Source organism: Gymnoscopelus microlampas (assembly GCF_963454915.1).
Source record: "Gymnoscopelus microlampas genome assembly, chromosome: 13".
Taxonomy (NCBI): Eukaryota; Metazoa; Chordata; class Actinopteri; order Myctophiformes; family Myctophidae; genus Gymnoscopelus; species Gymnoscopelus microlampas.
Genome location: NC_139950.1, coordinates 18,809,964 through 18,861,831, shown reverse-complemented (window position 1 = coordinate 18,861,831; position 51,868 = coordinate 18,809,964). Strand labels below are relative to the sequence as shown.

Genomic DNA, 51,868 nt, shown 5'->3' with positions numbered 1-51,868 from the left:
TACAGTAAACATAGGACATTTGTGAGATCTGCCGTCAGACGGTGCCCACTCAGGAGACCATTCGTATGCCATTTGTGTACCATTTCCCCTCTAGCGGCTACAATTTGGATTGTGGATCTTCCTAAATATCCACCATCTTTGCTGATACAGCTGGCCCAGGGTTTCTTCTTCTGTTGTGGTCATTATAATGTGTACTTCCTGCGGTGTGCTAGGTGGCTATCCAGCTGAACGACACACACCCAGCGCTGGCCATCCCTGAGCTGATGAGAATACTACTGGACATAGAGCAGCTGGACTGGGACAAGGTCTCTCTTACTCACACGCACACGCGCACACGCACACACACACACACACACACACACACACACACACACACACACACACACACACACACACACACACACACACACACACACACACACACACACACACACACACACACACACACACACACACACACACACACGTTATGGATGCTCCCATTGTGTACTTTCTATTAGGAAATACATAAAATGTATCATATACAGTCGAAACGTTGTACTTCCTAATACACTTACACAGTTCTTGTCTTGTTCGTTTGTTCTCCTGTGTGTGTATGTGCAGGCATGGGACATCACGGTGCGAACGTGTGCCTACACCAACCACACGGTCCTGCCCGAGGCCCTGGAGAAATGGCCTGTCTGCATGTTTGAGAAGCTGCTCCCCCGACACCTCCACATCATCTATGAGATCAACCACAGACACCTGGATGTAAGACCAACACACACACATTGCTATATGCCAGTGGTTTTAAAACCTTTTCATTTCAAGTACCCCCATCATTCTGAGAGTATAACAATGGAACCAAATGGACCCTAATGGGGTACTGGCAATAAACTGTTGGCAGTGAGAGACAATACATGTTTTCATAGACCTGACCGCTTGTTTCTCTTGCAAAATAGTCATTGGTGGAATCTGGATTCTTTGGTTGCAACCTTAGTTTGAATTCATTATACTAATGTGTGAACCTTTGTTGTTATCATGTTTGCCTTTTCTGGTTTCATGTTGTTTTGTGATGCCATGCGTTTTAATGGCTACTATTGAGATGTTTAACATCTTAGTGTGCTTTTAGTTTTTAAGCGGTGTAGTTTTTATTTTAATTATTTTGTGTTTTCTTGTTCTTGGGATTTCTACCTGTTTTCAATGTTTTTAGCATGTTTATAATGTTTGTTTGTGTCTTGATGACGTCCACACAGCTGTAAATTAGCTCGTAGCTATTGCTGGTACAATACATACGTATATTGTGCATTCACCCTCGACAAATAAACACAATATAGACAACAGACATAGGCTTAACACAAAAAGCCAAGCAACTCTACATTACTCTCTCCACAGTCAAGGTGTGGTGTTTTTACTGACGGTTGGTAAATCATCTGAACTCAGTGTGCTCTGTGATGTCACCGCCAGAGTGCTCTGAAAACAGATTATCAGAGCGTATTTCGGAACGCACCTGTACTGTAACACTCACTGAAACAAGATCCATGTACAGTAGCCTATATGCAAACGTACAGCTGTGGTTCTCAAAAGTGGGGTCCTTGATGGGATTCCAGGATAGTCCACAGCTAAATATAGTTAGGAACCAATTTGTTCCTAACCCGTTACGGATCTGTAAATCTGAGAGTGTACCAAACCAAACCTAAAGCATAACTAACAAGTGTGTGTGTGTGTGTGCGTGCGTGCGTGCGTGCGTGTGCGTATTCGTGTGTGTGTTTCCTCAGAGAATTGGCTCCATGTTCCCAGGAGACGTAGAGCGTGTGAGGAGGATGTCCCTGATAGAGGAGGGCAATCCTAAACGCATCAACATGGCTCACCTGTGTGTGGTGGGGTCGCACGCTGTCAACGGAGTGGCCGAGATCCACTCTGACATCGTCAAGAACACTATGTGAGAACAGTCTTCCATGTATTATAGTTCTCAGTCGCCACGACTGATTTCAGTCATTTGGATTCCATAGAAGTCAGCATGTCTTCTATGGATTTGGACATTGCCGATCTATAAGCTTAAAACATGTCACATAGATTTTTGCTACTTTAGTGTGACGCTGTTAGTATGACGAAGTAGGGCATTCATTTATGAAAAAACATAAAAAGTTAAAATATGGAGGTTTCCGCACGGCAGCAATGATATACAGTATATATTGTACTGTATGTGATATTTATACACATTTTATATACGGTATATATTGTACTGTATGTGATATTTATACATGTTTGATATACAGTATATATTGTACTGTATGTGATATTTATACATGTTTGTGTTTGTTTTGTAGTTTTAAGGACTTCTATGAGGTCGAGCCAGAGAAGTTTCAGAATAAAACCAACGGTATCACACCTCGACGATGGTTACTGCTCTGTAACCCTGGACTGGCTGATGTTATAGTTGAGGTCGGTAATACTTAGTACAACTACTAGAAGTACTAGCAGTACTCTACACCTTAATGTACATGCACTGATAATCTTCTTGCACTAATGTCTAGGAACTGATACCAGCTGCTATGCTCATGCACCTTATTTCGATCTTGCGTACATAAATGTTTTGGATGAAAATTCTAATATGTAGATACGTTGTTGTCTCTTTTGTATTCCTTCTTTTTGTTACTTCCCTTGCCCCCCCCCCCCCCCCTCTTCGATGGAGCTTGCACAAAAATGAATTTCAACCACTGTTTTACACCTGTAAACCTGTGATGTGACAAAAAAAGATGATTCTGATACTACCAGTACTCTTCCTACTACTAGCAGGACTACCAGTAATACTACTAAAGTGGTATTGTTGTGTTTGTGATGTAGAGAATCGGAGAGGACTTCCTGACAGACATGTACCAGCTGAAGAAGCTTCTGGACTTCATCGATGACGAAGGTTTCATCAGAGACGTGGCCAAAGTTAAACAGGTACACACCGTGTATGTCTGTCTGCCAATATATCTGTTAATATATCTATGTCTGGCTGGCTGTCTATTATATCTGTCTGTCTGTCAGCCTGCCTACATGTCTGTCTATTATGCCTGCCTGCCTGTCTGTCCATGTATGCAACAATAGTCAAGTCTACTTGACTATTACTTAAGTTACTTTAACAACACCACACCTGATCTGGACCGTTGGCGTAGCGGTCCAGGCACCTAGGCTCAATGTAGCCTGATAGCGCGTCGCGGGTTTGAGGCCTTTGCTGCGTGTCACTCCCCATCTCTCTCCCCATTTCCTGTCAGCCTACTGTCTTATCCATAAAGGCATGAAAGCCCCCCAAAAAAACACAAAAAAACAACAACTCTACACCTGCTTACCTGCCTGGATCCTTGGGATCACACTGCACTCCTCCAGTGAATGGACAGATGCTGTGCGTTGCGTAGAGAAAATGGTAAACACATGTCACGCCTGGTGGTGGGCATGTGCACGAGATGAGCACGAACGGAGCAGTTTCACAGGAGTGTGCCTATGGGGAATGCTCCCCTCAGAATATGGACACTGGGGTTCCAGTGGTTAAAGGACGACTTCACCCATTTTCAACCCATCTTCATATAATTGGTCCTCACTTATGCTCATTATAATACGGTACCATTTTTGTCTACTCGGTCTGTGTCTCAGAGGAGGGCTGTGGACAGTTCAGATCCCGCCTACCAGTGACATCATCGCTGGGGAATCCAAGCTAATAGAAACTGCAGGCTTTCAAAAATGTTGCTTTCAAAATCAAAAATGTTAAATCTTAGCCACGATGCAAAAAGTGTATTAAAAAGAAACCAACGTTTCGACAGTAAAGTCTTCCTCAGGGTTGTTTGAAAACAAAAACCTGCCTATTGATGATGTCACTGGTAGACAGGTTTCTTAAGTGTCCACAGCCCTCCTATGAGACACAGACCGATTAGAAAAAAGGTACCATTTTATCATGAGCATTAGTGTGGACCAATTATACGAAGATAGGTTGAACATGTATGAAGTTGTCCTTTAAGAGTAGAACAACAGGAACGTAGGTTTAGGACGATAATACCAATACATCATAAATGTTTAGAACACTGGTTCTCAAAGTGGGGTCTGGGGATCCCAGGGGTGCCACCCCCTAGCAAAATGAGGAGCACTTGAGCCCTATTTATTTATTTATATATATATATATATATATATATATATATATATATATATAGATCGGCTTTTGTTTTATTTTTATTTTTTTACAAATCTTGCCAAACATCAATGTGGGGGTCCTGAACATGTAGCAGTTGTCAAACATGAACATGTTTGACAACCGCTAGTGTGGCGGGCTCCCTTTTCCACCCATGTTTCACAAATGGCTTTAATGTGTTCTTGTGTGTCAACCAGGAGAACAAGCAGAAGTTTGCGGCGTACCTGGAGAAAGAGTACCAGGTGAAGATCAACCCAGAGTCCATCTTTGACGTTCAGGTGAAGAGAATCCACGAGTACAAGAGACAGCTGCTCAACTGCCTGCATGTCATCACCCTGTACAACCGTAAGTAGGGAAGTCTCGAAATGCATGACATTTCAGTCATTTTGATTCCACAGAAGTCAAGGATGTCGTCTATGGAAGCATGTCACGCGCCAAAAAGTTTACAAGTTTACATCGCATCTAAGCTTGTAGATTTTCAGTTATTATTTATTTTAAGATGAAAGAGTATTTGAAGAGGTTTAAACTAGCAATAGTATCTTAGCACTCACTTGGTCCTTTTAGGATTTCTCCAGCAGAGCAGATCATACACGACGGACGTTTCGCCCGCAGGCCTTCCTCAGTGTGAATGAAATATATCAGACATAGGTGTCATTTATAAAGGGGACCTAGGTGCCTCGCACAAAGTGGTCCGAGCGAGTGATTTTTTACTCAAATGGGTCAAAACAAGATATGGAAAAAATATATTTAACAACATAACATTGCATAGTGAATAGATAGTATTCCAATTATTTTGTTTCACAATTTTGGTAAAACCAGTCTGTGCGAGTTCCCAGAAAACCCCTATATAGAGACAGACTCTCATTTGTATTATTATTTATGATTATGAAGGCCAAATTTCATTTATAAAAAACAGCCAAGCAACAGTTCCTCAATGAGCCCTTTAGGGGATGACAGCCATTTTCTTGCCTATATGTGGGTGTAATACTTGATTACCTCTGATCATTGCATTGCAATGAACGCAATTAAAACAAGGGAAGTTGCCCGTAGGCAAATCGGGACATAAAGTGTTGTGTCCCACTGCAACATTTTACAGTATGTGATCAGATCAAAGCAAAACATAAACGCAACGTTTGTTTTCTTGTTGTTGTTGTTTAGGCATCAAGAAAGATCCCAGCAAGCACTTTGTTCCCAGGACAGTGATGATTGGAGGAAAGGTACAGTTAAACGTACATCTGTATTATGTAACTTTTTTATGTGTGAATACAATGTTATTTTAAACAATCTTTATGGTAGAGTATGTTAATACAATTTAACTTATACAATCTGTATGGTAGAGTATGTTAATACAATATAACTTATACAATCTGTATGGTAGAGTTAGAGTATTTTAATACAATATAACTTATAGAAATGAAATGGGGTGGTTGTATTTGGTCTCCCTGCTCTTTTATTGAGATCATGCGTCTGGTTTGACACAATCTTGACCTGACAGCCCTAACCTGGAGCTCAAATATCCCCCCTGAGCAAGCAGGCAGGCTCTATTAGCCATCAGTGGTAAACATTTCATGAATTTTGCTTTTGCATTATTATAATTTTCATATTAATGCTATAATGTCCATACATTCGTGGTACTTTGCCAATTATTTGTGGGCCCACTTAGGATATCCTCAAGCCCACTGGTGGGTATGAGAACCACTGATGAATCAAATGTAATGAGACGTATGTTCCACTAGGCGGCGCCAGGTTACCACATGGCCAAGATGATCATCAAGTTGATCACATCAGTGGGTCAGGTGGTCAACAATGACCCCACAGTGGGAGACAGGCTGAAGGTCATCTACCTGGAGAACTACAGGGTGTCTCTGGCCGAGAAAGGTATGCCGTGCGTGCGTTCTCATTACTTGTATATAGTATACAGGTTCATCTAAAACAGGGGTGGGCAACTTTGATGATGGGGAGGGCCACTATATTTCCACACTCACTCCAGAGGGCCAAAAGTTGATTACGCTATTTCACAAATCCCAGATTAGGACTAGGCCCTAACAAAAGGTTTCAGTCGTGAGATTTTACTTAGCTTTAACCCATGTTGTTTGGTTCACAGTGATCCCAGCAGCAGACCTGTCTGAGCAGATCTCCACGGCCGGTACGGAGGCCTCAGGCACGGGCAACATGAAGTTCATGCTGAACGGAGCGCTGACCATCGGCACAATGGACGGGGCCAACGTGGAGATGGCCCAGGAGGCCGGGGAGGACAACCTGTTCATCTTCGGCATGAGGGTGGAGGACGTGGACCACATGGACCAGCAGCAGCAGGGGTGAGTGAAAAGATTCATCATCCACTGTCAGGGCATTTACAGCAGTGGTTCTCAAACCTTTTCGTGCCAAGGACCCCCAAATTGATGTGTATTTGGCCGCAGACCCCCCTCATCTGAAAATGTTTGTCCCAGGGACCCCCCCAGAAGAGAAGATTTGTGTTAAAAATAAAGTATTAGGAAATTTATTATGAAATTATTCAAAATCTTCCAAACATTTTCGATATTTTTCAATTATTTTTCAAAAATAGCAGATATACAAGCATAGCAGCGCGTTACTTTGTGTCACGCTGTGAGCTTGTAGATCTGCTGTTTTTGAATAGCCAACGTATAATTGGATCAAGTGGTTAAAATGATTGTAATGGGTCAACTACTTTTGCTGGGGACCCCCTGGAACCCCCCCTACAAGGAACCATGGGGCTCCACAGACCCCACTTTGGGAACCACTGATTTACACAACATTGCTGTCGGGCAGAAACCTCATATCTCCATATTTAAACGTTTTATGTTGATGTCCTAACAAGTATCTATCCACTTCGTGCCTTGTGGCACATAAGGCCTTCACAGTGGAAGCGCTCTGTGGAGGCCTTATGTGTGCCTTATGTAACTCACAAGTATACTATACAAAACTGTGTGTGTGTGTGTGTGTGTGTGTGTGTGTGTGTGTGTGTGTGTGTGTGTGTGTGTGTGTGTGTGTGTGTGTGTGTGTGTGTGTGTGTGTGTGTGTGTGTGTGTGTGTGTGTGTGTGTGTGTGTGTGTGTGTGTGTGTGTGTGTGTGTGTGTGTGTGTGTGTGTGTGTGTCCGTCCAGGTACAATGCCAGAGAGTACTACGACAGTCTGCCGGAGCTGAGGCAGGTGATGGATCAGATTGAGAGCGGGTGCTTCAGTCCTTCACAGCCAGACCTGTTTAAAGATGTGGTCCACATGCTCATGAACAACGACAGGTAGGAACAGGAGGGACGGGGCCACTCCAAGGCATCCTGGGAGCTCAGGATGTGAAACCCTGGGTGTGAAAATTAAATTGTCTTCAATGATCCCCATTGGGGGACATTTTGTTAGTTGATTGCTAGATAGATAGATAGAAAAATATTTTGAGAATGTGTACATTTTCAGTAAATTGCACATTGACAGCTACATTTAACACTACGCGATGATATGCGAGAGGGCGGTCTAGCCAACACCAACTCGGGACTCCTGAATCGCTGCCCTCCACACTCCTATCTAGCATCAGGGTCTTGAGCTCTACAGTGTTGTTAGCCAAGCTGTCGCGCCTCAGTGCATCTACGTAGGTATTGCGCTTCTTGTCTTTCCTGGCTTTGTCCTGGGTTGGCTCCCATAGTGTCAGTGTGCTTGCCACTAGTCCTGGGTGCCTGACGTAGTGCCCTGCCAGCCTCATCCTTCTCTCTCTGACTTTGTCTGTGACCCGTGGTAGGTCCCCGTAGAGGACCACGTTTCTGATGTAGTCCGTCCGTGTGACACCTAGTGCCATTCGTAGCATTCTTGTGTAGACTCCATCCAGGGCCCTTTCCTGTTGTGCTGTGAGGGTCTCAGCCCCATACAGCAGTACTGACTCCACTGTGAGGGTCCATGTCTCAGCCCCATACAGCAGTACTGACTCCACTGTGAGGGTCCATGTCCCGGCCCCATACAGCAGTACTGACTCCACTGTGAGGGTCCATGTCTCAGCCCCATACAGCAGTACTGACTCCACTGTGAGGGTCCATGTCCCGGCCCCATACAGCAGTACTGACTCCACTGTAGCTACTGTACGAACAGCTGCCTCTTGAGGTCTTCTCCTATGTCTGATTTCCACTATAAAGTGTGTTTGTTGTCTGTCTCCAGGTTCAAAGTGTTTGCTGACTATGAGGCCTATATCCACAGCCAGGAGGCTGTCAGTGAGCTCTACAAGGTAACGCTCAACAATCATTGCTAGTTTGATCTCCATGTCACCTTGTTCCAGTCATGGAAGACGTACTCAGATTATTTACTTAAGTAAAAGTAGTAATACCGTATAGAAAAATACTCTGTAACAACTAAAAAGTCATGTATTCACACTTTTACTTGAAAAAGTAAAAGTTCAAACGTATTGGCATCAAAATAATATTTAAAGACGACATCAACCATTTTCCATCTTATCTTCATAGAATTGGTCCTCACTAATGCTCATTATAATATGGCACAATTTCCGTTGACTTGCTCTGTGTCTCATTGGTGGGCTGTGGACAGTTCAGAAACCTGCCTACTGATGACATCATCAATTGGGATTCCAAGCTAATAGAAACAGCCTTTCTCTTCCTGGAAAGTTAACATGTTAAACCTGCCAGGTTTCTGAACTGTCCACAGCCCTCCTCTGAGACACAGAGTGAGTAGACAGAAATGGTGCATCTTTTAATGAACATTAGTAAGGACCAATCATATGAAGATATGTTAAAAATGGGTCAAGTGGTCCGCATCAATCAAAAGTACTCAAATTATTTTGTAGATCTGCTATTTTTGTTGTGAGCTTGTAGTTAGCGACGCTAGGGTTCATGTGGCTTAATGAGTGTCTGTCCTCACCAGAACCCCAGGGAATGGACCCGCGTGGTGATCAGGAACATAGCGGGCTCGGGCAAGTTCTCCAGTGATCGGACCATCTCAGAGTACGCCACAGAGATCTGGGGGGTGGAGCCTTCCGACATCAAAATCCCGCCCCCTAACGAGCCGCTGTTTGAGTCCCGTGAGGCATGAGGCGTTCGTTTACACAGTGACACGACCTAACGTCGTCTTCACTTATCGTTTTGTATGCAAGTTATCTGAAGACGGAGCTGGGGTGATATCATGATGTTTATGGACCAGAAGTCAATATACAACATGTCATCCCCACTAAAGCCCCATTTATACTTTGTCGCGCGACGGTGCAGAATAGCAGACTTACACGCTCATCGTGACGGAACATAAATTAGGCTTAACGGTCATCTTTTCTCTAAACTTCCTCAAGTATGCAATTACTGGGATCACTCACAGAGAACGGATGATTCTGGTGAATGTATGGGATGTGTCGGCGTTGAATGTTTAATATTGTTCATTCAAATATATCATATTCTAGAATGCTGTATATAAAACGCTGTGTGACCCTGCCTGATACCGTTGCTGTCGGGCAGAAACCTCTTATCTCCATATTTTAACTTTGTGTTTTTTTTGCAAATTAAAGCCCTACTTGATCATACTACAGCGTCACACAAAAGCATCAATAGTAGCACATCCTGTGACGCCGCGTTTTGGGCTCATAGATCTGCTACTTTTGCTATTTTTGAATAGCAGACGATATAGACATGTAAACACGCGTTTATTTGAAATCTGCCATTGCTTACCTCCACTCCCTCCAAGGGATGATAAAGGTCAATTATCACTTACTGGGTGACGAGCATTAAGTCACTGATAGTGGTACGTTACTCCTGCAAGTGAGGGAGAGAGAAAGTTGCAGCTTAAAATGGCACAAAAAAAACATTGTTGAACATGGGGGTGGTGGGGGGGGGGGGGGCACTCCTCTAGTAGCCTGGCATGGTTAGACTAATATCACTGCGAGGGCTTGTTTTCGTTTTTTTTTGCACTGGCAGATTCGTCTGGTTTCCAGGCTACTCCTCTAGGGCTGGGCGATACGGACAAAATATGACGATGAGCAAAAACTATCTATCGATATCGTGACGATAATACTGTGAATATTGTGGTCATAAAGAAATTTGAACATTTAAAAAAAGCCGATCTACATGCCTGATGTCCCATGTTGTGCCTGCCTGTAGATCAGTTATTTTAGCTATTTTTTAAGTTATATCTTGTAACTTTGTCCATTTAAAAACGTTATCTTTGACAGGTATGTTTCACAATACCTATTTCACATAAATGTGTGAAAAATTGTGTGACCACTACTCTTACTATTTTAGTTGTGAGTGTCTGCTGTTGTATTCCACCTACACCAGTGGGGGTTCTTGAGGGGGTTCCAAGAGGTGTTCTCAACATAATGATTGATAGTTAGGAACCAAATGGACCATTATTATGGGTCTATAACTCTGAGAGTGTATACAAACTTTGTACACTCTCAGAGTTCTGGAGGTCCGTGGCTTAATGGCATACCAAACTGAGCCACTGCCCTACACTCCTGCCAAAAAGACCCAGGCAAGTGCTTTGTAACAGGAATTGTATGTTTTCTTTCATTTCTATGTTTTTTTTCTGCAAATGTATTACTAGCAAAGCCTGCTGCAAAAAACAAGCTATGAACAGATCTGTGATGACTATGTTTGTATAATATACAAATAACATGCATAAAGATCAAACTGCATCACGTACAACACAAAAAGGCCTGCCAACCTTGGCATGTCTGATGTGGAGTATGTACTCATTGTACTTAGGAATGCTAGAGCCATTTTTCTCAATTTTTTCATGTCAAGGACCCCCAAATTATTTATTTGGCCTCCGACCCCCCATCTGAAATTATGTTGTGCCAGGGACCTCCATACAAGATTACAATACCAGATTTGTGTTGCTAAAATGTTTAAAATATATTCAAAAGTTTTCATGTTTTTTATTTTATTTTATTGTTGATGTATCTGATGTACTGTATATAGGGGTACTGTATATAGTAGTTAAGGAGCACTTAACCAATTTTCAACCTTATATGCATATTATTGGTCCTCACTAATGCTCATTATAAGATGGCACCATTTCTGTCTACTCATAGATAGATAATGCATTATGCAAGGGATAATTGACGGCGAGCCGGTCATTGTTGAGAAATAAACCCCGACAGGATGATTAGATCCTGATGCGAAGCGGAGGTCTTATCTTTAAAGTATAACGAGTTAAAAGCAGAAAAAGACAGCACTTGCCATATCACAATATTACACTATCAAAAAACACAGATGATCGCTTGTCTCGATATTGATAGAATATCTATAGTATATATTGCCCAGCCCTACACTCCTCCTTTGCGCCGAAAACTAGTTTGGAATAGCAACGTGTCAAGCTAGCATGCCATGCCAATATATGAATGTTTGGGGCCAGGCCTACTATTTATCATAAAAGCATACAAGCATTAAATGCTAAATTGCTGCTGTTTATTTCGGTACTGATAAAACATGGTTCAGACATGGTGTTGAACAAGTGTAGACCAGTGCATCTACACAGGGAAATCCTCAGTCTTAATTTAACTCGAGTGTGAAAATGTAAAAATGTGTCCTATGTGAATTGCAATGCATGCTTTTTCTGATGCTTTTTACGGAAATGGAGGTGATCTAAATACAAATTGACGTCATTCAGAACTTCTGATGGGAGGTCTCAGAACATTTTCTCAGAAGTCCTGCAGCCCCAGATGTTTTGATTCCTTCCGAAACGTTGGAAAGAAAGATAGATAGATGCTTTATTTGTCCTTGCGGAAATGTATTTTGTGCCAAGCAGCCATCAGGACACATAAATCACAAAACGCAATACACAAACAGATCACACAATACATTGATAACACCACACAACAGTCATAGTTCGAGAGGCATCTCATACAGTATCATTATGTGCAGAACTGAGATCGGGCCTGTTTGTTCAGAAGTCCTATACTTGTGGGGACCAATGATCTCTAGTCTGAACCCGAGCTTGCAACTGCAGTACTGTGTACCGTCGTCCTGATGGTAAAAGGCAGTATTGACTGTATAGTATCAAAGGTACAACATGTCTATAAAGCATGTCTTGACCTTGACTGTCTGTCTGTTTGACTGTTAGAGTTAAATGAACACTGAGGATTTTACAGATTTTTTTTCTTCCAGGCAGCTGGTTGTGCTGCATGTTGAACCATTTAGGGTCACATTTTACTCTGTTTTACAACAGTGTTGTGTCGGCTCTATTAAAGTGCCTTGTTGTTTGTTTTTGGACCATTAATGTCCTTAAATTAATTTAAAAAATATGTCACTGTTGCCTTTAATTCACACACTGTCCTGTTTGAACTATGTGACATGTTGGTATTTTTATGTGATGGAATAGTGTACAGTTATATTATTATAGTGCACATAAATGTGCACTATTATTATAGAGCACATTTGTGTGCACTCTTATTCCCGGATGTCAGGTCCAGGGATCAACAGGGCTCCAAATGGACTCTCTGAAACTGTGTGGGTCCATTTGGTTCCATCTGTACACTCTCAAAGTTAAATTAACACTGAGTTTTTCTTCAGTGTAGTTAGGGGACCCAGAGATTAATAAATAAAAATGGTTTCCAAAGGGGTCTGTGTCCCATATCGTTGTTGTCGGGCAGAAACCTCCAAAGATATCTCCATATTTTAACTATTTATTTTTTTCGTAAATCAATACCCTACTTGATCATGTGTTTCGAGCTTGTAGATCTGCTACTTTTACAGTTTTTGAATTTGAATTCTGAAAAGTAACAGTTTTGGACATATGAGGTTGAGAATCATTGGAATAGTGCATGCGATGGTGGCAAGTGTTGAGAATCCTGCATGTTCCATTGACTTCCAGCAACATTAATCTATATTAACTGAGACTTACAGTCATATTAAGAATACTCCTTTGACTTAGAGTTAAGTGTCACAGTAAGACTCGATCCCATTGACTTCCATTGAAACTTGAACTGTGGCTATGTTCAACTGTCCCAAATCAGATTTGCCTGCAGTGTGAACAAGGCCTTAAGAATGCCAGGCTTCCAGTTGAACAAAAACATCAGGATCTCAATGGCAATGTTTGACACTGGCAACCCATCAGAATTTTTGACCAATTCCAGATTGGAATTAGATTGGTCTGAACAGCAGACAGGAACCACATGGAAACTGATTTTTGGGAATCATATTGGATCCACATTCCTCTGGTTTGAAATGTGATTTCTAAAGATGTCTCAGTCTGGACTCTGACACTGAAGCTTGATTTATATACTGTCACTGAAGGACCCGGCACAACTGAATTATGGGTAATTTAGTCAGTTCTGAATTATGAGATTCATGCACGTCTAACTCAAAGCTGTTGTCTGTAAGTACTGTATCAACTGAGATCGCAGCAATCATGTATGTATCATTGAGATTAAAGTTGTTTTTTTAATGTAAACATACTCGTCTTTGTATTTGACCTGCTTTCAACTTTTCTCTTTTATGCTTGTTGCGTTCGTTAATATGCTCTGAGAATCAGTTCCAATTTCAGTGCGCTCTGGTGTTCATATATCATAGAGCCCTCTGCTCTGTCTGAATATCCATTAATTAACCAACATCAGAGGTGATAATCCTTAACTAACATAATTTTCATCTTTTATTAAAATGAATTGAAAATGTAAATTCAGTAGCGTTTATAGACCATGGACTGTTTTCTATATACATGCATGTTTTTGGAGATTTTACGTTGTGTATTTGTTTTGTTGTCTGTTGTTGTTTTCTTTTGAGAGTGTTGTCTGTTTTTTTGTTTTGTTTTGATGTTGTTTATATCTTACTCAACTTATCCTTTTTCTTACTAATATTAGTCTATCCTGTTAATTACTTTCTTCACTGTTTGGAGATACTCTGTTTATTTGCTTATTTGCTTCAGTAAATGTCTGTACTACTTATGAGTATGTAAAAGAACAAAAACGAATAAACAAAACGTTTTTTAGTAAAAGTATATAAATTCATCCCATATATATTATAAAAAGCAGCCTTTTCTTTTAAGCTTTTTCCCACACGTCCCATCCAGGTCTGCTGGCAGTAGGCTACACCTACACGCTGTCTACTGGAGACAGACTGTGGCCAACCGACAGTGATGGAAGAAGTACTCGCATGTTTTACTTTAGTAAAAGTATTAATACCCTATTGTTGAAATAGTCTGTTACAAGTTTGGTATTAAAAATGTGCTTGAGTAAAAGTACAAAAGTATTGGCATCAAAATATACTTAAAGTACCAAAAGTAAAAGTAGGTCTACTCATTATACAGAGTCCCCATTTCACAAGTTTTCAAATGTATAAAAGTCCTTTGAAAATAAGCAGATCTACAAAACATGTTGTGAGCTTGTAGATCGGCTATTTTCAAATTACGAAAGTATATGTAGGCCTATTAGATTTAGGTCTGAAGTGGGTTCTTAATAATAATCAAAATCTACAAACTGGCTTGGATACATGGCTTATGACAGCATAATTTATATCAGAGAGAAAGATAAGACATGATCCTTAAAATTCAGTGGAACACTGTCTTCTATCATTTGATTGTCAGCGCCAACCAATGGCCTTGGATGCATGAATTATGACCAACAAAGAAGGATAAGATATGGCTGATACAATTCAGTGGAATACTGTTTATTAAAGATAAGATATGGCTGATACAATTCAGTGGAATACTGTTTCCTAGGAGCTGTCAGTGATTTGGTTAATTATTGTTAGCCATCTTGACTAAGGGACACTTTAATGAGCTTGTCTATAAAAAAACAAAAGTTTAAGAGAGTTCAACATGAATGTAGTATACAGTACGATAGAAACAGATAGATGGTTAAAATGTCATATAAATTAACAGATTCAGCTTCCACAAGGTGCAATTTATTATCTATTACATGTTATCTTTAATTATCTTTTTTCATGTTAACTGTTTTATTCAGCATAGATAGGGCACTTATAGAAAAACACATTTCATACATAATTACAATTAACTTTGAATGAATAACCTTGCATTAATTATCTTTATCTATTGACAACACTGCAGGAAGAACGACCGGGTTGAAACGTGTCTGTCACATAAATCAATGAAAGCCAAGGATATACTGAGTTCTGGTTGTTTTCTTTTCATTCTTTCTACTGTGTGTGTGTGTGTGTGTGTGTGTGTGTGTGTGTGTGTGTGTGGCAGTGTTGCCATGTGTCTGCTTATTATAAGTGACTTTTATAAGCGATCTTTTCATCTATTGTCTACTTTCATGAGTTGACTTTTTTTTAGGATCCATTTCTTATTAGTCCCGTTGTTTTATTATTTTATCTGTTAATGTTTAGTTTTATTAACTGAATATTTTTACTTCCTTACTGTCTTTATCTTAATTGTGAGTATTTCTTTCCCTTTTCCACCTGTTGTATTTCTCTTGGCAAGATAATCTCTTATATTACCTTTAGTAGGCCGCCTACTTCCAATGTATCAACAGCATTGCGACCAATCACAGTATGCCAGTTGTGCAGACGTCAGACTGTGGAGAAGATATAAAGACAATCAGCTTAACGTCTGACAGATACAGACTGACAGCAGCAGAGAAAACCATCAAGAAGACCCCAATCCAAGCTCCACTGACAGAGAGACATCCTCAAGCTGACATGCTCCTGATTCCTCATCATCTACTAGGCCTGCTGGTCTTGCTGGCACTGGGCACCGTGCACACTGCTGCCTCGGCTGAGGTGAATATAATACTTTTCTACCAAGTTTGTTAACTATCTTGCATGTTTAACTGGGTTGGTTTAGCTTGTTGGTTTACTAAGTGATTCGTTTTTTGAGTGGTAAGTGCAGGGTGGTTTATCAGAATCTGTGTTCCTGTTGGTTTAAAATGTTTTTTTCCACTTACCATCACACTAGGTTGATGACGATGATTGTGTGTGTGTGTGTGTGTGTGTGTGTGTGTGTGTGTGTGTGTGTGTGTGTGTGTGTGTGTGTGTGTGTGTGTGTGTGTGTGTGTGTGTGTGTGTGTGTGTGTGTGTGTGTGTGTGTGTGTGTGTGTGTGTGTCCGACAAACGGACCTGTCGGGTCCAGGCCCGGGGGTCCAGCGGTCAGGGGGGCCTTCTTCCTTATTATTTACTTAGTTACTTATTTACCTATTCACTTATTTATTTCTTCATTTATAAAGTATTCAAACGATCAGCGACAGCGTTTTTGAAATCATTTAAGAGCTGTTATCTCCTGCAGTTGTGCAGCATATTCCATGTGGATGCGGTGCATACAGTAGGTTGGCTCTGGCTGTATGTAGTGCCAGAATGTGTTTGCGGGCCCTGCCCACAGATCCAGCCCTGTATACACATCTGCATAGTATGCATTCGATATAGCACAAACATTCATCTGTGTGTGTGTGTGTGTGTGTGTGTGTGTGTGTGTGTGTGTGTGTGTGTGTGTGTGTGTGTGTGTGTGTGTGTGTGTGTGTGTGTGTGTGTGTAAGCAACAGAATAAAACACTGGCCCTGGGCACCGACGTGCACAGCGCTGCTTCGGCTGAGGCGACCTGCGCAAACTTCTGGTTCAGCTTCAACCACCACAGCTACAAGTATGTTGCTGCCCGTATGGCCTGGGCCGACGCAGAGCTCAACTGCTTGTCTCAAGACGCCAACCTGGTGTCCATCCACCAACCATCGGAGCACAACTTCATCCGTGCCCTGATCAAGAACTGTGACCCACGGGACTACGCCATCTGGACCGGACTGAGTGACCTTCACAAGGAGGGCAGCTGGATGTGGTCTGACGGGTCCAAGGTGAGCTTTTTTTACCTTAACCCATTTAGACCTGTTACACCTACAAGTTGCTATACCTTTCAAGCTGGGAACGCATCTGTGTGGGTGGGGTACACACATATCGAGATTGACCCGATGAAGAGCCTTGGCTCGAAACGGTGTCATTAAATTACATTGGAGCAGCATGTGCAGGTTTATTTATTATTATAAATGTTTTCTCCAAGGTGAACTTCGCCATGTGGGGTACCGAAGAGCCAAACAATGAATTTGGAAAGGAACACTGCGGGCAAACCAACTATTATTTTTCTACTAAATCATGGAATGATAATCAATGTTCTGGTCTGTTCCCTTCTGTTTGTAAATCTCGTGCCTGATAACTGGATTGTCTGGTTCAACCCATTGTCTTGTACTGGGTTTCAATAATAAAAGCACATTCATTGTTTGTGTTCTGATCTAAATCTGTGTCTTCCTCATTGTAAAGAGCATTGGACTTTCACACACTAGTAAATTCCAATAGAATTATGTTAAATTGCTGACACCATTTCAAACATACCCATTAAACAACCCATTTAAGAGAACATTTTTAACTCACATCTTTGCTTCTGGGGGTGCCTGGAACAAAAATATTTTGAGATGGGGGGACCGCGGCCAAATACATATAATTTTGAAGGTCCTTGACATGAACAAGTTTTATCAGAATCTGTGTTCCTGTTGGTTTAAATTTCATTACAGTATTACAGTATATGCACCCAGAGCTGGATCCCTAAACGGACCTGTCGGGTCCAGGCCCGGGGGTCCAGCAGTCAGGGGGGCCTTCTTCTGTAAAATCGGGCCGACTACTGGGAACTGTTCCAGAGCCTCACCCTGAAAGTTATTATTTACTTAGTTACTTATTTACCTATTCACTTATTTATTTCTTCATTTATAAAGTATTAAGCTAATCCAATTTCAAACGATCAGCGACAGCGTTTTTGAAATAATTTAATAGCTGTTATCTCCTGCAGTTGTGCAGCATATTCCATGTGGGTGCGCTGCATAGGTTGGCTCTGGCTGTATGTAGTGCCCACAGACTCGGGATCCAGCCCTGTATACACATCTGCATAGTATGCATTCGATATAGCACAAACAGTCATCTGTGTGTGTGTGTGTGTGTGTGTGTGTGTGTGTGTGTGTGTGTGTGTGTGTGTGTGTGTGTGTGTGTGTGTGTGTGTATAGCCAAAGCATAAATCAGGGTTTACTCATTAAAACTGGGAAAGCATCTGTCATTTTAGATTTGTGCGTTGGCTATTCAAAAATAGCAGATATACAAGCTGACAGCTCATCACTTCGTACCGCGATGCAAGCTTAATTGTACATCTGCTGTTTTTTTTAAATGTTATCTTATTTTATGTAATATTGTTGTTGCTTTATTTTTGGTGATGTTCCTGTTTTAACTTGTTTTTAAAGTTGGTATGGTCCATTTATGGAAGAGCCTAGAGGTTCCATGAAACCCATTCATAATCCATTGTTTTCCAGAGGACATGGACCTACAGTAAACACATGTACCTTAAAGTTCTGTTTTCATGTGACATCACTGTTAAATAGTTGAATTCATAAAATATTTTATCTCCGCCAGGCTGGAACGGCCGGGAGGCGGAGATAATGTTTCCGCCCCTGTCCTTGTATGCGTGTCTGTGAGCAGCTAATTTAAAGCATTGCTGGAATTGCTGTTTATCAGGGTTCACAAATGTTTTGCCGAACCCACACTTTTGGCAACACTATTGCAATTATAACTTTGAAATAAAGCATTATAAAATGTATAAAATGATATATTTGTAGCCTTGAATATACATATTATTTATTAGAAAATACATTTACAACTCTGTGATTCCTGCTGATGTGCCTTATAAATGTAGATTAAAAGCAACAGAAAAGTGTTTGTCTTTTCACACTTTTTATGAAACTCTTTTTAAAGTGGACCAAGAATTTGACCAACAGAGAAGGGACTGAGTTAATTTTTGTGTTCAAAATGTCAGTTCAATTGAAAGAAGACTCTATTCTATTTTTGGTCAACTTCAGCTTCATACTGTACTTTAGATCATTGTTAGGGTCAGCACACGCGATCAGTCAATGGCAAACCTAGAAGGCTAAAATACAATGACAAAGTGGCCCTGGAGCTCTTTGTGGTCACAATCAACAGGTTAAAGCAAACCTCAACACCGAGTACAAGTGAAACAAGTGAACTCAGTGGTGGCTCTTCTTTCGGCATGTTCTCTAGCTACTAGAGAACCTTTTTGTCCACTACAACTTTTACATCTTCATTTCCATTCATGCTGGGTGTTGTGTTGTGCTGGAATAGTTCACCAAAAAAAAATGACTTATTTTCTATCAATACACACCACATGAAGCTTTGAATTCATGGACATTTTTTTGTTTTTGTCGCATTCCTACGCCAATAATTTGGAAGCCTCGGAAACCCATGCTTTTTTTTTGTTACAAAAGAAAAAAAGCCTGGGCGAACGATGCCTTCAAGACCATCAATTGGGCTCTTTCTTTCAGTCTAATAATTTGGTGACGGGGTGTATTTCCGGTAGGAGACACAAAGAGTCTCCTTTGTGTCTCCTACTGGATACATAAGCCGGTCGGAGACGGTAGTCAAATTATTGGCTTAAGAATGCGCCAAAAACAAAAACAATTCCATAAATTCAAGGCTTCATGGGGTGTGTAATTGATAGAAAATAAGTAATTTTTTGGGTGAACTACTCCTTTAATTGGGCAATTTATCAGAGCAATCTTGTCCATTGTGGACAAAATACTTGCATCCATTTATGCAAGTAAGTTTAAAATAGTCTGGGAGTCATGGGGCTTAACGTGGTTTCGTCGGTTAAAGTTTTTTTCTCAACTGATTCTTGCTGCTGGGGGTCCCCTCTTAAGGATTCAAGAGGGTGCCCGGTGAAATCCCTTGGGCATTTTTTTGAATTGATTTGCATAACATGTCATAAATCAACATTTTTAATGGATTTTGGTGCTTCGGGTGTGAAGGAGTTAATATCTATGACATTTTCTAATGTGAAATCAAAAAACAAAATTGTACACATCCAAATGCATTGATAAACACTGTAGAAATCAAATTTGATGCGCTAAATCAATATTTTTGCATAAAATGCCATAAAAAACGTTTTTTGTTTTGGGCATTTAAGGGTTAAAGACTAAAAGATGGTTGACCTCAAAGGGTTAATATGCATTCATCCAAAAGGAAACATGACCAGTTCCACTATTAGACTTAGTAGAAAGCAGATCTGATGCATTTGATTTGATTTCTGTGCATGTTCTATTTCACAATCTCACAGTTTAAAGATTAATATAACTGCCAGAGTATATACACAATCTACCCCCTTCCCTGCCATAGAATAACATTGCAAAAATAGGTAAAATGTGAATTTTGTCTCTGTTTATTTTTTAACATTGAAGTGAATGGAGCAGAAAATCTCCGCATCGCGTTATCTCCTGCTTCCTTTGTGCTAAACAAAAAATGTAAAAAGCAAAAAAAAAGCAAAAATCTTGTTTTTCTCGTCGACGGCTGGCTGAGCCATGCGGAGTAAAACGAGAAATCTCTTCAATGGCAGGAAAAAGTTGTTCTGGGCAGGAAGGGGTTAATATTAAAAAATGCATAAATATTAAATCTAATGCACTGTACACATCCACTTACATGGATACACACTGTAGAAACCAAATTTAAGCATTTAGATCAAGTATTTTGCATGAAATACCATAGAAGTCTATTTTGGGTGAAGTTTTAGTGTTTTGGGCATTAAGGGGTTAATAATGAAAAATGCCCAAGGGATTTCACTGGGCACCCTCTTGAATCCTTAAGAGGGGACCCCCAGCAGCAAGAATCAGTTGAGAAAAAAACTTTAACCGGCGAAACCACGTTCAGCCAAAAATCACCCTTTGACTCCTGGACTAAAACCCCTGGTCTAATAGGCAGTTGCTAACTTGCTAGGGTCTAACATGTGGTTGCTAAGGTACATTTGGTGGTTGTCTGTTATGCAGCGTCAGACTTCCTCGATTGACCAATCAGAATGGTTCTCATCAGTGTGACGTCAGAGCACTGGTAGGATATACAGTATATATTCTCTCCAGGCAAGAGAGAGTGTCTTTACACTTTGACTTTGTCCCAAGGAGGCTTCAAAGGAGGCTTCAAAGGAGGAGACAGAGAGAACAACAGCAACAGTGTTGCACAGATGTTCTCTCCAGGGTTCCTGTTGCTGCGGTCCACTGTGTCCAGGGTGTTCTGTACGCAGGGCGTAGCTCCTCCTCCGGACATGATGGAGGTTCGCAGCAGATTGAGGGCCATTGTGGGAGCTTCTACCAACTGGAGGGACCACAAGCAGGCCTTAGCGGAGCGTGTGGCCTTGTCATCCCAGCTGGCCAGGTCTCAGAGTGAGCTACCGGTCAGGCGGATGAAGGACAGCTATGTGGAGGCCCACCTGCCCCTGGGGTCTCAGCCTCTGCTCAGAGAGAAGTACCTCACTTTCCACAACACCGTCCGGTTCGGAAGAATCCTGGAGGATCTCGACAGCTTGGCGGTACTGATCAGCTACTCTCACACCCATAATGAAGCGCTGCCGAGGTCTCCACTGTCCATCGTCACCGCCCAGGTGGACAAGATAGACAAGAGGAAGCATACCATCTACCCCGACTGCGACATCAAGTTCACCGGTCATGTGACGTGGGTGGGGAAGACCTCCATCGAAGCCAAGATGCAAATGTCTCAGTACCACGACGGAGCTTTCTGTCCGGTTCTGGACGCCACGTTTGTCATGGTGGCCAGAGACCCAGAGAACAAGAAGGCCGCTTTTGTGAATCCCCTGAAGCCAGAGGGGCCAGAGGAGGAGAAACTGTTCCAGGAAGGAGAGAAGAATAAGAGCCGCCGCGTGGAGCTGAGAACCGCGTCGCTGTTGAAGGTGGCTCCCGTGGAAGAAGAGACGAAGACGGTACACAGTCTATTCCTCAACACCCTGGATTCTAAGATGGTGAGTTTTCGGAGTCGGGTTCTGCCTCCTAACTCTGTGTGGATGGAAGACGCCAAACTCAAAGGACTGGAGATCTGCTATCCCGAGGAGAGGAACATTTACAACAAGATCTTCGGGGGTTTCTTGATGAGGAAAGCCTACGAGCTGGGTTGGACTAACGCCTGCATCTACGGAGGCGGACGACCCAAACTGTTGGCCGTCGATGACATTGTGTTCCAGAAGCCAGTGGAGATCGGCTCCCTGCTGCTCCTCTCGTCACAGGTGTGCTACACGGAAGGGAAGTACATCCAGGTCAGAGTTCACACGGAGGTGCTGGACCCGCTCACGCGGCAACACAACACCACCAACGTGTTCCACTTCACCTTCGCCTCGGAGGGGGACCTCCCCACCATCGTCCCCAAGACCTACGGGGAGTTTATGCTGTACCTGGATGGGAAGAGGCACTTCAATCAGACCTTGGAGCACTGAGCCAGGAACCCACTGACACTGTGTGTGTGTGTGTGTGTGTGTGTGTGTGTGTGTGTGTGTGTGTGTGTGTGTGTATACATGCATTTCTTGAGTCTATTCTTGGCGCAGAATTTAGATTATTTTGTTTTTCCAACACTATAGTATACGAATAAAGTATATACTGTATGTATCTCTATATGGGCATATCGCCAGATCGGTGGTTCTGGACAATGGCTGGTGACCGACTCACAGTAGTGACCAACGACCGCCGGAGTTAGTTGTACTCAACTAGACATTGAAGAATGATAAACTCATACTAGATGTGTCTCCCTGGTATGCCCCCAAGGACCCCTGAGGGTCCCCGGACCCCACTTGAGAACCAATGATATATATATATATAAAATACTGAAGAAAGTAAAAATACCTCACAATTGTACTTATGTACAGTACTTGAGTACATGTACTTAGTTACTTTACACCACTAGCACTATGTATACATTCCGGGAATCTCTGTTCTTTTATGCCCACATATGGAAATGACTAACATGACGTTGCTGCTGTGATACAGGTGAGGTAAATAAGGTGTGCTCTTCATTTTGTATTGCCATATTTTAAGACGTAGACAATATGCTTCTCAGCCAGGCACGGTGGTACAGCACTAAATGTCACGCACAACACAGGCGTGGTTGGCTCCCATTCTGGAGGCTGCTTGTGCTGGCCGCATTATATAGTCATATCTTCGCTGCTGAAATCGAGGTACAAGGCATAGTAGATTCTATAGTAGACCCCAAAGACCTGATACTTATTCTAATAGGAAAGACCGGCGTGGGAAAGAGTGCCTCTGGAAACACCATCCTGGGGAAGAACGTCTTCAAAGAGGACGTTTCACCAGAGTCGGTGACGGCGCGTTGTCAGAAGGAAGAGGTGGTAACGGGCGGAAAGAGAATCGAGGTTGTCGACACGCCGGGCCTCTATGACACCAACATGACCAAAGAGGAGTTAAAGAAAAGGATCGAGGAGTGCGTCGCGCTCTCTGTGCCGGGACCTCACGCGTTCCTGCTGGTGATCAGCCTGAAGGCGAGATTCACAGAGGAGGAGAGGAACACCGTCAGATGGATCCAAGACAACTTTGGCTCCGACGCCTCCATGTACACCGTAGTTCTGTTCACACACGGCGACCTGCTGCGGCACAAGTCTGTGGAGGACTATCTGAAAGAGAGTGAAGAGCTGAGGAGACTGATCCACTCGTGTGGGGGGAGGTACCATTCACTCATCAACAACCCGGCAGCCACGCCTCTCAGGCAGGTCGAGGAGCTGATGGAGAAGATAGAGGGAATGGTGGAGTACAACGGAGGAAGACATTACACCAATGACATGTACCAGGACGCGCAGCAGAAACTCCAGGAAGAGAGGAAGAGGAGGGAGGAGGAGGACATTAGAAAGAAGAAAGAAGAGGAGGAAAGGATTAAAGAGGAGAAACGAAGGTCTTGGTGTAAAATGACATATGTTGCCAGTCTGGGATTAATCGCTAAAGGATTCATTGGTGGAGGGGCATATTTGTCCTCCACTATGTTAGTGTCTCTAGGTGCATACCTGGGAATCACTGAAGGCCACGAATGCTTAAAATACATGTTTGAATGACATGTGAGGCACCGAGCCGAGGTGCTGACAATGGGGGAACTGCACTAGTATATATAGTTGCTGTTGGGCAGAAACCTCCTATCTCCATATTGTAACATTTTGTGTTTCTTCGTATATTAATGCCCTGCTTGATCATACTACAGCGTCACACAAAAACATCAGATGTAGCAAATCCACAAGGTAAAAATCGTGTCGCTTTGCGCCGCGTTTCGAGCTTGTAGATCTACTACTTTTGATACTGGCCTTCGTGTATCCCGAAAACTGTTCAGCGAATAGACAAACTTGCCGTGTGTATTACTGATGACCCAAGGAGTGCAGCGCCAAGTGGGAGGTCGGCAAAATCAGCAGTTCTCCAAAAAATCCCAAAATCGCTGTGTATCCGTCTGTCTGTCCCTTTTATGGTCATGTAGATCCCTGATGTCGTCGATAAGACAGACTCTCTATGTAATATGTCAATGTCAATGAATTTTATCTTTCTATATTTGAAGACATTGACAATGCCTCTCAGTCAATCACAACGTCATACAGCACTAACTGTGATGTACATAAAAGAGAGTTAATGCACGGGAATAACTCTTCAACCAGACGATACTGCTGAAAGCTCAGCAGTATCATTTGTCTTTGACTAAGCCAGCGATTCTCAACCTTTTTAATTTCAAGGATCCCCAGGTTGATATGCGGATTAGGCCTTGGACCCCCATGTGATACACTTTTTTTCCTCCTCTAAGACCCCAATCTACACTGTAAACTCTGATAACTTTCGGAATGTACACTCTACGAGTTACTGATCCGTTAGGGTCCATTCAGACCCCCGGTGGGCCCCAGACCTCACATTGAGAACCAGCGGACTAATCTGCCTTTCCAATGTCCAGACAAACAACAAACAAGAAAACCAGACATGTATAATAACGGTGCGTGGCTCCATGTGGATTTCAGACTTCATGTGGCCAATATGTGACACCAGTCATCTACTGTATGATTGATGTATCTAGTCGATATGTATCTATTGGCCAAGGTTTCAGCCTGATGTGACCGCCATTCACTTCCATCATAGAATTAAAGTGAAATATATCACATAAAATATGTGGAAAAGCATTTGTGGAGGAGTTACTTCCTTATACTGCCCTATACTGGCAGTGTGCACAAGACATTTGGTACTTATCGTACACCGTACTCCTCAACCAAAATGTGTACACGACTCAAACGTTTAAGTAAGTGGGTCGGAGAGGTCACGATGTGCTAGACCCGGGAGATGGATTGCTGAGGTGGAGCGCAACACCTACCATCAGCACCCAGTAATTACTGTACTGTACTTTACTATTGCACTATTGTACATGGGTGTACATTTGTGTGTAGATCAAATTGTCTTTACTGAAGTATTTCCAATTTTATATAAGTTTACTTCTACTCCACTACATCTCGGAGGCAAATATTGTACTTTTACTCCTCTAAATTTATTTGAAAACTTTAGTTACTATTTACTTTGTTGATGTTGATGATTATTACAAAACATACAACACCCACTTCAGCCCTATATACATTTCGGCCATTTGAAAATAGCAGATCTACAAGCTCACAATGCGTTGAGATGCGATGCATTGTGAGCTAGTAGATGTGCCATTTTCAAAAGATTTTTACACATTTTATACATTTGAAAACTTGTGAAACTTGTGAAACGCGACATTCCCATTCCCTTGCCCAGTTTTAAATCCTATTTAGTTTGACCTTGTATGTAAACTGTACTTGTGCTTTTTTCTGCACATTTCTAAATAAAGTATTCAATCAATCAATCAATCAATCAATCCATTCTGCATAATGATACTTTCTACTTTTGGTACTTTAAGTACATTTTGATACCAATACTTTTGTACTTCCACTCAAGTACATTTTGAATGCCGGACCTTTACTTGTAAAAGAGTACTTCTACATTGCATTATTGATACTTTTACTTAAGTAAAAAATGTGAGTACTTTTTCCACCACTGGTAATCCTGGAACATTACATGTAATACAATACTGGACTGACTCTTCTACTGGCCGCTGGGGGGCAGTATTACGCCTTTGGCGTCCAAAGGCTGCCGGAAATGAGAGAAGAATCCTGTGTGTGACGTCAATCAGTGTTGCCATGTCGGCTTATTATAAGCTCATTATTATAAGCTGTTTCTAAATTGTAGTTGCTTATTTGGGGCTTGCTTCCTAATGTTGTTTAAACCAGTAGTTCTTAAACATGTTCATGTTAAGGATCCCCTAAATTAATACGTATTTGTCCACGGACCCCCATCTAAAAAATATTGTGTGCCAGCATTACAAGATCTCTGTTGAATTATTTCAAAACATATTCCACATGTTTTCCTTTTTTCAAGATTTTGTTTGAAAATGAGTGAGCTTGTAGATCGGCTATTTTCAAATAGCTGATGAATATGGATCTAAATCGCTCACGCGGCTTCTTTTGGGCTTGCTTTCCTAGACCTGGTTGCTTATTTCTCTCGCAGAACCTGCCAACGCTAACGTCATTGAAAACACATCCAAAATGGCGGCGTCCATGAGCAACGTGGATGAAATCCGTAATCGAGTCATACTACAAGAGTTTGGCATTAAGAATGTACGTTGTTTAATTACCTTCTGTCTTTATTAACACACTGTCGTTCTATCCGGCAGCATTGAGGGCTTTATCTGTAGCTCTGGTCCAGAGCGTCAGCAGCGACGTCTCTCTAACGCGCTGCCAGGCGCGCTGCTCTGCTCATAGACCATGGTTCTCAACCTTTTTCATGCCAAGGACCCCTAAATCAGTGGTTCTCAAACTTTTTCATGTCAAGGACCCCTAAATTGACACTTATTAGCTCGCGGACCCCCATTTGAAAAGACACGCCAGGGACCCCCATAAGAGAAGTTGTTTTTACGGCTCTAGCAGTGATTCTCAACCATTTTAATTTTAAGGACCCCCAGTTTGACATGGATTACGGCTACAGACCCCTATTTAATGACATTTCTATCACTTGGACCGCAATTTATATTGTAAAATTTATGTCAATTTAAACTCTGAGAGTGTACAAATGGAACCAAATGTATCCGTTAGGGTCTATTTGGTTCCATTTGTACACTCTCAGAGTTACAGACCCATAAGGGTCCACTTGGTGCCTAATCTATCATTTAGCTGGGGACCCCCTGGAACTCCCTCAAGGACCCCTGGGGGTCCCCGGACCCCACTTTGAGAACCAATGCCCTAAATTGATATACATTTCGCCGCGGACCACCGTCTGAAAATGTTTTGTGCCAGGGACCCCCACAAGCAAAGATTCGAGTTAAAAATGTTCGCATCAAGAAATATATATATATATTCAAAGATTTGCACACATTTTTAAGATCTTCCAAAAATAGCAGATCTACAAGCTCATAGCGTGGCACTCGCTATGAGCTTGTAGATCTGCTATTTTTGAATAGCCAAAGCTAAGTGGTTAAAATGATTGTGACGCTATGTTAACTTATTTCGCTGGGGACCCCCTGGTAACCCCCCCCCCCCCCCCCCCCCCCAGTATTTACAATGTCTTAAAAGTCCTTAAATTGTCACTTCAGAAATGTGCAGATACCCTGTATAAACACCTATACTGTATGTTGGCTTGTTTACTGTTGAGTGAGAACAATGTTGCACATAAAGCTAATCATCAGGGGACCCCCCAGAGTAACTTGGGGGTCCCGACCCCCAGTTTGGGAACCATTGGTTTATCTAATCTATAGAGGCATGGAACCATTGTCACTTATTTTTTGCATTCACACTGTACAATCTTGAGTGTTATTTTACCTCTTGAGAGTGTACACATGTGATCGAATGGAGTTAGAAATGGATACATTAACACTGGATTTTACTTTTTCAGGTTCATACTACTGATTATCCTGGCAACTACCCGGGCTACGATGACACTTGGACTTTGCAGAAATTTCAAAAGGTGAGCCACTTCCCGCCTTAGATCATAAACTTTTCAGGCCTCAACCCCCAGTTGTTGCCTCTTTCTTACATAATATTTGACAATTTGGTATTAAAAAGGTTTTAAAAGTCATTACATTCTAACTTTAGAAATGTAATGAATTTGATACAAAGGACCACGATGGAAACAAGTCCCCAGGGCTTTTTTGTGTTATCCCTTTAACCTTGATGTCTGTCTGTACCACAGTGCTGTTTACATGTCTATCTAATAAAGAATTTCAATCAATCAATACACAAAATGACGGTTTAGACTCTGTGTTCAATATTCAATTGAATCTTAACTGATCTTTTACGCCTTCCTTGCAGAATTTCAGAATTGACATGGTGGACATGGATGAAAGCACTATGGAGTTTGACATGGTTGGGATCGATGCTTCTATAGCCAATGCCTTTCGAAGGATATTGCTAGCAGAGGTATGATTTGATGTGCCTGTTTAACCCTTTAAGACCTAAGGCCGATTCTACAAATGCCTTCTAAATCAGTATTTCTCAAACTGTTTTTGTGCCGAGGACCCCCAAAATGATGTGTTTGGCCGCGGACCCCCCTTCTGAAAGGTTTTGTGCCAGGGACCCCCAGAAGAGAATATTTGTGCCAAAACATTCAAAATTATTATTATTTTTTGGCTTTTTGCCTTTATTGATGGGTTACAGTAGGCTGACAGGAAATGGGGAGAGATATGGAGGGGTGACATGCAGAAAAGGTCGTCGGGATCGGCAGTCGAACGCGACAGGCTGTCAGACTGGCATTGCAGCCTAGGGTGCCTAGACTGCCACGCTGCGGCCCAGGCCAAAAAAATCAAAATGATTAAAGTTAAAAATCCAAACACTTTCGAGATTTCTTAAAAAAAATAAAAAAAATAACAGATGTACAAGCTGTGCAGCGCTGTGAGCTTGTATATCTGCCATTTTGAAAACCACTGTTCTAAATCCTAAGAGTTTTCTGAAAAACGTATGTTGCTATATATATATATATATATATATATATATAGCTAAAATCTAGAATGATGCTTTCCGGGTTTTAATGGGTTAATCTCAACATTAATGACGGCATTTACCTACAAACTATCTGTAACTCCGATGGTGTACTAATGGAACCAAATGGACCCCTTACAGGTCCATTTGTACAAATTAACACTGAGGATCGTTCAGTGTTTATTGGGGTCCCAGAGATTAAAAAAAAGGCATTAAATGGGTGTCCGTGGTCTAATCATAGCATATGCATATCAAACTGGGGTTTCTTTAAATTAAACATGTTTGAGAAGCACTGAGCTAAAGGACTGTTTGTGCTATAACTGAACAGGTCCCCACCATGGCTGTAGAGAAGGTGTTCATCTATAACAACACATCCATCGTTCAGGATGAGATCCTCGCTCACAGACTGGGCCTGGTCCCCATCAAAGCTGACCCTCGACTGTTTGAATATACAAATGCTGGTAAGTATATTGGAATGAAGCAAAAAAAACAACAACTTATGACTGACCATAGGATTTGTGACCCTAACCCGAACAGCATGAAAGGAGCCCCCACACACTAGTACAATGTTTCCGGACCAATTTTTATGGGTCCTGACTCTCGCGAGTAAATATTCCCCATTTTTGTATTCCTACATTTAAAACGATATATACAGTATATAGTTAAAACGTACAGTATAAAGTATAAGCTAGTGAAAATAGCAGATTTTCATTAGTTTGGGTCCCGGGCAAACGTCTAATTTCTCTTCTGGGTCTTGAGCTAAAATGTTTGGGAAGCGCTGCTCTACCCTCTAGGATAAGAGTGTCTGTTAAATCAGTGGTTCTCAACCTGTGGGTCGGGACCCCCAGGGGGTCCCCACATTATTTTTTTGGGGGGTCCCCAGATGACAGTGAAGTGACAATTTAAGGACTTTTAAACACTTTTTTATGCATCAAAAGTAATCAACAAACTATACTATTAAGCTGGTCAAACATTAGCCAAATTGTCAGATAATATAAGAAAGAGGCAACAATTGTGAAAATAGCCGATCTGCTATAGTGCTATTTTCACAATATTTATCAAACAAAACGTAATGCCTCAACTCCTACATTCCAAGAGCTTACTAGGGTGGGGGGGGTCCCCAGTTCAAATATGATTATTTTGGGGTGTCACGGACTGAAAAGTTTGAGAACCACTGTGTTAAATGTTTTAAATGGTCATGAGGGGTACTCTTCTGTTTTTTCCCAGGTGAAGAAGAATCGGAAAAAGAAAAAGAAAAAGAAAAAGAGGAGGAAGGTTCTGAAATCGACACAATTAAACTTGAACTAAAAGTTAAGTGCACGAGGAACCCCAAAGCCTCCAAAGACTCCTCAGACCCACAGGAATTATACCTAAATCACATGGGTAGGTATTAACCACTTAAACCATACTAATAATTCTGTAAATGCAAATATGAAGGTACTACGATTGCATAAATAGTCATACAATTATGAAATGTGGCGTGGGGTGTCCTGAAAGCATTTTCAGCTTTGTGGTGAATATCACTGTCCTACTTGTACATAATAATAGAAAACGTCCCAAGTTCATAAGATTTCATTTCAGCCCAAGATGACCTTTCCGTCTTGAAAATTGCATTTTCTGAGGCCAAAATCCTGTGTAGCCAGAACCTCAGAAGATTTGCTTTTTTGTGCGGAAGGCAAATTGTATAGATGGATAAAACGGTATCTATTTATGAAAGAGTGCATTATCTTAAATCTTAATTTAACCCATTAAAACCAAGAAAGAATATCTGTCATTTTCTATTTTTGTGTTGGCTATTCAAAAATAGCAGATATACAAGCTCACATCGTTTCACTTCGTGCCGCGCTATGAGCTTGTAGATCTGCAATTTTACGGTGTTTTTTGACTACTATGTATTTTTTTGTATGACCTGTTGTGAAGTGCACTGAGACCCCTTGGGGTGATGTTGCACTATAAATAAAAATAAACTGAAACTGAAACTGCAAAAAAAGAACATTTCGGGAAAATGTTTGCAAATCTTGAATACATATAAGCAAACATTTTGAACTCAAATCTTTGCTTCTGGGGGTCCCTGGAACAAAATATTTTGAGATGAGGGTCGGCGGCCAAATACATATTATAATAATAATAAAAAGGTTTGAGCACCGCTGATATAGAAAACATTTGTAGAATCGGCCTCAGGTCTTAATGGGTTTGATTTAATGGTGTTCCTTCCTGTGCGTATGTCAGTGTATTCTAAGGACATGAAGTGGGTGCCCATCGGGAACCAGGCAGACGTGTTTGCGGATGCCAACATCGGCCCAGTGCACGGGGACATCCTGCTGGCAAAGCTTCGCCCAGGGCAGGAACTGGACCTGGTCATGCACTGTGTAAAGGGCGTTGGTAAGAGGACATCCTTCCTGCTTAGGACAGATTATGTATTGTATTACCGGTATGCTTTGTTTTCCCTGCGTAATGTAATGACAGTCCCTCCCGTAAGCCAATTTTAATATAGGATACAGAGTAGGGGGTCCCTGCTTCATCTTTTCTCTCAACCAAGGGGTCCTTGGCCTGAAAAACATTGAAACCCCCCTGCTGCTCCTGTTCTGTTTCCAGGTAAAGACCATGCAAAGTTCTCTCCAGTGGCCACAGCCAGCTACAGACTGCTCCCAGAGATCACGCTGCTTGAGATGGTGGACGGAGAGAAGGCGGAGAGACTGAAACGCTGCTTCTCTCGAGGGGTCATAGAGCTGGAAGACATTCATGGTAACCAACGTGAAAATAAAAATCATCCCACGTTTCATCACTAGGCAAGTCTCCAGTTTGTCTCCAGGGAGACGAGTGGCTAAAGTGATACTCTAAGGTGGAACATTGTTTGTTTGTTTGTCTCCAGGGAGACAGGTGGCTAAAGTGGCCAACAGCCGTCTGGACACGTGTAGCAGGGAAGTGCTCCGTCACGATGACCTGAAGAACCTGGTGAAGCTCGCCAGAGTGCGAGACCACTTTATCTGTACGTAATTCATAATAATTATAATATCTCAAATTTCTATAGCACTCTTCTAAGTACCCAAAGACGCTTTACATGGGTGGGGAGGAGAAACAAAAACAACAAAATATTCCTTTATTAGGAAAAGACACTTCCAAGACTATTTCCAAGCCATTTCTATGGTATTTCTGTTGTGTTAGCGCTATTAGAATTTGCCAAATATTACGTTCGATTCCCTTTTACTCTTTAGACCAAATATCTTTGCGTAAAATAGCTGAATTTTCAACATGTCACAACGCAACCCTTTTCACTGAATGTTCACAGATTTCGGGCTGAATGATCGCCTATTATGACAATAATAATCCTGTCTAGGGATGCTAGGTTTAGTGTGGTTAAAGCGCAGCTTTATCCAAGATGAGAAGATGTACTCGGTACAGAAAACTAACCAGCACAGTGATTGTCCATCAGGATGTCTGCTGCAGCATCATTTGTACTTGTTTCATGATTGGTATACTATCTAAAATCACACAGGCACACTCAAAAGTAGCAATATAATAAACTTTGAATAAACTTCACCCAGGATGAATTATTGAATTCCGTATTTGGGTCTTGAGGGGGGTAAAATGTTTAGGAATGTCTTGAATGGTTCCCAGTTTTTTTCCCCCCATGCACTTTTTTTTATTTAACCTTGCATTTGTCTCTGTCGGGTGGAAACCTCATATGTCCAAAACTGTTAATTTTCAGGATTCAAATTCAAAAGTAGCAGATCCACAAGCTCAAAACATGGCGCTTCACGCCGCGTTTTGAGCTGATCTGCTACTTATGATACTTTTGTGTGACGGTGTAGTATGATCGAGTAGGGCGCTAATTTACGAATAAAACACAAAAAGTTTAAATATGGAGATAAGGGGTTTCTGCCCGACAGCGACGCATAACATTTTTTATGTTAATGTTTAACATTGCTTTCTCTTCCTAGTTACTGTGGAGTCTACGGGCGTCCTGCCACCTGATGTCCTCGTCACAGAAGCCATAAAGGTCCTCATGACCAAGTGTCAGAGGTTTCTGAGTGAAATGGACGCAGACATGGAATAAATGTGGACCAAATAAAATGCTTACACTCACCACAAGTAAACAGACATTGACTTACAAAATGTGTTCTTAGCTGGCACTCGAATATCGAAACGACATTTTGAGTGGGAAAGCTCTGCTGAAATGAGCCTATAGCCACTGTTTCTCCTAAGCTGGTTTCTTTGCGGCACATTTTGTTAGTGTGGCTTGCTTGTACTGTACAGTACTTTGCTTTTGTATCTTGTGTGCTACTGTATATGTACCTTTAGGAATTGAATTGAGATATGTTTTTTTTATTAAGAATTCAGTTTTCTTATAGCCAATAAACAGAGTTCAGTGTCTTGAATTTAATCGGAATTTCATAGAAATTGGCATAAAGTTATTACAGAGTTTTCAAGTGGCTGTGTAGCTGCACCTTAACCTCTGAGTGCGGAAGAATAGTTGTCACTCCCATTTTCCTGACACCGCTAAAACGTCAACTGGAAGACATCAGAGGGAGATAAGAACAAATCATTGCTGTCGGGCAGAAACCTCTTATCTCTATATTTTTTACTACTTGTGTTTTTGCTTTTTTGTTAATTAATGCCCTACTTGATCACACTACAGCATCATACAAAAGTATGACAAGTAGCAGATGGCAAGCCCTAAACACGGTGCGAAGCGGGGAGTTTTGAGCTTGTAGATCTGCTACTTTTGTGAGGTTTCTGTATGAGGTCCAAAATATGAGGTCCGAAATTAAAGTACCCCCATTGGGAATGATACCGGTGTTAGACAATGATTGGGTAAAATAAAATGGCTGTAACAAATCAAGGACATCAAATGTGTGTATTTGCCCTTTCTTGGATTGCAATTATGTGTGATTTACATCATAAATTGGAGGTCATATTATCAAAGGAAAAATGTGACCTAATTTCTCAGGTCCTTTATCCTACCTACTGCATTATACAATGTCAATTAACAACACAGCTGAAATCTTGTACACCGATGTTAAACATTATATAAACAAGCCTACTGGGTATCTATTTGAAGCGTTTGACTAGGTGTAAAACATGATTTTTCTTTTCGATTATTGTTAGATTATATAAATATTGTAATTTGATGCAACTATTGACTACTAATGGACAAACGCAGTTCTGTCCCTGTATAATGCATTCCAATGTACCACCAGACTTGCAGGTTGCATTTGAGTGGAGTGAGTACATACTGCAGGATTTGGGGAAGGAATTCATATGAGAGCATTACACTTGAGTAAAACAGTAAATTAAACTAGTTAATGTAAAGAGTTTACTTTTATGAAAGAAGCCCAAGATGTAATAATGGCCCAACATTTAATAAAATGTTGCTATCTTGGGCAGGGTAATGACTTATTACATTCTGGAAAACAAATGTGTTTTATGCTCTGAATATGATTCCTTTTTTTGGGCGGATTGTTACATCTTGGACTTCAAATGTCAAATGTTTATTACATTAGAGTCATAACATGTCAGACTATACTACACATTAACAGCATAAAAGTTAACTAATCATTTTGTCATTATAGAGTGTCAAACAATGAGAATTTAAATTATAATGTAATTTGTAAAGATCTTATGGCCATTGTTTCATAGTGTACTGTGTGAGGTATAAGTTATACTAATACAACAAAATGATTAAGGTTGGGGAAAGATACATTAGCTTGTGACCCCTCACAAATCTAATGTGTGGAACCTGCATTTCCGAGGGGCAAATAAAAAAATGCCTCCGGTGATAAACCCGCCGTACATTTGCATACTGAGCCTGATTGGTCTCTCACAACTTCGGAGGCAGAGACATCCAATTTCCATTGAGAGGGGGCCAGACCTAATCTGCTGAGGGCAATTTTTTATTTTTTTTGCAATGGCAGATTCGTCTGGAACCAGGCTAATGAAGGCATACATGCTCTGTCCATCCCGTTTTCCGTTCACTATGTAGTCGGCAAAGAAGTTTACAAACTCAGAGATCCACCATCAATCTGTTGTCTAAAGAGTGTCATTTTGGTCGGGGCTACCAAGTCGCGCTCCACCCACTTTACAAGCAACTTTACAGAAAAACAAGCTCAAAGTCGCTCATAATAAGCAGACATGGCAACACCGCCATAGAGTTATGCTGTCACCCCCCCCTCCCCTCCGCACGTCCTCCCCTCCCCCTTCAACGTCACTTCCTCTACTCCTCCTTCCTTGGCCAAGCAAAAAATAAAAAAAAGACCAAGATGGCGGCCGTCGTAGAAAGAGCGGACGGAGCTGGAGGTGTTGTTGGTTCTCCTCCTGGCGGCTCTCTGAACCTGATGGACTGCAGTGACTCGGTGGGGTCGTCGCCCACCGGACTGTCGGATTCCCAATCCGCGGACCCCCAGAACCAGAACGCAGCCAACGCTCTGCTGGGTCTGCCCATAGTGGCCGTGGAGACCATCCTCAACTTCCTGTCCTACGACGAGATCAGCCTGCTGCGCCTGGTGAGACACCGGGTTGCCACGTCCGCTTGTTTTTTGTTTTTTTTTACCTGTAAAGACAAGTGACTTGTAAATATTGGTGGCTGTTGCTGTTTTTATTTGGGGGGGGGGGCTTGTTTCTAAAACTACAGTTGCTTATTTGGGCTTGTTTATAAAGTGTGGTTGATTATTTGGGCTTGTTTCTATAGTGTTGTTGCTTATTTGGGCTTGGTTCTATAGTGTAGTTGATTGTTTGGGCTTGTTTCTACAGAGTAATTGATTATTTGGGCTTGTTTCTACAGAGTAGTTGATTATTTGGGCTTGTTTCTATAGTGTAGTTGCTTATTTGGGCTTGGTTCTATAGTGTAGTTTATTTGGGCTTGGTTCTAAAGTGTAGTTGCTCATTTGGGCTTGTTAAAGTGTAGCTGTTTTATTTGGGCTTGTTTCTATACTAGTGTAGTTGCTTATTTGGGGTTGTTTCTATAGTGTGGTTGTTTATTTGGGCTTGTTTCTATAGTGTAGTTGCTCATTTGGGCTTGTTTCTATAGTGTAGTTGTTTATTTGGGCTTATTTCTACAGAGTAGTTGATTATTTGGGCTTGTTGTGTAAAAACTAGCGGTTCTCAAACATTTTATGTGAAGGAAAACCACCAAATTAATATATATTTGTCTGCAGTGCAGACTACACGGTCTGAAAATATTTTATGCTATGGACCTCCCCCCATACAAGACATTTGTTGAATTATTTAAATACACTTTTTTCGAGATTTGGTGTGAAAATAGCAGATCTACACGCTCTCAAGATTGGCTATTTTCAAATGGTTGATATATATAGGTTTAAACTGCTCATGTGGCCTATTATAGTCGCTTCTTTGGGGCTTGTTTTCATAGACCTGGTTGCTTATTTCTCTCGAAAAATCTGGCAACACTGTAGAGAGGACAACACACACACACACACACACACACACACACAACCCGACGGTGTCGCGCAGCCAGGCCGAAGATAGCAGACAGACAGACAAGCTCGTGCACCCTGCACAGCGTGTACGACTGCTATTATTACGCGCGTCGTTGTGGGAGCTTGTATATCTGCTATTTTTGGCGTGCCTCGAGGTAATGCTTATGAGTCGGGCTTTCTTTTCACCGTTGCCAAAATAGCCTGGTGGTTCCTATTTACTCTGCTTAGTGCTCATATCCGGTCTAAAGCCCGCCTACTGCACTGACTGTATCCGGTAACTTATACATACCAGTGTTCCCATGTCTGCTTATTATAAGCGACTTAGGGCTTGTTTTTTTCTGTAAAGTGCTGCGGTTTATTTTTGTTTACTAACATACAAGAAAAGAAAAAAAATCCCCCAGATGCGACGCGTTGTGAGCTCGTGGGGTGGCAATAGCTGATGTGTAGGTTCATGTGGCCTATAATAATAGTCGCTTGTTTTTATAGACCTGGTTGCTTATTTCTCTCTCAAAACCTGGCAACACTGTGTTAGACGAGAGAGAACAAAAACAAACCATAACACAGAGAGTTGCAACGCGATGTTAACGCGTTTAAACCACACACTGCCTGGCAGGCTAAATCCCTACATAAATACATGTTATGATGATATTGTGGATGGATTCCAGTTTGTATGACCCGGCATGGCTCTGTCAACAAGCAGTTCTTCCAGCTGCTTGTCTGGCTGGCTGCAGCCTAACCAAGGGCCCCAATGTCTGCTAACCTGGACACAAGTTAACGACCCCCATTGCTAACTAACTGCTTTAACCAAGGGCCCCAATGTCTGCTAGCCTGGACACAACCGACCCCCATTGCTAACTAACTGCTTTAACCAAGGGCCCTAATGTCTGCTAGCCTGACACAACCGACCCCAACTGCTAACAAACTGCTTTAAAAAGCTACAATTCCCAAGTGTTTGGATGTCCTCCTCTCCTGATGAGGATTGGTCATTTATTACTGTACTGTAAACACCCGGGACTCCAGGATTTTACTGTGTAGCAACACTGTAAATGCCCTCTGATCATCACGATTCAATTCAAGTCAAAGGAGCTTTATTGGCATGAGCAAACATACGTTTACTTTGCCAAAGCAAGTGTCAAGCATTGTGTTAAACAGAGCTAGGTCACATTGCGATGTTATATGTTAATGTAAACAGAGTATATAAAGCTTTTTGAAACAAGTGGCTGCAATCTTTTGTAGTCACCTTTGGGACAATCGGCAGCATTTCCCCCAAAACTCACACTATAGGCTCTGTATTGTGCTATAGGTCTGGAAATGTAACATACATTGTTGTTGGGTTTAGCCCAGCAAAATGGATATATAGAGTAGCATCAAAATTAAACCAAAGTTCAACCACTTTACACCTATACATTGGCTATTTAAACAAAACAAATCTTGAAGAAAATGTGGAATAAATAACGCAAATCTTGGGACCCTGGCACAACATATTTTCAGATGGGGTTCCGTGTCAAATGCATATTCATTTGGGGGTCCTTGGCATGAAAAGGTTTGAGAACCACTGATTGAAGTAACATGCCAAGTACATAACACATTTGATATACAACTTAATAACATGCATCTAACATGTTTCACATACGCAATATTTACACAATGTACTAGGTAGATAGTTATGGCTGAGCAGAGACAACTTTTACACACACAACTGAGGAGTTTGTTCAGAAGTGCTATACTTAATCCATTAAGACCGGGAAAGCATCTGGTCATTTTAAGATTTCTTAAAATAAGGACTCTATATATGGTACCCTCCTTTTTTTGCCCTCAACGTGGGGTGTTGTGAGCTTGTGGATCTGCTGTTTTTTTTATCAAATGTTCACCATTAATGGTTATGAGAAGAGAATCTCGAATAGGCACACTAGGGTTCAAGTGGTTCAGTTAGGAGGTTTCAAACATGTCCATGTCACTGCGGACATTTGGTTCCATTTGCACACTCGAGTTATGGTGGTCCTTGAAATTAAAACGTTTGAGAACCACCGATATTGTAATTGTATAGCAGACGTGAAGTCCACATACCAGCTCTGACAGTGTGATTATTAAAAACGGTTCCAGATCCCAACCCTAGTTGCAGAGTGCTCCATCTCATTGGCTGAATGTGGCTGTGTTGTTCTACAGGTGTGCAAGCGCATGGATATAATCTGCCAGCGCATCCTGAACCAGGGCTTCCTGCGGGTGGAGAGATACCACAGTCTGTGTCAGAGGCAGGTCAAAGCACAGCTTCCCAGGTCAGACGTGTTTGATTTTCAACAACATTACAACATCATAATAAAGAGAGCATATCAATATGAATGCATGTGCCCCCCCTCCTAACGTTGTCAACCATCACCTGTTGCTAGGCGAGAGTCGGAGAGGAGGAACCACTCGCTGGCCCGCCATGCAGACATCCTTGCGGCTGTGGAGACACGCCTCTCCCTGCTCAACATGACCTTCATGAAATACGTAGACACCAACCTCTGCTGCTTCATCCCTGGGAAGGTCAGTGCGAAGTCTGCGAACACTCCAACTCATTATATTTACACTATGTTCTCCCCAAATTAGTCGTTAATTCCTCCCCCCACACTTTTTTGTGTTGTCACTGCTGTTGTATCATACTGGCTCACCTGCCAGCGAGGAGCCCCCACCGGGAGGAATTGCCGCCCCCCCAGCCTGTGCAATGACAAATATCACCCTCCCCGGCTTCCCTCCCCCGAACACAGGCCGATTGTGTTCATATTTGGGATCCCACGACATAAGGGAAAACAAACTGTGTCTTTCTCTTTGTAAATTTCTGTTTATCTCTCTCTCTCTTCATCTCTTTGTCCCTCTCTCTTTCAGTCTCTCTGGCCCTGTATCAGTCAGTCTCTCTTGCTTACTCCCAGACACTGCATGTCGTTGTGATCTTTAGAAATGTCCCCAATGACAACAAATCTATGTTGCAAATGTTGGAAACACAATTTTGTTAAAACAATTTGCTGGAAAAGCTATGTTTTACATGATTCTATGAACTAGTATAATATAGTTGCATGTTTGCAGCCGATGGCACAAGTACTAGTAGTGTAGAATCTACACTACTAGTACTTGTGCCATCGGCTGCAAACATGCAACTATGCATGGGTTGCGTGTCTGAGAGGAAGCAGCCAATCGGGTGCAAGGCTGCAAGCTATCTGGATCTACACTGTAGATCCAGATAGCTTGCAGCCTTGCACCCGATTGGCTGCTTCCTCTCAGACACGCAACCCATACCCTGGAGGGACAATTGGCCTGCGATCTTGATTGTTAGTAAACAGCGTGGTCCTAATTGTAGCCCCCTTTTGTGTCCCAAAAGGTAATCGACGAGATCTACCGCGTGTTGCGCTATGTCAACTCCACACGTGCGCCTCAGCGGGCTCACGAGGTCCTGCAGGAGCTGCGGGACATCTCGTCTATGGCCATGGAGTACTTTGACGAGAAGATCGTCCCCATCCTGAAGAAGAGGCTGCCTGGGGCTGACCTGTCCGGACGCCTCATCGGATCTGCCCCAGGTAATCGACACGCACTCGCCCGGGTTAGAAGGGTCAAAGGTAGGAGGATCGTTGTAACCATTGAACCATTGAATCCCAGCATCCATATTCTGGGGGGCGGGGGTGGGGCATGGATTACGGTCCAAGTACAGAGCCAACTCGGGTCGAGAGGGTTTAAGTGGTTAAAGAAAGTGTTTGGTTTATATTTTTTCTACAGGACTTCAGGGGTTTTGTTTACAGGGTGTCCGACAGTTAATCAAACTAATTAATTGAAATGATTATAAAAAGATTTATTTGTATTTTAACTCTATCAGTGCCACGCCCCGAGATATCCCGAGTTTTCCCCGAGTACCCTCCCTGCCAGAACGAGAAATCCCGAGTTTTTACTTTTGATTGTGGTCGCGCTATTCTGTTTATTTCTCATGATCACTTTCGCTTCCTGACTCCTTCAGACTCATTGGGTTCCGGTTTCATGACGCAGATTCCGTTTGCGGTTCTCATTTTTTTCCCGCGGTCATTTTCGGCCAGAATAGGAAAGTCACGGTTTTTCACACGGTAGAAAAAACGAACGGAAAGGTCTACTTCTATTCTCTTTGGTCTGGGTGACAATCAGTCATCGTAGTCGTGTATAACATCGTATTTTAACCCGATCGGAGATTGTCGAAAACGTCAACATCCGGTTATGACCGGATGTCACGTGAGCCTGTTTGGGAGGGGGCGAGCGAGTCAACGAGGTGATCAATGGCTCGATTTGCTGCTCTCTACTGGTAGAACAGTCGTATGAGTTTAATACTGCATATATACAAGCTATTTGAAAATTAAATTACAAAATTACAAAACGAAAATTGCTGGCACTGGGGGAGTACTTTATGAAAATACTCTGGCACTGAAAGAGTCAATGACAGTAGGTTTTGAAAATAATTATTTGGTAGACTTCTTGAGACCATCCATCCATATATCCAGATTTTCAACCCTTCAATACACCACCATTATTACTACCATTACCTGATTAATGTTAACGCATACATTTGGAAAGTTAATAATCCACATATATTATTTTACACCAAAACAAAAGCCAAACAGTGTAAATACTTAACTAGATGGGTTAAGTGTCTTTCTAGGCCTTCTGGATCTTAAAAAAAAAAAGATATTTTAAACCACATTAACCCTGATATACCTATTCTGGGCTTATCATTAGAGACAGAACATTTTTAGTAGTATTTACTATTTAACCACTTCATCTAAACCCTATATACTTTATTGATTGGGGTTTCCCAGTATCCCCCTCATTGGACTGAACATACTGTCAAATTGGGCTACTTCCTTCACTGGTGTTACCATTGATACCAATTCCTTGCCTACGTACTCTGCCGTACATAGAGCCCATTAAATGGTTAAAAGTTAAGAAGTGTTTTTGCTGTTGGCGATCGCTGAAAGACACGGCCTCCAACCGTGTCTTAATTCCGTTCTTCCTTGTGGTCATCTCAATCACACCCCCCCCCCCCCCCCACTCAGTCGCAGGTCCGTCTACCTCCCTCACCACCATGTCCCTGCTGGCCAAGAACACGCCGTCGCGCTCGGAGATGACCAAGGTGCAGCAGCAGGTGAAGGTGAACGGCGCGTCCATGACGGCGCTGCGGCGGGAGATGCAGGAGGTGCGAGTCAAACAGCTGGAGCAGCAGAAGCAGCTGCAGGACCAGGAGCAGAAGCTGCTGGAGCAGACGCAGGTCATCGGCGAGCAGAACGTGCGCCTCGCCGAGCTGGAGCACAAGCTCCGCGAGCTGATGGACAGTAGCACCGTGGGAGGGCCGCCACCTTCGCGCCCCGGCCCAGCTCCTCCCTCTACGTCCGCGCCCGCCGCCGGCGTGGCGTCTTCTTCCACTGTCGCCGCTGCTACGTCCGGCACGACGCAGGCGGCGGCGGCCGTATCCGCGCCGCCGTCTCTAGCTAGAGAGCCCATCGGGGAAGGCGGGTTTTCGCTAAAACGCACCAGGAAGAGCTCAGACCTCCCGCGGCAGTCGAAACGCCTGCGCAGCAAGAAATGAAAGGGGACGCTAACGCCTAATTTATGCTCTTGTCGCACGACAGCAGCCGTATGCCGGAAATGGCCGACCTACAAGCTCACGACGCGTCACGGACGTGTTCCGCATCATGAGCCTATAGGTCGTCTATTTCCGGCACGTGCCGCCATTGTGCGATGTGTCATTTAGGTTTTTTTCTCTTCTTCTTTTTGTTTGGTTTTGAGGTCTGATTGATTGCACCCGACCCCCTCCCCTCTCCCCGCCCCTCCCGGACGCTCATGTGCTGTACTGTCCTGTGAAATGAGTCGGGCGTATCTCCACATCTTGCTTTCAAAAGTGTTTCAATCGCCATCAACTGTCACCACTCATGGGCATGGCCTTTTTAAGGTGGGGGCTTGCGTCGCCAATAATGTGTTTTAAATCAAGTGCTGCTGTCCACAGACGAAAAACCACTGAACGGAAAGATTCACTATGACTTTTGCACAACTTTATGTGACTGGGGGTTGGCGTTTAGAAATGTCACGCGTTGTTGAATTAAGGGGTGTATGAAGCCACTTAACTAAAGTGTGGTGTCGAGCTTCTTGCTCATAACCCTAAACTCAAATTGTCTGCCATTTGACACTAAGAACGATTTTGGTGGCTGGACTTTTTTTTTTGAACGTTAGTTCTTAAAAAAAACTGCTCCTGTTTCATTTGTCTTGGAAATAATCTATTTCTTAGGAGTATAATACTAGAAAAAAAGGGATTGCATTTTTTTCTTTATCATTTTAGGACCCTGCAGTATTGAGTCAAGGATTATGAATTATATGAAATATGACCGTTGGTGGATGAGGAGTCGCCTAAGAACCTAAATCAGTTTTCTTCAGAATACGTTTTATTCCCTTTTCCTTGTTGTTAAGTCACAGTGATCTCATCTCGATCAGGGAAGGCGTCATTTACCTTGAGGGTGGAAAATGTACCTTCATGGGGACCTTTTGGACTTAAAGGACAACCCATTTTCAGCATTATTTTCGTATAAGTGGCCCTCACAAATGCTCATTATAAGATGGTACCATCTCTATTTGGTCTGTGTCTCAGAGGTGGGCTGTGGACAGTTCAGAAACCTTCCCACCAGTGACATCATCAGTAGGTAGATATGGTCATTTCAAACTTTGTGTTTGTTTATTATTAATGCAAGAACAATAGCTTCTATTTCAGCATGCTAACTTTCCAGGAAGAGAAAGGCTGTAGTTTCTATTAGTTTGGAATTCACATAGATGATGGTTTGGTAGGCAGGTTTCTGAATGACCTACAAGTCCACATCGAAGGTGTTCTGGATTTTAGGGTTACGTCTGGTTAGTGATCTTTGATGACATGTAGTCCACCAATGAGAAGCAGAGTGAGTAGACGCAAATTGTGCCATCTTACAATAAGCATTAGTGAGGACCAATTAAATGAAGATTCGGTTGAAAATGGGTAAAGTGCTCCTTTTAAATAATTATGTTAAGTGTGAATTCATTGGGTTTTATTCACATTCGCTTTTACCTACTTCTGTCTAGTGCAATGTATAATGTTTAAAAGAAATCTGTGATCTGAAGGTGATTTTATTTTGGCGACATGTCAGCCAGTGTGTTCTCCGGAACTGCAGTTCACGATGGATCATTGAGTCAGATTTGGTCGGCGCTCAAATCGTTCTGAAAAGATCCAGAGTCCTCTGGAGAAAATAGCCGATCTACAAGCTCACAACACGTCACAGCGTGACGTGTTGTGAGCTTGTAGATCGGCTATTTAAACTGCACGACATCTGCGCTCAATAAGCATAATCGACTTGTGTTGTACTGTACTGCAGTCCATTTGGTTCATAACAAAACGGTGTAGCCTCTGATCAGGGTCACAACAGTGCTGATATTCAAAGGTGGAAACGTTCTATGAGAATAATATAAGGGGACTAGCAGATATACAATGGAAATGGGGATTATCAGAAATAATAATACAGAAATGATAATGAATGATCAGCTCCATTGTTCACATTTTGTTCACATCTGTTCGAGCAGATGATTGTGTCGGTGAAGCACATCACTCACAGTTCTGTGCTAGTTTGACATGAAGGCAACAGAAGCCATGTGCAGTACCTGGAGGGCTTCACATGAGGTATACTAAATCTAGAAAGTGTAAAGTATTTTTTGTACGCACTTTAGGAGTGTTTTTTGTCTTTTCCTGTTCGTTTAGATTTGTGAACCATCTTTGAACTTGGAAAGGAATGCTTTGCTGTGACAAAAGAACGCTGTTTTAGGGTTGTCCCTATTGTGACCTTTTTATAAGCAAAATATTTCGAAAATAGACAATCTACAAGTTCACGATGCACCCCAATGCGACACGTTGTGGTCTTGTAGATCGCCTATCTTTGGAAAGGGGCATGAAACCCAAGGCTGATTTTGACATTGTTTGTTTTCATTTACGGATTTAAAACTACAGAAGAGTAAAAACATGGCAGGCTAGTAAGCAACACAGTTGCAGCTAATAATATTTAATATTGATATGTAAATAAGGGGAGAGTTAGATTTAGGTGTGTCTAGAGAGACAGGAGTGTGCCAAGTATAGACAATACTCATATTGTCAATGCACAATGACACAATTACATCTAACACACCCACTATTAATTGTATTTACTGCAGCTGCATTGCTTACATTGAGGTGTATTATAAGGTCAGCCTCATGTTTTTACCCTGCTGTAATTTGAACTGAAAAACAAACTAAAAATGAATGAAAATGAATTTAACAAAAATGAACTAAAATTAAGTGTTTAAGTTAAATTGGGGAAATCGGTCCCCCCCCCCCCCTAATATTCCATGGAAAACATTGTCATTTCCCCTGTGAAACAGTGCCCTTAAAGCCTGATTCATACTTTCTCGCACCGTGGCATCGCGTGCCTAAAATAGCAGACCTACAAGCCCCACAACGCGTCGCGGATGCGACGCGTTGTGGGGCTTTTAGGTCTGCTATTTTCGGCATGTGATTCCGTCGTGCCACGCAGCATAAATTAGGCTTTACTCATCCTACACACGTCTTTCTTGCCTTGTGAGGTTAGCCGGTGAGCCCATATTGCGGCTAGAATTGTTTATTTTTTATTTTTTTGTCTTCTGTTTGTTTTGTTTGGAAGACCTCAACCACTCATGGCATGAACCTTTTGTAAAGCATACTAAAAACAAAATGCTGTTCACTTCCTGGTGAACACAAGCGTGTATTATAAACACAAATGGGCAGGAAACACAAGAATATGTAATCTAGTGGCTTAATTTGAGACTGCGTCTCAGTTTAGAGAAAATGATGACTGTACTGTAAACTACTTCATGTACTTCAAAGTGTAGATTGTGAATTTATTTCATGTATGTATACGGCGAAAGGAAAAAAAAACTAAAGCTATCTTTGGAGTTGGCCTTTTTGGGGTCAACTATATGGTTTGTTGCACACTTTACTGTTACAAATGTACAAATCAAACCTATTAAAATTCAAGTCAACTCAGATGAGAGCTATATATGTTTGCATGTAGTGTTGTGGATGAAAGCTGTTGAATTCAGCTATATGGAATGCATGTTTTTTGATGACCACATAGTATAACTTTTTCATGGCTTGAAAAGACAATATAGTATATAATATAGTACCTTTTCATACTCATAAGATGCTAAGTAAAAGCCAGGTTGAAGAGGTGGGTTTCCAGCTGATCCCTAAAGATGTTGACTGTGCTTGCCTACCTTTCTCGAGGTAATGTATTCCACAGATTTGGGGAATAATTGATGAATGCAGCGTCACCAATTTTCTTGAGGATCAGCATGTGCGGGGAAAAAAACATTCCAAGGTTAAACGCTCAGGCATTGCACTCAAGTCTGACCACTTGGTCAGCAATCAGCTGGGTGAAGCTGTAAACTGAATTACCCCTGCAGAATCAAATGGGTTTTATTATTTCTAAACATTTTTCAAAGCTTTTTTTTAAAGAAAAGAAATAGCCAATTTAACCTTAAGGTGCCCACTCGACCTGTATCCCTACATGAAGGCTACTAGGTTATTGTGTGACACCCCAATCAACCTGTTAAATGAATCTGCTTTATCATAGCACATTTATAGCATTTAGTTCACTCAAACACTCACAAGAGAAGATGTGGATCAGTGGAGGTTCACAGGGGATCATTGTTGTGATGATGATCATGTCTAATCTATGAGGTCAATACCTTTAGTGTGAAATAAGATATGAAAAGCACTTCATTGTCATGTTTGAGGTTTGTCTGATGACAAAACAACTCAACTGTTCACTGTACTGCCTTCATGCAGGCCTGAGTATGGGAGTGAAATAGTAGACTAGTGGATTAGACTACAATTTAGGCGTTTAGCAGACGCTCTATCCAAAGCGACTTACAATAAGCTAGGTAATCACACACGCACCAAATGCAGAGAGACAGTGTAGTAAACTAGGATCACATTCACAGGTAAACCAAGAACTTACCGTCAGTCTAAACAATATACTATCTGTACATAGAAACTATTTGATACTAGGCAAATAATGAGCCTAACATCTGTCCAAATAACATCCTATATAAATAGCATTTTAACCTTTGCATAAGTCTATATGAATGTTACCAAAAACATGTTAATGTGGGGTTTTGAAATGTGGCTTTCCAGCAGAAATGTGAAGTTTAGGGAAGTCAGTATCAGCTACACCCTTTGACACCTGAAGGACTGAAGAATGTTAAATATTGAAGGAAACCAAAGGCAACCGAGTTTCACCGTTCTCTATGTTTTGATGGAAGGAATTCAGTTGAGACGGTTTGGCAAAGGAAGAGATAGATTGTGAATTTGTGTAGACTGTGTTTGTCCACACAATGATACAGATGAAGTAAATCCAGTCCTGCACTGTATGGGAATCACAATTATTTGTATTGCCAGCAGGTATGTTTGAACATACTGTACACAAGGATATCATCTGGACGTTGCAAAAAACCCACAAAAAAAACAACAACAAATCAAAAGTGAAAACATTGTGTACACACCAGTGGTTGAATGTAACTAATTACATTTTACTCAAGTACTGTACTAAGTATAATTTGGAGGTACTTTTACTTTACAGGAGTATTTCCAATTGTCAATGCTTAGACTTCTACTCCACTACATTTCACAGGCAAATATTGTACTTTTTACTCCACTACAATTATTTGACACCTTTAGTTACTAGTTACTTTGTACATTTTGATTATTATTACAAAACCACTTCAGACCTATACTTTGTCAATTTGAAAATAGCTTATCTACAAGCACAAAATGAGTCGCTTTGCGAATGTTGTGAGCTTGTAAATCTGCTATTTTCAAAGGATTTCTATACATTTTGAAAACTTGTGAAATGGTACATTCTGCATAACAAATACTTTTACTTTTGGTACTTTAAGTACATTTTGATGCCAACACCTGTTTACTTTTTACTCAAGTAAATTTTGAATACCAAACTTGTACTTGTAGCAGACTATTTCTACAATAGGATATTGATACTTTTACTTACATAAGTTAAAAATGTGAGTACTTCTTCCACCACTGGTACACACTTCTGTACTGACAAGAAAAACTAAACTTTTCATAAGTGCAGTTTAAAAAGGCCTGGCTCTTTTCAGCCGGCAGGTGTCGTGTTTTTTCAGCGAGCAGTGTGTGGCGACAACGTGAGTCTAATAGAACCACGCGAGCTTCCGTTCTCGGAAGTATTCTGGTCAGTGTTGCCATGTCCGCTCATTATAAGCGACTTTGGGCTTGTTACTTATGTAAAGTTGCTTGTTGTAAATATTGGTAGTTGTGGGTTGCGGTTTTTGGGGCTTGTTTCTAAAGTGTAGTTGTTTATTTGAGCTTGTTTCTAAAGTGTAGTTGTTTATTTGGGCTTGTTTCTAAAGTGTAGTTGTTTATTTGGGCTTGTTTAAACCAGTGTTTCATTTTCAAGTCATGGACCCCAAATTAATATATATTTGTCTGCGGACCCCCATCTGAGATCATTTTATGCCAGGGACCCCGACCCCCCATACAACGATACAAGACTTGTGTTGTTAAAATGTTTCAAAAAACATTCCCAATTTTTCGAAAATATTTGCTACTTTCAATATAATTGAAAATATCCCAATAAGCGTTGTGAGCTTGTAGATCTGCTATTTTATGTAGTCAATGTATATGTTTAAACTTTAAAGTGCTTGTTTTGGGCTTGTTTTTATAGACCTGGTTGCTTGTTTTCTCACAGAATCTGGCAACATTGTTCATGACACACAACTGCGATTTTTGTTCGTTTCATTACAGTAAAAGAACCAAGGTAAGCAATACAACATTGATATTTGGATATAATTAACTTATAAACTAAGTTAGGAGGCAATAATGTAACAAATTGCTGGTTGTAAACACATTAGCTATCATTACAGTTGATTGTGTGAACTCTACCTAACTATCTAACTCTACCTAATGATACAAATCCAACATGTTACACAAACGGCAAAACAACAACAATAAAAAACAATTTCATAAGCTCAGTAATAACGTAGTCTTGCGTACTAGTAGCCAGACAACTATTCCACAACATTTGAACATTGTGGGAGGCAAGTCTGGCTCTTGGTCCGAATACAGGATAGGTGGGCACTAGGAACATCTGGGTAAAGGATAGGTGGGCACTAGGGACATCTCGACACAGGATAGGTGGGCACTAGGAACATCTGGGTAAAGGATAGGTGGGCACTAGGGACATCTGCATACAGGATAGGTGGACACTAGGGACATCAGCATACAGGATAGATGGGCACTAGGGACATCTGGATACAGGATAGATGGGCACTAGGGACATCTGCATACAGGATAGGTGGACACTAGGGACATCAGCATACAGGATAGATGGGCACTAGGGACATCTGGATACAGGATAGATGGGCACTAGGGACATCTGGGTACAGAATAGGTGGGCACTAGGCACATCTGGATACAGGATATGTGGGCACTAGGGACATCTGGATACAGGATAGGTGAGCACTAGGGACATCTGGATACAGGATAGGTGGACACTAGGGACATCTGGATACAGGATAGGTGGACACTAGGGACATCTGGATACAGGATACAGATTACTACTGTCATAGTAATCTGTAAATATTCAGTGTAATTGTTACTGTACCTTTTCTTTCCCTTTTTGCAGATGCATCATTCTATTTTGAAAGCCACTGATTCTGTAACACTTCGGAAATGTACAAGCTGCTGTACACGGTACCATTGCTCATTTTGCTTGAAGTTCAAACCAGCCAGACTGCCGGGAATGCGGAAGCATATAAATGCCCATCTTAAACATGCACTCACTTTTGAAGGTATGTAGGTTTGAGCTATTTTTGTTGGGCAGCTTGTGTGTGTGTGTGTGTGTGTGTGTGTGTGTGTGTGTGTGTGTGTGTGTGTGTGTGTGTGTGTGTGTGTGTGTGTGTGTGTGTGTGTGCATATTCATATATTTTCATAGATCTTTGAGCACCACTGAAGATGAACATACCTGTCTCTCTCCCCTTCCCTGTGGGTTCCTCTGACACAGGCTCACACACAGCTAGACCGAGTAGCACGTTTTTGCATCTGCTCTTTTATAGCGCATTGGTCATCAGTGTGGACGCTCTGTATAGTTATAGTGCTTGGTGTGAACGACCCATATGACAGATGCCTTGCCCTTTTTAAGTACATTTGTTCAAAGTTCTTCACAAACAAATAACGCTTCCATGAGAGGGTGCTGCCTAGATATTTGTCTAGATCTGTTCACTAATTTCTGTCTTTTCTATTTTCTAGGTTTGTGTATCATCAGATGCAATCTTGACTGCAGAACATCGGCACATTTCCACTGTCCCTGGTGTGAGAAGACCATTTCAAGGCTTGGCGACATGAAAACACACCTGCTGATTTGCAAAAAGCGTTCTGGTCCCACACAGCACTGCACCCAGTCTGAGCTGTCCAGCCGTGGTCAGCTGCCCAGCCTTGCTATACTGGTCTGCAGTGGTCAGCTACCCAGCCCTGCTAAACTGCCCAGCCCTGCTATAGTGCCCAGCAGTGGTCAGCTACCCAGCCCTGTACAGCCGCCCAGCAGTGGTCAGTCCCCCAGCCCTGCTCAGCCGCCCAGCAGTGGTCAGTCCCCCAGCCCTGTACAGCCACCCAGCTGTGGTCAGTCCCCCAGCCCTGCTCAGCCGCCCAGCAGTGGTCAGTCCCCCAGCCCTGCTCAGCCGCCCAGCAGTGGTCAGTCCCCCAACCCTGCTCAGCCGCCCAGCAGTGGTCAGTCCCCCAGCCTTGTTCAGCCGCCCAGCAGTGGTCAGTCCCCCAGCCCTGCTCAGCTGCCCAGCAGTGGTCAGTCCCCCAACCCTGCTCAGCCCACAACCCATTCCACTGCCATATCCAAAATCAAATGCCCACAATGCACAACAGTTCTGTACCGGAAAAATCTTGCCGTTCACGTGGAGCGCAGACATACCAAGGACATAACTGCCATACGCCACCTTGCCAGTATATGTGTTGATGCTCATCGTTTTTCTACACCAATACACGTTCAGCGCAAAACCTGGGGCACAAAACAATTCACGAGGTGTGAGTTGGAGGAATGCAGAGTGTATAGTGGTAATATATTTGAAACGTGTGAACACCTCCGTTCTCTAGATTACTGTGATCGCACGGCTACAGAGGAAGTTCTCCAATCATCTGTCCTGGACATAATGGTTGATCAGCAATTCTTTGGAGAAGAGAAAAGGGCAACATGCCTAAAAAGGCAACAAGACGCACTGACAGCACGGGTTCCATTTTCTGTTTTGGCCAAACCTGGTCGATCCTCCTCACACCGCATCTGTCTGTCAATCTATGAGCCTGAACGTAAATATTATTGTCGGCTTGGCAGGGTTATGGTGACTTACAACACGACCCACAACACTTGGCATTGTCAATGTCCATGTGCCAAGGAGGCACGCATGTCCTGCGTGCACAAGGATATTGCCAAATGGCACTTATTCCAGGTCAACAGTGAACTATTCAAGACGACACCGACTTCTCCAACAGAGCATCCAGAAGAAGCTGAATGTGATGCATATCCGTTATTCAGAATAGATGTAGTGTAGGAAGCATTAGGGGTTAGTTAAGATGCCCATCCACCAGACAGGCTCCGGCAAGAAGTGGACAGGAGGCTGGAGGTAAACTGTTTACCTATTAACTTGTGCTATGTAATACCTACTACAAATATCCGGTTTATGTTAGGCCCCTTCAATTGGGGCTGTTCCACAAAGCTGGCTAACTGAGTAAGCATGACTTCTGTACTCCAGAAATGTTCTTTTTAAATTAGTCCATGTTACAGATTGGAAAGGAGTTCTAGGTGTTTTTCAGTTGGCCAGCTTTATGAAACACACTCCAAGACTGCACTAAAGGAAAGGTTCCTGCCTGCCAGTCAAAGCATATGTATGGCTGATTGAAGTCAGTGATGAGGTTCATTTAATTGATTTCAATTATATTTAATTTCTCAAATAGGACTCTGCAGTGATGAAGGCCATCAATGAAGCCTGTAAGTGGCTGGGCCACAACAGCCACCTCTTCCAACGGCATGTCCGTCAACCCAGGATACAGGACATGGCCATTCTGTCTTCGTCTTTGACAATGAGGATGACACCAAAGGTTTTTTTTCTTAAATCCTTGATCAAAGGGTGATTCGGTGTCCACTTGAATAGGATTTTGGTTTGCGTTCAAGGTTCAATTGTTTTCTTATTTGACTGGACTCCTTCCTGTTTTATTTCTGTCCCATTTTATATCATAGTATCTATAAAAAACACATGGATGTACAGAATTGCACTGTTGAGTTCATGTGGGAGGAGTGGGATGGCCTTCCTACCCTGAAGACTACCTAATGCATAGAAATGTTGTAATCTCTGACTGTGATTTCTGTCTGTTTACCAAAGAGTAACGCACTGGTATCCACACAAATTCGTAC

General features: G+C 42.1%; 6 protein-coding genes across 8 annotated transcripts in view; all 6 read left to right on the top strand.

Annotated features, from left to right (window-relative positions):
* LOC311059100 (glycogen phosphorylase, brain form) overlaps positions 1-9,663 on the top strand; it is a 20,198-nt gene extending 10,535 nt beyond the window's left edge. The window contains exons 9-20 of the mRNA XM_084076733.1: positions 213-305; positions 604-750; positions 1,758-1,921; positions 2,310-2,424; positions 2,827-2,928; positions 4,345-4,492; positions 5,306-5,364; positions 5,884-6,025; positions 6,252-6,465; positions 7,272-7,406; positions 8,305-8,371; positions 9,022-9,663. Coding sequence (XP_083932859.1) covers positions 213-305; positions 604-750; positions 1,758-1,921; positions 2,310-2,424; positions 2,827-2,928; positions 4,345-4,492; positions 5,306-5,364; positions 5,884-6,025; positions 6,252-6,465; positions 7,272-7,406; positions 8,305-8,371; positions 9,022-9,189 — 1,554 coding nt within the window. The 3' untranslated portion in view covers positions 9,190-9,663. The remainder of the gene's footprint in view (positions 1-212; positions 306-603; positions 751-1,757; positions 1,922-2,309; positions 2,425-2,826; positions 2,929-4,344; positions 4,493-5,305; positions 5,365-5,883; positions 6,026-6,251; positions 6,466-7,271; positions 7,407-8,304; positions 8,372-9,021) is intronic.
* A 7,027-nt stretch (positions 9,664-16,690) lies between these two features.
* Positions 16,691-22,341, top strand: LOC311058579 (acyl-coenzyme A thioesterase 9, mitochondrial-like; the record flags this gene model as incomplete). The annotated part of the gene is made up of 3 exons (XM_084076041.1): positions 16,691-16,879; positions 17,083-17,101; positions 21,020-22,341. The coding sequence occupies 3 exons, from the start codon at positions 16,691-16,693 to the stop codon at positions 22,339-22,341; spliced, it is 1,530 nt and encodes a 509-aa protein (XP_083932167.1).
* Positions 22,342-22,947: 606 nt separating this feature from the next.
* Positions 22,948-23,961, top strand: LOC311058578 (GTPase IMAP family member 9-like; the record flags this gene model as incomplete). Its single annotated transcript, XM_084076040.1, has 1 exon — positions 22,948-23,961. One exon carries the CDS (start codon positions 22,948-22,950, stop codon positions 23,959-23,961), a length of 1,014 nt encoding a protein of 337 aa, XP_083932166.1.
* Positions 23,962-26,468: 2,507 nt separating this feature from the next.
* polr1c (RNA polymerase I and III subunit C) lies at positions 26,469-33,767 on the top strand. Of its 2 annotated transcripts, XR_014602161.1 has the most exons (10): positions 26,469-26,562; positions 27,833-27,904; positions 28,249-28,356; positions 29,243-29,375; positions 30,142-30,297; positions 31,144-31,296; positions 31,510-31,659; positions 31,787-31,903; positions 32,856-33,283; positions 33,579-33,767. XR_014602161.1 is itself a non-coding variant. In XM_084077330.1 (9 exons), the coding sequence occupies exons 1-9, from the start codon at positions 26,491-26,493 to the stop codon at positions 32,969-32,971; spliced, it is 1,077 nt and encodes a 358-aa protein (XP_083933456.1). In that variant the 5' UTR covers positions 26,469-26,490; the 3' UTR covers positions 32,972-33,767. The 2 variants fall into 2 exon arrangements, 1 of the variants encoding a protein (XP_083933456.1); XM_084077330.1 differs by having other exon boundaries at positions 32,856-33,767.
* Positions 33,768-35,171: 1,404 nt separating this feature from the next.
* fbxo28 (F-box protein 28) lies at positions 35,172-45,404 on the top strand. Of its 2 annotated transcripts, none has more exons than XM_084075695.1 (5): positions 35,172-35,417; positions 38,517-38,626; positions 38,738-38,876; positions 39,706-39,901; positions 41,396-45,404. In XM_084075695.1, exons 1-5 carry the CDS (start codon positions 35,175-35,177, stop codon positions 41,923-41,925), a joined length of 1,218 nt encoding a protein of 405 aa, XP_083931821.1. In that variant the 5' UTR covers positions 35,172-35,174; the 3' UTR covers positions 41,926-45,404. The 2 variants fall into 2 exon arrangements, with proteins under 2 accessions (XP_083931821.1, XP_083931820.1); XM_084075694.1 differs by having other exon boundaries at positions 39,706-39,940.
* A 2,758-nt stretch (positions 45,405-48,162) lies between these two features.
* Positions 48,163-51,362, top strand: LOC311058892 (uncharacterized protein). The gene is made up of 3 exons (XM_084076423.1): positions 48,163-48,211; positions 49,079-49,244; positions 49,702-51,362. Exons 2-3 carry the CDS (start codon positions 49,079-49,081, stop codon positions 51,006-51,008), a joined length of 1,473 nt encoding a protein of 490 aa, XP_083932549.1. The 5' UTR covers positions 48,163-48,211; the 3' UTR covers positions 51,009-51,362.
* The last annotated feature ends 506 nt before the right edge of the window (positions 51,363-51,868 follow it).

Excerpts from the sequence above, each read along its gene's own strand:
- polr1c (XM_084077330.1), top strand. The coding sequence starts at position 26,491 with ATGGCGGCGTCCATGAGCAACGTGGATGAAATCCGTAATCGAGTCATA. Across the intron at positions 26,563-27,832 it reads AAGAGTTTGGCATTAAGAAT|GTTCATACTACTGATTATCC; the intron begins GTACGTTGTTTA and ends TTACTTTTTCAG. Across the intron at positions 28,357-29,242 it reads GAAGGATATTGCTAGCAGAG|GTCCCCACCATGGCTGTAGA; the intron begins GTATGATTTGAT and ends ATAACTGAACAG.
- LOC311058892 (XM_084076423.1), top strand. The coding sequence starts at position 49,079 with ATGCATCATTCTATTTTGAAAGCCACTGATTCTGTAACACTTCGGAAA. Across the intron at positions 49,245-49,701 it reads ACATGCACTCACTTTTGAAG|GTTTGTGTATCATCAGATGC; the intron begins GTATGTAGGTTT and ends TCTATTTTCTAG.
- fbxo28 (XM_084075694.1), top strand. The coding sequence starts at position 35,175 with ATGGCGGCCGTCGTAGAAAGAGCGGACGGAGCTGGAGGTGTTGTTGGT. Across the intron at positions 38,627-38,737 it reads GTCAAAGCACAGCTTCCCAG|GCGAGAGTCGGAGAGGAGGA; the intron begins GTCAGACGTGTT and ends ACCTGTTGCTAG. Across the intron at positions 38,877-39,705 it reads GCTGCTTCATCCCTGGGAAG|GTAATCGACGAGATCTACCG; the intron begins GTCAGTGCGAAG and ends GTGTCCCAAAAG.